The 72,089-nt window shown below is 38.6% G+C and overlaps 5 protein-coding genes across 6 annotated transcripts; 2 read left to right on the top strand and 3 right to left on the bottom strand.

The window, feature by feature from the left end:
• The first annotated feature begins 16,761 nt into the window (after positions 1 to 16,761).
• On the top strand, positions 16,762 to 18,261 carry LOC138876401 (uncharacterized). The gene has a single exon (XM_070155317.1). It carries the CDS (start codon positions 16,762 to 16,764, stop codon positions 18,259 to 18,261), a length of 1,500 nt encoding a protein of 499 aa, XP_070011418.1.
• Positions 18,262 to 20,793: 2,532 nt separating this feature from the next.
• On the top strand, positions 20,794 to 21,309 carry LOC138876400 (uncharacterized). Its single transcript, XM_070155316.1, has one exon. It carries the CDS (start codon positions 20,794 to 20,796, stop codon positions 21,307 to 21,309), a length of 516 nt encoding a protein of 171 aa, XP_070011417.1.
• A 10,752-nt stretch (positions 21,310 to 32,061) lies between these two features.
• Positions 32,062 to 35,402, bottom strand: LOC104211730 (high mobility group B protein 6-like). Of its 2 annotated transcripts, none has more exons than XM_009760825.2 (8): positions 34,895 to 35,402; positions 34,281 to 34,406; positions 33,915 to 34,189; positions 33,726 to 33,831; positions 33,538 to 33,603; positions 33,150 to 33,320; positions 32,860 to 33,045; positions 32,062 to 32,405 (listed from the first exon to the last, which is right to left on the bottom strand). In XM_009760825.2, exons 1-8 carry the CDS (start codon positions 35,360 to 35,362, stop codon positions 32,295 to 32,297), a joined length of 1,509 nt encoding a protein of 502 aa, XP_009759127.1. In that variant the 5' UTR covers positions 35,363 to 35,402; the 3' UTR covers positions 32,062 to 32,294. The 2 variants fall into 2 exon arrangements, with proteins under 2 accessions (XP_009759127.1, XP_009759129.1); XM_009760827.2 differs by having other exon boundaries at positions 32,860 to 33,042.
• Positions 35,403 to 36,828: 1,426 nt separating this feature from the next.
• LOC104211729 (protein trichome birefringence-like 23) lies at positions 36,829 to 40,865 on the bottom strand. Its single transcript, XM_009760824.2, has 3 exons — positions 40,507 to 40,865; positions 39,359 to 39,645; positions 36,829 to 38,056 (listed from the first exon to the last, which is right to left on the bottom strand). Exons 1-3 carry the CDS (start codon positions 40,745 to 40,747, stop codon positions 37,283 to 37,285), a joined length of 1,302 nt encoding a protein of 433 aa, XP_009759126.1. The 5' UTR covers positions 40,748 to 40,865; the 3' UTR covers positions 36,829 to 37,282.
• An 8,239-nt stretch (positions 40,866 to 49,104) lies between these two features.
• LOC104211731 (plant UBX domain-containing protein 7-like) lies at positions 49,105 to 50,238 on the bottom strand. The gene has a single exon (XM_009760828.1). The coding sequence runs from the start codon at positions 50,236 to 50,238 to the stop codon at positions 49,105 to 49,107; it is 1,134 nt and encodes a 377-aa protein (XP_009759130.1).
• Between the last annotated feature and the right edge of the window lie 21,851 nt (positions 50,239 to 72,089).

Below are 72,089 nucleotides of genomic sequence, written 5' to 3'. Positions count from 1 at the left end.
AACCATTCGAATTTGTGGAGTAAAAATAAACGTGTGATTAATACTACCATTTAGTGAATACAATATTTGCCTACCCAAATAGACAACATGCAAATTACGTATAAAAATTGGGAAAGAATGGATGTAAGGAAGTGATATTTTTGAAGAATTTTCATTGTTCTATTTGGAGCAAACGCTATTTACACATTTTTTGACTTAAAAAGTTACAATCTATAAATCTCATCCTTCTTTTACACCACTTGTTTTTAGTCCGAGGTTATAATTGTTTGGTTAATTTTGCTTACGAAGATTGGGTTTGAGATAAATAAACCAATTCTTATATTCTGCCTATGCGAATATTTGCAAACACTAACTCTATATTTTGTAAAAAATCATTGACATTATTTCATATATTAAAAGAAATGAGTTGATCGCGTTCCTAAAATAACTAAGCCATTTGTTATTAAGAAAGAGAACTAATCTACCAATTAATTTAATACTATATTAACCAACTAAAACAAAACTGAAACTTAAACTAATAAAATTTAAATGAGTAGAAGACATCCTTATAATTCCAAACTTCATTTACTTGCCATGTTGAAGCTCTTCACAACATGAGTTTTAAAGATATGTACCTGATATTTGGAAGCAAAAGAAAATGAAGATGAAAATCAGCAACAGTAATAACAGTGTAACAGCAACAACTGCCCAGCAACAGTAACAACCCAGTAACAGACCGGTGGAGTAGTAATCCCAAAAAACAAAAGCTTTAAGCTTTGAATGAAACAACAACCATTGATACTAATTTCAAACAAAAAAAAAACAGAAGATTTTTTAGTTTTTATTTTTATTTTGAAAGCTTAAATATTTTTCGAAATTTTTCTTTCTCTTAAATGTTCAGCCTTTTTTTTTCTCTCTCTATCTGTATCTGTGTATTTTTCTCTATCTCTATTCTCTCTATTCCCCTCTTGTCTTGTTGCATGCTATTACCACTGCTTACCGATCTCCTTGTTACACCATGCTTAAAAGAAAACAAGAAGCTAGGCTAGAGTACAATTTTTTTTTGTTGCCTTGCTTCCTTGTCTACTTGCATTTCTTCCGGTGCTTTTCTTCTTTTGACACATGTACTTGAGTTTGTACTGTGACCTCTTGTTGCAACCTTCTGTTTCCCGGTGCTGGGGATTTTTATTGTTTCCTGCTGGGGATTCCTATTGTAACCCGCTGTTTTATTGTCCTCTGACTTGATCTTGAAATGTATGCCTCTGTTATCTGGGTGGGCTCCCAACTTCTATGCTTGAAATGTAAAGACTGAAATGTATGCCTCTGTTATCTGGGCGGGCTCCCAACTTCAACAACTGAAATGTAAAGACTGAAATGTATGCCTTTGTTCTATGGGCGGGCTCCCAACTTCAACACTTGAAAAGTAAAGATTGATATGTATGCCTCTGTTATCTGGGCGGGCTCCCAACATCAATAACAACTTTAGAAATAAACGTCATTCCTCTCTTCAGGCGGGCTCCTGACTTCAACAATAACTTTGAAAAAAATCGTCATTCCTCTCTTCAAGCGGGCTCCTGACTTCAACCAATACATCGCCATTCCTTTCTTTAGGTTGGCAAGATTTCAACAATTTTTTAAAAACGCCTTTCCTCTCTTCAGGCGGGCTCCTGACTTCAAACCATACATCGCCATTCCTTTCTTTAGGTTGGCAAGATTTCAACAACTTTGTAAAACGTCTTTCCTCTCTTCGGGCGGGCTCCTGACTTCAACAACAACTTTGAAAATAAATCGCCATTCCTCTCTTCAGGCGGGCTCCTGACTTCAACCGATAAATCGCCATTCTATTCTTCAGGGGGCTCCTGACTTCAACCATTTTTTTTTCAATTCAAACTTCTTCTTTTTTTTTTCAAATTATCCTAGGAGAAAATTCATCAGACTAGGATTTGATATCTTATCTTAGGAGAAAGATTCATCGGACTAAGATTTGATATCTTATCTTGGGAGAAAAATTTCATCGGACCAAGATTGTGACTCTAGGAGATAAATCGTCAGACTAGGTCCATTTGTTGTGATCTTAGGAGAAAGATTCATCCGACTAAGATTTTATCTTGGGAGAACAATTTCATCAGACCAAGATTTTGACACTAGGAGATAAATCGTCAGACTAGGTCCATTTTGTTGTGATCTTAGGAGAAAGATTCATCCGACTAAGATTTTATCTTGGGAGAACAATTTCATCAGACCAAGATTTTGACTCTAGGAGATAAATCGTCAGACTAGGTCCATTTGTTGTGATCTTAGGAGAAAGATTCATCCGACTAAGATTTTATCTTGGGAGAACAATTTCATCAGACCAAGATTTTGACTCTAGGAGATAAATCATCAGACTAGGTCCATTTTGTTGTGATCTTAGGAGAAAGATTCATCCGACTAAGATTTTATCTTGGGAGAACAATTTCATCAGACCAAGATTTTGACTCTAGGAGATAAATCGTCAGACTAGGTCCATTTTGTTGTGATCTTAGGAGAAAGATTCATCCGACTAAGATTTGATATCTTATCTTGGGAGAAAATTTCATCAGACCAAGATTGTATCGGGAGGGAAATTCATCAGACTAGGACTTTTTATCCTAGGAAAAAAATGTAAAGATCAATGATTTGAGAAACTTACCTTCGTAATTCCTTCTTTTCTTTTCTCCTTCCTTCGCGCTGCTTTGTTCTTGCTTGCTGGGGATAATACCACTGCGGTAGTTTTCTTTCTTCCCCTCCTTTAAATTCAATTTTTTTTCTCTTTTTTTTCCAGAATTTATTTTCTCTCAACACTGCTGGGGATAAAAGTGTTATCTTCTTGGGATAACGTCGTTGAGGATAACGTTGCTGGGGAATTTTATCCCTTCAAATCGATGCTTCATTCTTCTGGAAGCTCCTAGGGATGATAATGGCTTTTGTTTTTCTGAGCACAAATGTCATCCCTTTGTTCTGTCTGCTGGGGATCAATTTCCTCCATTGAAACTTATTATAATGGGGCAACACTGGTTCAAAGACCACTTCCCTTGAGACTGGTGTTATTTTTTATTCTTCCTCAAATGGGTACCTGACTTCGAGAAAATTTTCCAAATGAAAGGAAAATTTTCTGCCCCAGTTTTACCGTCTCCCTTATGGCATGCATTTCTGTCATCAATGCCATTTCTTTTACCTGTTTCAAAACAAAATTTGTTAGCTTAAAGTGTGGTAGTTGGTTGTGATACTCCACTGGGACGGCTTTTCCCTTTCTCCTTTTTTGTTCTGCATCCCACAACTTGTTGGGGATGATATTATTTGCTGGGGATAATCCTTTTCTGCTGGGGATATCCCTCTTCTTTCGTGGTATGGCTCGGAGACTTGCATTTTCCCGACCTTTTAGTCTCGCATGAATTTCCCAAATCATGCTTATTGCTCTCCTTGTTTGTCCACGGGCCTTGGCCTTGAGGTTTTAATAACCTCTGATTTTGGCAAGGATATCTCTCTTGACACTCGTCAATCCTTTTGTCAAATCCCTTTTGCTGGGGATATCTTTCTTGACACTGGCCTTGTGCTCGTTCCTTGCTGACTATACCACTTGGATGTACTAGCCATATCTCATCTTGCATAATTGGAAAGCTGATGGCCTATTTTGAAGTCATTTCCCACTGGTTCTGACCAAACAGACTCTACTGGGGAATTTTCTATGAAAGGAGAAAGATAAAAAGGAACAGAATAAAAGACAAAGGAAAAAGATGACTCTTTAACAAAAGAAATTATAAATAAAAACCTATCAAACGCAGACACCGACTCTAATGGTCATGACATGCATATGTGGCCTATCCTCCGTCGTCAATCGTCTTTCAAGATCTTCCCTTGACTATCCTCCATCTGATTCCCAATCTTATTCGACTTGTAGTGCCCAAAAGGTTTTCACCATCAAGTCTCTCTCATTTTGGTTTTTCTCTCAGCTTTCATCGCCTTATGGTGTCCGTGAAGATTTTCACCGATAAGACTCTCTCATTTATATCACTTTCCAGCTGGGGATTTGGAGTGTTGCCGGTATGACTCTCTCTGCTGGAGATTAGAGTCCTTTCTGCTGTGGAACAGAATGTTATGTTCGCTGGTAAGATTCTCATTTGTCTGACTTGGCATCTTTTGCAGACTGATCAGAAGGTCTTTCTTTGGACCGTAATGTGGGTTTTTTGGATAGGCTTAGAAAGAAAGGGTATTAAAGGCTCAAAAACAAATCAATTTGGGGTTCAAAATTACAACCTTCGAAATCATATTTGTTTATAACAAGCGCAACTCTTGCCCCAGTTTCTTGCTTGGGGATTATTTATTTATTATATATATTTTTTAAATTTTTTTGTTACACTATGTATATTACGCACATTATGCGCACTATGGACCCTATGACCGAGCTGTGAAGCGCCTACGTATCCTCTTTGAGGAATCAGGTCAAACGTAGTTCCCAATTCCTCTTTTTTCATTTGACTTTCTTTTGTTTTTTTTCATTTTTCTTTTTCTTTTTCTTTTTTTTTTCTTTTTTTTTGATTTTTTTCTTTACCTTCCAGACTCGTATTTCCTAGTCGTTGCTATTGATTCCGAACGAGGGGTATGAAAGAAAATAAATAAGGCTCAAAAGGGGTAAAGAAGGATAAAGTGTTTAGATAGCAGAACAAAATGCCTTCGTCATTCCAGTCTTCAAAACATGCCAAATGCAAACAACACAATTGATCATAGATTTATAGTCTCTTCCGATGGTGCTGGATTTGACAATTATGTTAAACACTTGCTTTTTCATTTGTCATTTCTAAAGCACCGTTGGGCGACACTCTCATTCTCATGAACGACCCTCATGCCAATTTGGCGAATCTTGCATTTAACGGTTTTCTTTAAGTTTTACTTGCCCCAGTTCCACATGACTCGGGCTTCAAATAATTTCAAACTGTTCTTATTTCCCTTAAATGCTTTGATCACCTCTCCAGGGTTTTATGATTATCTTTAAAGACTAGGCCCAAACTGTGTGCGCATGTCATGTCACTAGAATCGGCGCTTGAATAAAAATGATAAAAGGACTAGTCAAAAGAAAACTGGAAATAATAAAAGACCGGCTTTTGTATTAGACTACTGGCGAAATGGTTTGAATAATAAAACAAACAAAACAAGCAGAATAAAATCCTAACACAGCCTTGACAAAACTTAAACAAACTGATATGACAAAATGGAAAAATAAGAAGGTTTGACTCAAGACAATATTCGGATTACAACCCTAAGAATAATCCGGACAACAGAAATGACAACAAAATAAGCCACCACAAGCTTCTCTCTTGCTAACCAAGGAACAGAGCGTCCTCCCATTTTATCAAAGTTGGCATCTTTAGCCACTGAGCTTTGCAGTATTGTCCAGACCATTTCCAACTTCGATATCATTATCATCGGTTAGCGGCTTTCCGGGATGACTCTAAAATCCCATGTTACCAGGCATCCTCCCCATAAAGTGTGCATCATGATGTGCAGGTAAAGGATTCTGCGCGATATTCTGGGTGTCATTACCTTGGATTACAATCAGATTTTCCTGGATCATCCTTTCTATTTCTTTTTTCAAATCCCGACAACTTTCAACATTGTGCCCCTGGGCATTGGAATGGTATTCACACCTTTTAGAAGGGTCAAAGCTTCTTGCACGTGTGTCCAGATGATTTGGAGGAATAGATGCAATCATGTCGTGATGCTTTAACCTCTCAAATAAGCTTTCATAGGACTCTCCTATTGGTGTAAAATTATCTTTCAACCTTCGTTCCCCTTTATACTTCTGGCTTGGATGTGGGTTATAGGGCACCTGAAAGTTATGTGGAGGCTTCTGGAGATTTTGTGATGCTCGTGCTCGCCTTCTGGGGCGTTTTGGTGGCCGGGCAACATACTGAGGTGGAACAATAGAGTGTTGTGGGTTCTGAGGGGGATAATATTGCTCAGGGGATTCATAGATAACTTTAGGAGGCTGCTCATACCTTCGAGATGTTCTCCTAGGACCTCTTCTTGACCCTGATGTCATCATGATTTCTTCAATCTTCTCATTTGTGTCGCAAAAATTATCAGACTCAACCCGGACAGCGTGAGTTGCAGCTTTAAAAACTGCTTGACTTATAATTTTTCCTGTCTTAAGACCATTCTCTATTATTTCTCCCATTTTGATTGCTTCTGAAAAGGATTTGCCAACTGCGGACATCATGTTCTGAAAGTAATCTGGCTCTTGCGCTTGAAGGAAGACAGTTATTAGCTCGTGGTCATCCATGGGTGGCTTAACTCGAGCTGCTTGCTCTCTCCATTTAATGGCATATTCCCTGAAACTTTCACTTGGTTTCTTCTTCAGGTTTGAAAGGGAAATGCGGTCTGGGGCAATGTCGATGCTGTATTGGAACTGTTTGACAAATGCTTGTGCCATGTCGTCCCAGACATACCAGCGAGACGTGTCTTGATCCATAAACCATTCGGAAGCTACTCCCGTAAGGCTTTCCACAAAATAAGCCATCAACAATTCTTCATTTCTTCCCGCACCTCTCAGTTGATTGCAATACCTTTTCAAGTGGGCAATGGGATCTCCATGTCCATCGTACTTTTCAAATTTGGGAGTCTTGAAACCAGGCGGCAAGTGGACATCGGGGAACATACATAGATCTTTGAAGGCAACACTCTTTTGACCAGACAACCCTTGCCTGTTTTTCAACCATTGTTCTAAGTTTTTCACTCTTTGGGTCATTTCTTCTTGTACCATCTTTCGGGCAGGCTCTTCAATCTTTGAAAGAAGATCAAACGAGTACGGGTGGTACTTAGGAGAGTGGTACTGCTCTTGTTGAACCCTCTGAACAAACCGATCAACTCAACTTTCTTCACAATTCAAAATAAAACATGTTAGAATGGACTCAGTCGGTTCTTATTACTAGCAACATTTTTTTTTCATTTTCTTTTTCAGTGGTGGTCGAATCTTATGGAGATTGCCTACGTATCATGACCCCGCATGAATCAGACCTTGCGTAGTTCGGACCAATAAAAGATAAGCAATACTAATCATTTTTTTTTCAATTTTCATATTGGGTTTCAAAGGTTTAAAAATGACCTACAAACTTGAAAATCAAACGACCCACATATTATAATCAAAAGTTTTACAAACTCCAAAACAAACGGCCAGCTTCCTTTCTCCGTTTGACAAATGCAACCAAACGGTTATTTTTGCAAATGTGGCCCCGTCCAAATTTTGAGGCCGGAGAGGATTATTTTATGACACTTTACACACTTGTCCGTTCTTTTACGAAAATAGCCTTTCGACAACTGAAAGATACTCTGAGGCTATTTCGGCAAGAACGGTTTAAGACGCGGCCGAAGCTGGCTCGGCTTATTATGACAAAATTCAAACGGTATTCACCTGACCGCCGACTATTTATTTTTTTATTTTTTTCAAATTACAATAAAAACCTGGTGTTGCAAACACGGCCCTTCAGCGCCTCGGGGACGAAGATTTTTAAGGCTGTGTGGGTCAACTAGACCAAAATCCTAAACATGACCCAAAAGGTGGTTGTTTATGCAAAGTCGGCCTTCTAGCGTCCCATTCGGGAACATTCGGCTATGTCTTGATAAAACAGCGTCACCCGACTTCTTTATGACAAAATTAAAATTTGACATTTTTTTTTATTGGCTATTTTTTGCAAAAGGGGAGGTTGGACATCACCCGACTTATTTATGAAAAAAAAAATTAAAATTTTGACATGTTTTTTTTGTATTTATTTGTTTTTGGCTATTTTAGCAAAAAGGGGGGTTGGACCCGATGAGGGTTGTCTACGTATCTCACATCCGGTGAGAATCAAACCCGCGTAGTTCGGGCAGGTCATGAATAAAGTAAGTAAACTAATTTTAAATCATTATTATTTTGAATTTGTAAAAGAACTGCTTTAAAAGAAGAAATGAAGTATATATATATATATTTTTGGATTTTTGATTGATTTTCTTTTTGAAAGAAAGACTTCTAAGAATTCCTTTTCTTTTGATTTGAACTTTGAGAATTTCAAAAGTAAAAGGAAGATATTTTTTTTGTTTTTTCTTATTCTAAGAAGAAAGAAAATATTTTTTTTTTGGAATTTTACCTTTAATAAAAGAAATGCTTTCTAAAAAAAATATTTTTTTGAATTTTGAATTTTATTTTCAATTTTTAAAGAAGAAGGAAAATATTTTCAAATTTGTTTTATTTTAATTAAAAAGACTTTCTTAAAGAAGTCAATATTGGAAAATATTTTTGGATTTTTTGTTTTGAAAATTGGGAGTGTAAAAAAAACTTTTCTAGACTTTTTGCCAGGACAACAAATAAAGATATATATACATTTTTTGGAAATAAAGAAAAACTTTTTGGATTTTTATATATATATATATATTTGCAACAAATAATAAATCCACTTTCAACGCGACTCTTTTTATTTTATTATTTTTATTTTTATTTTGGTATCTAAACAAATAAATAAATAAAAACCCATTTTAACAACAAGACTCTTTTTCATTTTCATTTTTTATGGCAAGACAAACTATTTTTTTTTTGTTTTTTTTAAAAACAAGACAGAACAACGACTCTTTTTTTTTTACTATTTTTCCTTTGCTTTTAATAAAACAAACTAATAAAACATTTTTTTTTCATTTTCTCAAAATTTCGGCAGAGTTTTGACAGTTATTTGGGTATTGGTTTTTTTTTTCCAAAAATAAACAATCAATTCCCTAACCGCTATTTCTTTTTTTTTCAATTTTAAAATATTATTCCTGATATTCAAAAGTCAGTCAGCACACAAGTACGAATCAAATAAATGCGCAAGTAGGAGCAAGTAAGATGCATCAGGATGGTCATTTTCATTTTTTGGTACACCTGTCCTAGACAGACCCAACCCCTGTGTTGAGTCTCCAAAGTCAAATGCACGTGATGCAAACAAACGCTCCTACTAGGGATCCGACATGAAGCTGAGTTATTCTAAGTGAAAAAACCTGAGGCATATTGATCTAGCCCTGGCTTACCCAAACGGACAGTTTGAGCCGAAGCGGGGGCAACGTACCGGGAGCACGAAAGTCTACCCGGCCTAGTTACTTGTCCCAACTTCGTCTTATTTGGTATGACTTCTAACAGAAAGGTGGGCCACGCGCACGTGTACACCATAAATTTAGAAGACTCAGAAAGAAGAAGGGTTTCGTAGCAGTTTTATATACACAATTCAGATAATATTAAAGCGGTAACAACATCATTTAGGACATTAAGCATATATCATGTAAAAATCAGATAATAAATAAAGCCAACTATAACAATTATTTTAAGCTCGAATTCTTGAACCCTGAACCAGTGGTTCTTGGTCGCAGTCCCCAGCAGAGTCGCCAGAGCTGTCACACCTCATTTTTCCGCGCCCGCGAGGGTGCGTAGGGAGTTTTCTCCAATTAAAGGACAGTCGAAACGAGATTTGTTTGTTTGTTTCAGAGTCGCCACCTGGGAATTTTAAGGCGTCCCAAGTCACCGGTTTTAATCCCTGAATCGAGGAGAATATGACTCTGTCTATTTAATAGTCTGCGCACCAGAAATCCGGATAAGGAATTCTGTTAACCCGGGAGAAGGTGTTAGGCATTCCCGAGTTCCGTGGTTCTAGCACGGTCGCTCAACTGTTATATTCGGCTTGATTATTTTGATTTGCTAAATACATTTTTTATTGCATGATTTTATTGTTACCGCTTCTATTTAGATTTAAAGTCCCTTCTTTGAATCGAATCACGCGTACGTATATTCGTGTTATAAATTATATTTTTTAAAACATGCGGAGTTGTGTCACGCGCACGTGTACACAATAATATAGATAATATTTTTATTAAAATAATTATTTTCGAAATTATGCTTTAAATAAATATAAGAACATTCGCCCTTTTGGTATAATTAAGTAGTGAACCTCACATCTCGGGTTTTTATGAAATTAATAATGATATTCTCCGAGAAATCCCTTTTATTAAATATTCTATCGAAGTTGCGCGAACGCATAATCCGAATTGCCTTTAGAAATATAATTAGGTGACGCGAACGTATCCCTAATCATAAAAATATTCTTGATGGTAGTATAAATTTGTTTACAAATTGTTTATTATATCCACGTATTTTTATGTGAACATCATGAGAAATAAATATTCTTTTAGCCTCTAAATTCCTTAAAAAGAATTTACAATTTATTGGACGTTGATCGCAATTTATGTTTTTCGCGCATGAATTATATTCCTCAAACCATTCGAATTTGTGGAGTAAAAATAAACGTGTGATTAATACTACCATTTAGTGAATACAATATTTGCCTACCCAAATAGACAACATGCAAATTACGTATAAAAATTGGGAAAGAATGGATGTAAGGAAGTGATATTTTTGAAGAATTTTCATTGTTCTATTTGGAGCAAACGTTATTTACACATTTTTTGACTTAAAATGTTACAATCTATAAATCCCATCCTTCTTTTACACCACTTGTTTTTAGTCCGAGGTTATAATTGTTTGGTTAATTTTGCTTACGAAGATTGGGTTTGAGATAAATAAACCAATTCTTATATTCTGCCTATGCGAATATTTGCAAACACTAACTCTATATTTTGTAAAAAATCATTGACATTATTTCATATATTAAAAGAAATGAGTTGATCGCGTTCCTAAAATAACTAAGCCATTTGTTATTAAGAAAGAGAACTAATCTACCAATTGATTTAATACTATATTAACCAACTAAAACAAAACTGAAACTTAAACTAATAAAATTTAAATGAGTAGAAGACATCCTTATAATTCCAAACTTCATTTACTTGCCATGTTGAAGCTCTTCACAACATGAGTTTTAAAGATATGTACCTGATATTTGGAAGCAAAAGAAAATGAAGATGAAAATCAGCAACAGTAATAACAGTGTAACAGCAACAACTGCCCAGCAACAGTAACAACCCAGTAACAGACCGGTGGAGTAGTAATCCCAAAAACAAAAGCTTTAAGCTTTGAATGAAACAACAACCATTAATACTAATTTCAAACAAAGAAAGAAAGCAGAAGATTTTTTAGTTTTTATTTTTATTTTGAAAGCTTAAATATTTTTCGAAATTTTTCTTTCTCTTAAATGTTCAGCCTTTTTTTTTCTCTCTCTATCTGTATCTGTGTATTTTTCTCTATCTCTATTCTCTCTATTCCCCTCTTGTCTTGTGTTCAAGACTTCATATATAATTCCATCCCATAAATCTTTCAATTAATTAAAATCAATACTTTTTCTCTACCCAACCCATTATCTTCCCACTCATCCCCATTACATTAAATAAACATATCACACCACCCCATTTCATTTTGTCCCCCATGCCTAACATAAAATAATGCAAGATTCCCCCTTTAATTTAAATCTTGTCCCCTCTTTATATTAAATAACCATATCACAACCCACCCCATTTTATTTTGTCCCCCATGCTTCAAATAAACAATTTCAAAATGTACAATTCCTAAACTACCCCTCACGACCTTACTGAAATTACCAAACTACCCCTGAACGTACTACAAATTTACCAAACTACCCATCAACTATAACACATCAATTAATCAAACTTAACCAAAATATAGACAATATGATCAATTTCTAACAATGTTTAAACAACAATATGAACACGGATGAACATCATAACAACAATATCACATGAACACGATTTTAACAACATTTCAACAACAAATCACATGAACACAAATTGAACAACAAAGAACAACTAAAATTTGATTGAACAATATTTTAGCAACAAACAATTCTATTTTCGGATTCAACAACTACAACAAACAAGTATATTTAGATTTCTAACTTCAATCATATTGAACTTAAAATCAATTCTAACAACATTACAACCAACAATTCCTATATTAAACTTTATGAGACAAATTCAAGAAATAATCACAAATGGTAAACAAGAAATCAAGCTATACAAATTTCGGATTCAAGAACAAACAAACATAATATGAACATGAATTAAATCTAAAAATAAAAACGATGGATTCAAATGATTAAAACCAACATACTTCCCTTATTACAACTAAATTCTTTAGACAAATAACAAGATCGACGAAGAAACAATTATGAACTTAAACTTGAACTTAACAATATTAACAATTTCTAACAATACATAAACACATGAAACAAATTGAAGAAATAGTTAATTAAATTTCAATTTGAATCTAACAAACATCAAACTAACAAATATTCACTTAAACAATAATACAAACATGAAATGAATATGAAAACAACTAATTAAACTTCTATTTTGAAATCTGAAAATTAATTTAACAAACAACATGAACATGAACAAAACCAAAAATCAAATATCTAAGCATAGACATGAACAAAACAAACATTCGCCGATTTTAGATTCGAAAAATATCAAAACAAAATACGGACAAACATAAAACTCAAAATCTACTAACCGGATCGAACGACATACGTACGGACTGTTTTGACGACCCAAGCATCGAGCGAATGACGATGAACTTGGATGGAAACAATCTGTCCGGAAACGAATCTCGCACCAAGATAACTTGACGCCGAAGACGACCACGAACGGACGACCAAAGAAGGTGGTCGTTTGGCATCGTTTAAAAACGAAAAATGGCAGCCCGTCACAAGCAGAAGGCAGCAGCAGCTCGATTAGCGAAGAAGACGCATCTACGGCAGCCATGGATGGAGGTCGAAGCTCGAGCTTTGACGAAGAACGGAGAAGATGAAAGCAACCACCATGGATGACGATGGCAGAAGCTGTGACGGGCAGTCGCGGGGAGCTTGGTGTTGAAGATGATGAGCGTGATGCAGCAGCTCGGAGACAGAAGTAGTCGCGGAAATCTCAACTGTGAGCTTTCATGGTGGAGCTCGACGGATTGGTTGTTGGTTCGATCGCGTTCGGAGGTCGTTTGGTTGAGCCGGGGTCGTGAGGGTGACGTGCGTGTGTGTGTGTGAGTGTGACGTTGGGCAGCCATGGTTGAGCTTTGAGGGGGAAGCTATGGATGACCTTGGAGAAACTTGAGGAAGAAGAAGAAGATAGGAGGGGGGCGGATGACTTCTTAGTCTTTTTAGGGTTTTTTCTTCTTTTTTCTTTTGTTTTGTGTTGTAAAATGTAAGACAAAGGGGTTTGGGTCTTTTGGATTATGGACTGGGTTGACCCAGTTCGAAATGGACTGGGTCGTAGGGAAGATTGGGCCATTTTTTGGGCCGGTGGCTTGAAATCGAAGAAGAGGCCCAATTCCGACTTTCTTTATATTTTCGCTCTCTTTTCTTCTTTTATTTCTCTAAAACTAAATTATAAAAAATACTTAAACTATTATTAAGAACTAAATTAAGTTATAAAAGCGCAAATTAACTCCCAATAACAATTAACGCACAATTAAGTAATAATTAAGCATAAAATTGTATATTTGGACATTAAATGCTAAAAATGCAAACGATGCCTATTTTTGTAATTTTTTAATTTTTGTAAAACAAATTTAATTACTAACAACTGTAGAATTAAATCCTACATGCAAAATGCGACATATTTTTGTATTTTTTATTAATTTATCAAATAAACACGCACAGACAAATACAAATAATTATTCAAAATATCACAAAATATCACAAAATTGCACACCAAAGAAAAATCATTTTATTTTTGGATTTTTTGGGAGTAATTCTCATATTGGGCAAAAATCACGTGCTTACAGCTGCCCCTCTTTGCCCGAAGACACGAAGGGTTTTCGTGCAAAGATAAAGCGAGCGATTTTTTGCCCATCCGAGTACTCCGTGTGAAGCATTTTTTTGAAAAAGATTTGACCGAACCTTTGCTTCAAAGGTTTCCTACATATCCTGGGCTAAACAGGAATCAGGTTAATGTAGTTCGGGAAGTTTTGGTAGCTGGGACTACCGTTGGACTGCACTGTTACTGTTGTTGCATGCTATTACCACTGCTTACCGATCTCCTTGTTACACCATGCTTAAAAGAAAACAAGAAGCTAGGCTAGAGTACAATTTTTTTTTGTTGCCTTGCTTCCTTGTCTACTTGCATTTCTTCCGGTGCTTTTCTTCTTTTGACACATGTACTTGAGTTTGTACTGTGACCTCTTGTTGCAACCTTCTGTTTCCCGGTGCTGGGGATTTTTATTGTTTCCTGCTGGGGATTCCTATTGTAACCCGCTGTTTTATTGTCCTCTAACTTGATCTTGAAATGTATGCCTCTGTTATCTGGGCGGGCTCCCAACTTCTATGCTTGAAATGTAAAGACTGAAATGTATGCCTCTGTTATCTGGGCGGGCTCCCAACTTCAACAACTGAAATGTATGCCTTTGTTCTATGGGCGGGCTCCCAACTTCAACACTTGAAAAGTAAAGACTGATATGTATGCCTCTGTTATCTGGGCGGGCTCCCAACATCAATAACAACTTTAGAAATAAACGCCATTCCTCTCTTCAGGCGGGCTCCTGACTTCAACAATAACTTTGAAAAAAATCGTCATTCCTCTTTTCAAGCGGGCTCCTGACTTCAACCAATACATCGCCATTCCTTTCTTTAGGTTGGCAAGATTTCAACAATTTTTTAAAAACGCCTTTCCTCTCTTCAGGTGGGCTCCTGACTTCAAACCATACATCGTCATTCCTTTCTTTAGGTTGGCAAGATTTCAACAACTTTGTAAAACGTCTTTCCTCTCTTCAGGCGGGCTCCTGACTTCAACAACAACTTTGAAAATAAATCTCCATTCCTCTCTTCAGGCGGGCTCCTGACTTCAACCGATAAATCGCCATTTTATTCTTCAGGGGGGGATCCTGACTTCAACCATTTTTTTTTCAATTCAAACTTCTTCTTTTTTTTCTTCAAATTATCCTAGGAGAAAATTCATCAGACTAGGATTTGATATCTTATCTTAGGAGAAAGATTCATCGGACTAAGATTTGATATCTTATCTTGGGAGAAAAATTTCATCGGACCAAGATTGTGACTCTAGGAGATAAATCGTCAGACTAGGTCCATTTGTTGTGATCTTAGGAGAAAGATTCATCCGACTAAGATTTTATCTTGGGAGAACAATTTCATCAGACCAAGATTTTGACACTAGGAGATAAATCGTCAGACTAGGTCCATTTTGTTGTGATCTTAGGAGAAAGATTCATCCGACTAAGATTTTATCTTGGGAGAACAATTTCATCAGACCAAGATTTTGACTCTAGGAGATAAATCGTCAGACTAGGTCCATTTTGTTGTGATCTTAGGAGAAAGATTCATCCGACTAAGATTTTATCTTGGGAGAACAATTTCATCAGACCAAGATTTTGACTCTAGGAGATAAATCGTCAGACTAGGTCCATTTTGTTGTGATCTTAGGAGAAAGATTCATCCGACTAAGATTTTATCTTGGGAGAACAATTTCATCAGACCAAGATTTTGACTCTAGGAGATAAATCGTCAGACTAGGTCCATTTGTTGTGATCTTAGGAGAAAGATTCATCCGACTAAGATTTTATCTTGGGAGAACAATTTCATCAGACCAAGATTTTGACTCTAGGAGATAAATCGTCAGACTAGGTCCATTTTGTTGTGATCTTAGGAGAAAGATTCATCCGACTAAGATTTTATCTTGGGAGAACAATTTCATCAGACCAAGATTTTGACTCTAGGAGATAAATCGTCAGACTAGGTCCATTTTGTTGTGATCTTAGGAGAAAGATTCATCCGACTAAGATTTGATATCTTATCTTGGGAGAAAATTTCATCAGACCAAGATTGTATCGGGAGGGAAATTCATCAGACTAGGACTTTTTATCCTAGGAAAAAAATGTAAAGATCAATGATTTGAGAAACTTACCTTCGTAATTCCTTCTTTTCTTTTCTCCTTCCTTCGCGCTGCTTTGTTCTTGCTTGCTGGGGATAATACCACTGCGGTAGTTTTCTTTCTTCCCCTCCTTTAAATTCAATTTTTTTTTTCTCTTTTTATTTTTCAGAATTTATTTTCTCTCAACACTGCTGGGGATAAAAGTGTTATCTTCTTGGGATAACGTCGTTGAGGATAACGTTGCTGGGGAATTTTATCCCTTCAAATCGATGCTTCATTCTTCTGGAAGCTCCTAGGGATGATAATGGCTTTTGTTTTTCTGAGCACAAATGTCATCCCTTTGTTCTGTCTGCTGGGGATCAATTTCCTCCATGTGAAACTTATTATAATGGGGAAACACTGGTTCAAAGACCACTTCCCTTGAGACTGGTGTTATTTTTATTCTTCCTCAAATGGGTACCTGACTTCGAGAAAATTTTCCAAATGAAAGGAAAATTTTCTGCCCCAGTTTTACAGTACCAGTTTTACATCTGGGACGATCTTGCTAGAGATTTCGTCAGGCAGTTCCAATGCAACATTGATATTGCTCCAGATAGGAACTCATTGACAAACTTGAAAAAGAAATCCTTAGAAAGCTTCTGAGAGAGCAGTTAAATGGCGTGAGCAGGCATCCAGGATAAAGCCTCCGATGGATGAAGTTGAAATGGTCACAGTTTTCCTTCAAGCTCAGGAAGCTGACTACTTCCAGAATATGATGTTCGTAATAGGTAAACCGTTCGCTGAAGCTATCAAGATTGGCGAAATGGTTGAAAATGGGCTAAAACGGGTCGAATTCTAAGCCAATCTGCTATCAGAGCTACCTCCCAAGCCATTCAGGGTGGGTCTGGAGGAATAGCAAAGGGAAAGAAAAGGGAAGAAACATTCATGGCAGCGTCGGGTACAAGGAGAAACTATACTCCCAAATCCCTTTTTTCAGAGAGGACCCCGCAACACTATTACCCTCACCAAGATTTGGCCTATACTCCTCAGCCATACTCGGTCATGAATACTCAGCCTTATGTCCGACCACAACAACAAGCCAACAAAAATCAAGCTCCACCTCCCAGAAATCAGCCTTCTTACCGAAACCACTATAATCCACAACTACCCCAGAATAACTTTCGTCCTCAAGAACCACCCAGAAGACAAACTTTCACACCCATTGGTGAACCGTATTCTACCCTATTCCCAAAACTGGTCCAGATGGGTTTCCTGCAACCAGTCCCTCAGACAAGGCAAAATCCAGCATCACCTGCTTACAGAGCCGGTGTCAGGTGTGCTTATCATTCGGGAGCAGAAGGGCATGATATCAATGATTGTTGGACTTTAAAAAGGGTGGTAGAGAACTTAATAGAACAAGGAAAAATAGTATTAAGGGACGAGGAGGTCCCAAATGTGACCAACAATCCGTTGCCCGCTCACAATAATGGGTCATTGATTGGGATGATCTGTGAGGATAAGGAGTTTGATCCTGCCCTGAAAGCTATAATCACCATTGTCGATGCAGAGAGAAATCCTAAAGCAGCCCCGAAGCAAGATAAAGGGGAAAAGAAGACTAATACTGTCAAGGCTGAGCTCGAAAAGAAGGCTGAGACAAAGACAGAGACGATGGTGCCTTCGAAGAATGAGGTTTTCTATATTCCACGAGGTCGATCAGAGAAGCCACAGAGATTCAAAATGAAAAGGGGAATACCGATGTACGTGTCAAAAGGGGCCTATGTGGTCCGGGGGACGATTAAACCGCATCGGCTGAATGAGCCAACGGTTATCGGACGCATGCCACAGAAGCCAATGACAGACCCGTCTACGGTACCATGGAATTATCAACAAACATTGGTTACGTACAAAGGCAAAGAAATCACGGGGGAACTTCCAGAAAATACTTCTGCTGGAAAATATTCAGACATTCAAGAAGTGAACAATGCCACACGGAAGCGCTTCCCACCCCAGAAGCCTGTAAGCGTTGAAGAAGCAGAGGCTTTCTTCCAGAAGATGAATATGCCTGACTATGAAGTGGTGGATCAGTTGCGCAAATACCCTGAACAAGTGTCTATGCTATCGTTGCTAATGAGGTCCGCCGAACATCAGAAGATCCTGCTCAAAACCTTGAATGAAGCGTATGTGCCGGCTGAGACTTTAGTTGAACAACTTGAAAGAATGATGGAAAGGTTCTTTGCGGTTAATCAAGTTTCTTTTAGCAAGAACGATTTGCCTTCGGAGGGAGCAGCTCACAACAAGGCTTTACATCTGACAGTCAAGTGTGAAGACTACTACGCCAAGCGAGTAATATTGGATGGGGCTTCGGGTGTTGACATTTGTCCTCTCTCCATGCTGCAAAGAATGGAAATTAGGACCGGAAAGATTCGCCCCAATAATGTCTGTTAAGAGCTTTTGATGGCATCAAGAGGGACACCCTCGGAGAAATAGACCTGATATTGACTATCGGGTCGGTGGAGTTCGAAGTAACTTTCCAGGTACTGGATATGGACACATCTTACAACTTCCTCCTCGGAAGACCTTGGATTCATGCTACAGGGGTTGTACCCTCCACTCTCCACCAAATGGTGAAGTTTGAATATGAAGATCGGGAAATTGTGGTCCACGGAGAAGACGAACAGTCTATTTATCGGGACCCATCCATCCCATATCTTGAAGCAAGAGAAGGGAGTGAGCACACAGTTTATCAGGCTTTTGAAGTTGTGCTGGCGGAGCAGTATGAAGAAGGGAGCCCTTGCCCCCAACCTTTCTTGTCCAACGCTTCAATCATGGTTGCTAAAGAAATGATCCGACGGGGATTCAAACCGGGAGAAGGACTTGGAAAATCGTTGCAAGGAATAACTGAACCTATCACCTTGCCTTCCACTAAAAAACTCTTTGGGATAGGCTTCCACCCTACTCCAAAAGATGAAGATTGGGCAAAGAAGAAAAAAATGAGGGATGGAAGTTGCCTCAACCATTGCCACATTTGTACGAAACTTTCGTCAGACCAAAGTACACTGAAGAAGAAGATGATAAGGCCTTTACGGCCGAAAAGATTGAGGAAATATACGGGGTGATGAGAGAAATGCTTTACGAAACCCACATGGTTCAGATGGGAGAAGGCACAAGCATCGCTGAGGTGCTATACATGGGGCCAAATGCTAAGCTTCAAAATTGGGAGGCTACACCATTCCCAGTCACGAAGGAGTCCGGGTAGACTTGTCCTGCCACCTTTCCTGCATCACGAGTTATCCCAGGGTGTAACTCGAATGTTTTTCTTTAGTTTCCTGTTTTAATTTCCTGAAATATAAACCCTGTTATCTTCCCAATTCTAAGGAATAAAATCAGTATTTCATCATTTTTTTTCTTTATTCTTTCTGATTTTTGCTATTTTCTTTTATCTTTTCCTTTCAGTTATAATAATGCGGCTTTAAATAATATGACATGCTTGCGGATTTCACGCCCAGATCCAAACGAGCTGTCTAATTATGAAATAATGAACCAAGAACCGGAATATGATGAAGAAGAGGCTTTTAGGGAAATAAATCGAGAATTGGAACACTTTGAGAATAAACCTAAGCCGAATTTGAATGACACCGAACCGGTTAATTTGGGAACTCCTGAAGAAATCCGAGAAACCAAAATAAGCATTCACACAGATGAGAAAACGCGAGATGCAATAATTCAACTCCTCTTTGAATTTAAAGATGTGTTTGCTTGGTCATACGATGACATGCCAGGATTAGGTGTTGATCTAGTGGTGCATAAATTGCCAATTTACCCTGATTGTCCTCCAGTTCAACAGAAGCAGAGGAAGTTCAAGACTGATATCAGTGATAAGATCAAAGAAGAAATCACAAAGCAGTTGAAAACAGGAGTAATTCGGGTAGTTCAGTATACTACGTGGTTCGCTAATGTAGTTCCTGTACCGAAGAAAGATGGGAAAACTCGGGTGTGTGTGGATTATCGAGATTTGAATAGGGCAAGTCCGAAAGACAATTTCCCGTTGCCCAACTTCCACATCCTTGTTGATAACTGTGCCAAACATGAGATACAGTCTTTCGTAGATTGTTACGCTGGAAAAAATCAGGTGTTGATGGATGAAGAAGATGCCGAGAAAACCGCCTTCACTACACCTTGGGGTACTTACTGTTTTCGGGTTATGCCGTTCGGTTTAAAAAATGCCGGGGCAACTTACATGAGAGCCATGACTGCCATTTTTCATGATATGATGCATCAAGAGATAGAGGTATATGTAGACGACGTGATAGTCAAGTCCAGGACTCAGGACGATCATGTTCGAGACTTGAGCAAATTTTTTGAGAGGCTGAGAAAGTACGACCTGAAGTTGAATCTGGCTAAGTGCGCCTTCGGAGTCCCATCGGGCAAGCTTCTGGGTTTCATAGTAAGTAGGAGAGGTATCGAGTTAGATCCAACAAAGATAAAGTCTATCTGAGATCTACCTCCTCCAAGAACGAAGAAAGATGTGATGAGTCTATTGGGCAGGTTAAACTATATCAGTCGATTCATTGCCCAACTGACTAGCACATGTGAGCCCATATTCAAGCTATTAAGGAAGGATGCAGCAATCAAATGGACGGCTGAGTGTCAAGAGGCTTTTGACAAGATCAAAGAATATCTTTCAAATCCTCCAGTTTTGTCCCGCCAGAGCCAGAGAGACCCCTATTCTTGTATCTAACGGTCTTGGAAAATTCTTTCGGTTGTGTCCTCAGACAACATGGCATAACTGGAAAGAAAGAGCAGGCGATCTATTACTTAAGCAAGAAGTTCACCGTTTATGAGGTCAAGTACACTTTATTGGAAAGAACGTGTTGTGCTTTGACGTGGGTCGCTAAAAAATTGAGACATTATCTCCAAACTCATACTACTTACCTCATAACCAGGTTGGATCCTTTGAAGTACATATTCCAGAAACCGATGCCTATTGGGAGATTAGCAAAGTGGCAAATCTTGCTTATTGAATTCGACATAGTCTATGTCACTTGTACGGCAATAAAAGCCCAGCCATTAGCAGATCATTTGACTGAGAACCCGATTGATGATGAGTACCAACCATTGAGTACTTATTTTCCATATGAAGAGATAAACACCATAGGAGTAGTCTCGGAAGACGCTCATGCATGGAAGATGTTCTTTGATGGGGCTGAAAACGCTAAAGGTGTAGGAATTGGGGCAATCTTGATCTCACCCACTGGTCAACATTATCCGGCTACAGCTAGGCTTTGTTTCTTTTGCACAAACAATACAGCTGAATATGAAGCCTGCATCGTGGGCATGAATATGGAGATCGATCAAGATGTTGAAGATTTATTGATTATGGGGGATTGTGATCTAATTATCCGACAAGCCCAGGGTGAATGGGAAACTCGAGATGTCAAGCTTATTCCTTACCGACAGCACGTGGAGGATCTCAACAAGCAATTCACTCAATAAAGTTCAGGTATATCCCGCGGTGTCACAATGAACTAGCCGATGCACTTGCCACCTTAGCTTCAATGTTACCTTATCCAGGCAATGCCCACATCCATCCCTTGGAAATCCAAATCAGGAAAAGACACGGTTACTGTAATGTAATCGAGGCGGGACCAAGTACCCAGCCATGGTACCATGATGTTAAGAGGTTCTTGAAAATACAAGAATACCCCGAACATGCTACTAGAGATCAAAAGAGAACTATTAGGCGTCATGCGAGTGGATTCTTTTTGAGCGGCGAGGTAATGTATAAAAGAACCCCATATCTCACTTTGTTGAGATGTGTTGACGCAGAAGAGGCTGGAAGAATCATGCATGAGGTACACGCGAGGGTATGCGGGCCCCACATGAACGGGTATGTTTTAGCAAAGAAAATCCTTCGAGCCGGTTATTACTAGATGACCATGGAAAATGACTGTTTTAGTTTCGTTCGAAAGTGTCATCAGTGTCAGGTGCATGGTGATTTGATTCATGCACCTCCCACAGAACTGCATCCCATATCTGCACCTTGGCCATTTGTTGCTTGGGGCATGGACGTCATTGGGCCAATCGAGCCAAAAGCCTCAAATGGACACAGATTCATATTGGTCGCTATTGATTACTTCACAAAATGGGTCGAAGTTGTCACTCTCAAATCGGTCACTAAGAAAGCCGTGGTGGATTTTGTACATTCAAATCTTATCTGTCGTTTCGGTATTCCTGCAACTATCATCACAGATAACGCGGCAACCCTAAATAGTCACTTGATGGAGGATGTATGCGAACAGTTCAAAATAACGCATAGAAACTCCACTCCTTATCGGCCCAAGGCCAATGGCGCTGTTAAAGAAGCAAACAAAAACATCAAGAAGATTTTGAGGAAGACAATCCAGAGTTTCAGACAATGGCATGAACAGTTACCTTTTGCCTTGCTGGGATATCGCACTACAGTACGCACATCAGTAGGGGAAACCCCATACTTATTGGTTTATGGGACCGAGGCTGTGATACCGGCAGAGGTAGAAATTCCTTCGCTCCGAACCATTGTTGAAGCAGAGATTGAAGATAACGAATAGTTTAAGACTTGATTAGAGCAGTTGACCTTAATTGATGAAAAGCAAATGGCTGCAGTCTGTCACGGGCAGTTGTACCAACAAAGAATGGCCCGTGCTTACAACAAGAAAGTGCGACCCAGGAATTTTGAAGTAGGTCAACTAGTGTTAAGGCGCATTCTTCCACATCACCAGGAAGCGAAAGGAAAATTTGCTCCTAATTGGAAAGGTCCATACATCATCAGGAAGATATTGCCAAGAGGAGTGTTGTATCTGGGCGATATTGAAGGAAATGATCCTGAAACAGCTGTGAACGCGGATGCAGTCAAAAGGTACTATGTCTGAGTCTACTTCGGTGATGTGTTGGCACATTTGAGATGACGAAGGCTTTCATTCTCGTTACCCCAAACACTCCAATCATTTGCTAACCCTTTGAGCCATTTACCTTTCTTTCATTACCCTCTTTGGAACCTGAAAGTGTCATTTAAAAAAAACAGAAAAACAAAAGAAAAATCAAAACCAAAACTGCCTGAACTACGTCTGACTTGATTCCGAAAGGATACGTAGGCAGCCTCTCTCTAGGGTTCAGTCATACCAAAACAAAAATCCAATTTTTCCTGAAGTTGAAACTGGGGCAGATGTTATAATGGTTCAACCACGGGCACACCAAATGGTTCCGAAGTTGTAATTTTATCCACAATTCTTTTTACCAAAAACCAAGTACAAGTCCTTCGGATCAATTTCCAAAGGCGGGGAAAACCAAGAAATATCATGGTTGGAAGCTGATGCATTCTAAAATTGAGAGAAATAAAATGAGAGAGTCTTGTCGGTGAAAACCTTCGGGCACCATGAGGCGACGGGAGTAGAGAAATAAAGAATGAGAGAGTCCGTTTAGTGAAAACCGCAAAAAGTACTATCGGGCGACGGTGAGAAGAGAAATGAGAGAGGTCGACTAGCGAAAACCCGCAAAGGGTGCTGTCGGCCGAAAAAATGATTTCACCACAGAAAGTTCTGGCAAGGTTCCCTGGTTGGGAAACATAGATCCGTTTTGGTTCATGAGGAAATGCAAGTTCGTGAGGATTCGGGCATCCAGTCCAAAAAGCATGTCATGTCAGTTTGAAGCCGGCATGCACCTCAGATAAGTTCTTCTTTTTCCCCGAAAGGGACGCTTCTCTTTTAAATTCGTTTTTCCGCTCTTTGTTTACCTTTCCTTGAATCCCTTTCGGCTTAAACCCTAAATTCCAAAATGTGTTAGAAAGAAAAGGTGGTAGGACCGGTTTCACAGAGCTCCGTCTGGCAAGAGGTGAAGAAAATACCCAGCCTCAGCGGTGCGTCAGTCCAATCCCGACTGATCATGATGTTTGATTACCTCCAAAGCAAAGGCATTAAAAAAGAGAAGAAAGTCAAAGGCAAAGGTCTGGGAAGCGGAATGAGAACCAAAGCCTTAAACGGGCGAGTCATCCTGAAATCCTGAAATCTGAGTCTTATCAGTTTGAAAGGGGGTCGCCTTTGAAGCCAATCAATGGCGAAGTTTCTCAACAAAAATGAGGCCGGGACCAAGCAATTGGAATGATCAAGGCCACCGAACCAACCACCGTTTTCAAACTGACAATTGTTCTTTTTTTGGAAAATTGAAACAGGTGCAATTCAAAGCAACCGTGCAAGAAACAGGTGCAACCAAAGGGAAAAGAAATGCACAAGTGCAAGAAACAGCTTTGCAGCAAGGAATCAACCCAAAAGGGAAGTTTCCTCCAAATTCTTTCCTGCATTTTTATTAAACAAAATAATAATAATAATAATAAAAACGAAAAGAGAAATAAGAAGAAAATTCCAAAAAAGGGTTAGTTTAGAATCCCAATATCAACCTAGTTTTCGCCAACATTAGGGCTCCAATCCCTAAGTTAAAATTTTAGACATATGGCCTCCATTCCCTAGTCTCTTTTGCCAACATTAGGGCTCCAATCCCTAAGTTGAGATTTTTAGACATAGGGCCCCCATTCCCTAGTCGTATATTACCAATATTAGGGCTCCAATCCCTGAGTTGAGATTTTTAGACATAGGGACTCCATTCCCTAGTCGCATTTTTTTTACCAATATTAGGGCTCCAATCCCTAACTTAAAATTTTAGACATAGGGCCTCCATTCCCTAGTCACTTTTACCAATATTAGGGCTCCAATCCCTAAGTTGAAATTTTAGACATAGGGCCTCCATTCCCTAGTCGTCTTTTGCCAACATTAGGGCTCCAATCCCTGAGTTGAACCTTTTTAGACATAGGGCCTCCATCCCCTAGTCACCTTTGCCAACATTAGGGATCGAATCCCTGAGTTGAGATTTTAGACATAGGGCCTCCATTCCCTAGTCGCCTTTTACCAACATTAGGGCTCTAATCCCTGAGTTGAACCTTTTTAGACATAGGGCCTCCATCCCCTAGTCGCCTTTAGCCAACATTAGGGCTCCAATTCTTGAGTTGAGCGTTTTTTAGCCGGCATTAGGGATCCAATCCCTGAGTTGAGCAATTTTCCTTTAGCCGGCATGCCCCTGAGTTGAGCAATTTTCCTTTAGCCGACATTAGGGCTCCAATCCTTGAGTTGAGCAATTTTCCCTTAGCCGACATTAGGGCTCCAATCCCTGAGTTGAGCAAGTTTCCTTTAGCCGACATTAGGGCTCCAATCCCTGAGTTGAGCGATTTCTTTTAGCCGACATTAGGGCTCCAATCCCTGAGTTGAGCAAATTTTTCTTTAGCCGACATTAGGGCTCCAATCCCTGAGTTGAGCAATTTTCCTTTAGCCGACATTAGGGCTCCAATCCCTGAGTTGAGCAAATTTTTCTTTAGCCGACATTATTGCTCCAATCCCTGAGTTGAGTAATTTTCCTTTAGCCGATATTAGGGCTCCAATCCTTGAGTTGAGCAATTTTCTTTTAGACGACATTAGGGCTCCAATCCCTGAGTTGAGCGAGTTTCCTTTAGCCGACATTAGGGCTCTAATCCCTTAGTTGAGCAAGTTTCTTTTAGCCGACATTAGGGCTCCAATCCCTGAGTTGAGCAAGTTTTCTTTAGCCAACATTAGGGCTCCAATCCCAGAGTCGAGCGATTTTCCCTTTTTAGCCAATATTAGGGCTCCAATCCCTGAGTTGAGCGTTTTGCCTTTTGCAAACATTAGGGCTCCAATCCCTGATATGAGCCTTTTAGACTTGAGGTTTCCAATCCCCTCATCAATTCTGTAGATTTTTATGGCAATTAACTCACGAAATTTTCCTAGTGAAACTGGGGCAGAAAAATTTTGTTTGTTTATTTGTTTTGTTGTCTGAGCAGGTTTGACCTCGAAGCACAGAGATCGAGATGACCTACAGAGTGAGTCTCAATCCAGAATAAAGAAAGGAAGGAAAGAACAAAAGAAGATGAGCCCAAATACTGGAGCAAACAAAGTGCAAATCGCTCAAAATCTGATTGAAGTCACGAGCTCTGCCAATCCCGCTTCACTCAATGCTGCAGAAATAAACAAGCACCTACAACTTGCAAGCATCAAGATTCAGATCGAAGTCTACAAGCAGAATCAGCTAAGACTCAAGATCAAGTTGCGAAAGAATTATAGATAGGAATCTTGTAACTAGTAGTTGATAGGCATAGCTAGCTTAGCTTTGATTTTTCTTTTTTAATGTAATAAGGAGGTCAGTGAGCAGTAGCAGCAGCAGTAACAGTAAAGTCGCAGCGTCATGGTAGTCCCAGTTACCAAAACTTCCCGAACTACATTGACCTGATTCCTGTTTAGCCCAGGATATGTAGGAAACCTCTGAAGCAAAGGTTCGGTCAAATCTTTCAAAAAAAAAATGTTTCACACGGAGTATTCCAACGGGCAAAAATCGCTCATATCCGCTCACTTTATCTTTGCACGAAAACCCTACGTGTTTCCGGACAAAGAGTGGTAGCTGTGAGCACGTGATTTTTGCCCTATATGAGAATTACTCCCAAAAATCCAAAATAAAACAATTTTTCTTTGTGTGCGATTTTTAAATTTTCGTGGCATTTTTGGATAATTATTTGTATTTTTGTCTGTGCATGTTTATTTGTTTAAATTAATAAAATATAAAAAATATGTCGCGTTTGCATTTTATATTTAATTAAATTTGTTTTACAAAATGAAAAAATCATAAAAAATAATGTACGTTGCATTTTTAGCATTTAACGTCCAAATTGTGTGATTTTATAGTTAATTGCTATTTAAATGTGCGATAATTGTTATTACGATTTAATTAGTATTTTGAGATAATTTTGGGTTTTTATAATTTAATCTTAGCATTTTTAGCTTTATTATTTAGGAAATTGAATAAATAGAAAAGAACAAAAATAGAAGAAATCGGATTGGGCCTTTTCTTCAAATTTTAAACCAAATACCCAACATTCCCCTACGACCCAGTCCATTTCAAACTGGGTCGACCCAGTCCATAACCCCAAAGACCCAACTCCTTTCTTCATTTTTCATTTTTTCATTTCCCTAACCCTAAACCTAACAAACCACCCGCCCCCCTCTCTTTCCCTCTTCTTCTCCAAAACTCCCAAAGCTCCCCTCCCATGGTTGCCCCTCTCCCGTCGTCCCCTTCATCCTCCGCCAACACATACACACACACAGCTCCATCACCACGATAGTCCGTCGTCTCCAAACAACCCTGCTGCCTCATCTTTTTCGTCGACCACCATGGACGTCGACCATGGCTGCCACTACTTCGTCTTCTCCTTCATCGTTACCACCCCTTCAACCTCGTCTTCTTCATCGCCCCCAAACCAGCAGCAACTTCCACGACCAAACGACCAAACAACATAACCACCCTACAACAGCCAGCGAGCTCCGTTCCAAGCGACCACCTGCGACAACCCCAAGCCATGAACGCCCAGCTCCTCCAGTTGCGAGGCTCCAGCCATGGACGTGAACTGCTTCTACGTGCAGCTTCGACGCGTGCAGTTCGTCGTCTCCAAACGACCAGTAGTTCCCTCACGACCAGCAGCTACGTCACACGCAGTCCCGTCATTACCACCAGCCCCGTTCACCTGAAACCCCCAGCGAACTCCATCTCCGCACGACCCCTCTACGGACTGCCCAGCGCCGCCACTGTTGCGTTCCTACTCGTCGAGTTATTTTCCGGGCAGATTCGAGTTATTTTGGTTTCAAAGTTTCCGGGCAGATTTGTTTCCGTTCGAGTTCATCGTTGTTCCGATCCAGTTAGTTGGTTTAAGTTTTATTTCTGTCCGTATTTTGTTTGATATTCTCGGATCTGAAATCAGTATATGTTTGATTCTTTTCTTGTTCGTTGTTTGTCGTTTCTTGATTATTTCTTCAGTTTGTTTTTTTTCTTGTTTAGTTTTAATATAGAAGTGTGTTAGTTTAATGACTTGAATCCTTTATCTTGGTTGTAATGTTGTTAGATTTAATTTGAAGTTCAATTGATTTTTGAGTTTAGTGATTTGAATCTACTTGTTTGTTATTGTTGTTGAATCTGAAAGTAGGTTTGTTGTTAAAAGAAAAAAATAAAATAAAAATATTGTTTAGTCAAAATAATTCCAGTTTGTTTCTTTGCTGTTCATCATTTAGTTTGAATTTGTTGTTTGAATTTGTTTAGGAATTGGCTATAGCTGTTGTATTTTGGTTAGAATTGATTAGGCGAATTGGTTATAGCTGATGGGGGTAGAATGGTAAATTGCAGTATTTTCAGGGTTAAAATGGTAATTTCAGTAAGTTCGGAGGGGTATTTTTGGAATTGAAAATTTGAACAATTATTTAATCTGAGTGCTCCTTCCACTAGGCATTAATAATATTACAATAGTATATGGTGGGGGACAAGACATAATGGAGTGGGAATAATGCATTTATTTAATATAGTGGGGGACAAGACATAATGGAGTGGGAATAATGTATTTGTTTAATATAGTGGGGGACAAAACATGTAAGCATGGGGAAACAAGGGAATTAAATAAGAAAAACATTAAGCAGTGGGGGCAAGGCATGCAATTATGGGAATATTTCGGGTTAGTGGTTCAAGACAAGGGTCTTGGTTATAAATAGAGTCATTTTTACATAGTGTAGAGGAGGATAGAGGAGAAAGTTGAGAGAGTTGACTGAATTTTGAGAAATTAGAATTTGAGAGCAAAAAGAGAAAAACAAGTTGAACTTTTACTTGAATAATTTCAGGCTGCTTTTCCTTGAGTGTTATTCAAAAATCAGTAAACTACTGCGTCTTTATCCGTCTCTCTTCTGTTTTGACTGCGATTGCATTCTGGTACTGCTGGTTTTCAATCTGTTACTAGGTTATTCTACTGGTCGTTACTGGTTTTGCTGTGTTGCTGAACCTGTTGTTGCTGTGTATTTACACTACTGCTGCTTCTACTGATCTTCATCTTCTTTCCTTGCTTTCCAAATACCAGGTACACAAACTGATACACTGGTTCATCTTGTAAGCTACTCAGCATGAATGCAAAAATAGGAAAGATTTGAAGCTGTAGTTTAATGTAGTCTTTTCTTTCTTTTACTGTCTGTACTTAGAACATTCTATGCGCTGCCCATGTAAACTCTGGTTATATACTGAATCTCGGTTGTATATATGTTAGCTAGTTGCCTTCACTAGAATCAGGTAGTTGTTGGTTATGTATAACATGGGCACTATCCTATAGCAGTTTAAGTTGTAAACTTCTTCCCCGTAGGTTTTTAGTTTAAAAGGACTAATAGTGTAGTTGTAACATTCTGCTAGTTCAATTTGTTCGATTAAACAGCATGTTCCAAATACACATCAGACGTTAGGTTGATTACTCGATAGTTCAAACTATTTTAGTTAACAACTTGCTCATCTAAATTCGTTAAAAAAACGGGTTTCATTATGTATCACTTTCATTTCGGATTCTTAAAGTTTGAACATGTGTAGAATCATTTAGCTAAGCCCAACATCTGAATAAGGATGGCACAGGTCCAGTTTTACCCCTTATACATCGGACCTGGGCCCATAATTGTTAACTGACTGCTCTTATTGTATCGTTTTCAGATTTAACGACTCACTTTTGAAACTCAACTATAATAACTCGTGAGCATGTAAATAAGTTAGAACTCTTTTTCTTTCATTATAGAGACGAACAAAATAGAAAACATAGTCACTATAGGTCAATGCTTTTTGATAATGAGACGAGCCTCGCCAAATAAAAATGCAAATTGCGGGGCCCTCAATAATTGGTCATAATAAGTACTTAGAATTTGGGATGAGCCGTTTAGCGAATTTCACTGCCTTCCTCAAAGATAATAATGCGTTAGACTCTTTAGGCACGATTTTAATTAATTTACATTCTTAAATTCGGGTGCGCATTTATGTGACCCAAATCCAAATCTCAACGGGGTCGGAACGTATTAACAACCACGGGTGCATTGATTGTGACGTGGTTCGAGATGCATTTTCACGACGTTGCAATTATATTAAAATAATAATAATAAAAGCGGTTTAAACTTAATAAAAGCACACAAGTCATAACATGTATAAAATCAGATATTTAGCCATTACAACAATTTAAGCGACCGTGCTAGAACCACGGGATTCGGGGGTACCTAACACCTTCCCTCTGGTCAACAGAATTCCTTACTTAGAATTTCTGGTCCGCAGACTTTATTTGGAAAGTCGAATATTTTCCTCGAATTGGGATTCAAGATAAACCGGTGACTTGGGACACCAAAAGCCAAATCTTTCCCAAGTGGCGACTCTGAATTAAATAAATAATCTCATTTCGAATATTGTCACTTAAATTGGAAAAACTCCCTCACGCATTTATCCTTCGGGGTAGACGCGCAAAAAGGAGGTGTGACACATACCAAGTAAAAGTAAATGGAAGGAGTATTTGTGAAGTGTTATTTCCAATTTCCATTTAACTCATAAACACCAAACAAATTTCGTAAGTGCTTCTGATATTAGAAGGACAAAAATCTGCTTTCCCACACGTAATGTTTACTTCTTTCTTCACATCTAATATGACGCAAAAGCCGACAAACAAACTTATTTCGTTTCTTCCTCTTTTTCTATTCTTTTTGCTATTACGTACTTTTTTTCGGTCCACAATAAATGATTAATTTGCTTTTTTATTTTGCTCTAAAATAAATGTCCATTTATATAATCAAGAAAAAATTTAATTTATTTTTACAAAATTATCCGTACGTACATATCACTAAAAAAAATTAAAATTTCTTACTACTCACATTAAATATTTAATTAAGGATAGTTTAGTCATATTAGGTACTTTTATATAGAATTTAATATTATCTTAATCGACGTGCTAAAAATAAATTGACCACGTATTATGGATCGGAGGAGTACTATATACTCCAACTACTACTCAAGAACAACCCCACTTAATAGATGAACATTAAAGAGGATCAGTTCCCTACTACGTAATCCACAATTCTATCAAGAGTTGGAGTCTCGATTTTAAATAGTGTGAGGTTATCTATTATTGTCCCTATGTTCTCTTTTACCAGTATGACTTGATACTCCTCCCAAAAAGTTACTTCTTCCGTCTATGTTTAGTTGTTCATTTTTAACTTTACACTCTGTTTAAGAAAAAAATAAATAAAGTATATATTTTATAATTTGCATTTATAAAAGTTTTGAGAAATGATTTAAAGAATTAACAGTTAATGATAAGGATAAAACATGAAAAAATATTGCATGTTAGTAACTAAATCTAACAACAAAGCATGAGTTGGGAAGTGTGATTACCTAATGATAAATAAATTATTATTGATCAAGTGAACAAATAAAAGAGAAATTTATTTTTAATATATCGGACTATATGAATCTTGTCTCCGGTTATTGAGGATCACATTTGTTGTAATTGGACTCCATGTTAATACGAGTGGAAATCATTGAGATAATTGTATAATCATAAAAAAAACTATAAAAATAAAAGAAATGAAATGCCAATAGTCACTAAGTCAAGATAGAACCTTCTTTTAAAAAAAAAAGAAGGTTTGTGGCTCTAACATCTAATATTATTATTATTATTATTATTTTGCGATAGCAGTAAGATTTTTACTGCCAGCAAAGTTAGTTTCACTCAAATTTTAAATAAAGAAAGAGATTAATTATAATTCCAACATTGCATTAAAATATGAAGTTGGATAAAATTTGCAAGAAAATTGGCCGAAAGGTTGTTGTAGATTTTTGAAAAAAATCAACAATATCACACCAGTATTAAGTGGGGGGTTTGGACATAAGAATGTAAAATTCAAAAAAATCTCACATGTTAGAAACTTAGTGGGAGTCTCGACATAAGAATTGGAAAATTTTGAAAAAATGTAAAAAAAAATAAAAAAAATAAAATTCAAGAAATGGTATTTGAAAATTAGAGTTGTGTTTGGACATGAATATAATTTTGTTTTTTTTTTTGAATTTTTGAAAGTGAAAACTTCTATTTGGCTGAACAAATAGAAAACTGAAAATTTCATGGCCGAACAGGCTATGAAGAGTATCTTTGTATCTATTTGGCAGGTGGTGTGGGGGCCTGGCTTAGTCCTTTTGGGGAATTCCCAAGCGGATAATATCTCATTGCGTTAAGAATATTTTTGAACCGGTTTTAACCCAAGAATGTCAAGGAGATTCAAAACATTATATATATATATATATAAAATAAATTATGTGTAATTTTTTTGCGAAGGGGAATACTTGAAAAAGTGTGAATATTCAATGTCTTCTATGTAGTGCTCAGACACTTGAAAAAGTTGTGTGAATGTCTTCCATTAGAAGTCACATGTGAAAAGGACATTAGCAAAGATTTAACTGCTACTAAACAACAAAGGAAATTGGAATGATACCTATTTACTACTTCAACTAACTAGCAATCATTCTATGTTCAACATAATCAGTTGAACATATTATAGTTATTTCTACTATTTCTAATTGTTGTTCTGCTTTTCTGCTACAGATTTGTTGTACTCTTCCATTTCCTTTTTGTATGCTTCAGCTGCTTTGTTGTTCCACACTTGTTTTTCTTCTTCACTCAATTCCTACACATCACAACAATAGCTCTACATCAACACACACTAAAGAAAAATATGTAAACTTTGTACTGAAACAAGTTATATACAATGTCAGTTCAATTTAATTGGTTATAATAGGAAGGTTATCAATTCTATTCTTCAGGTTACCATATCAGACTTGCTATGAAGAGTACAGTAATGTTAGGACGACTGATTCTCGTAGTTGTATTGCCCTAACGCAACGACTCAGACAACTACGAGTGGGAATTAGCTTATCGACTCCCCGAACAGTACTATAAGAATCGCAACTGAACATCCCGCCTGTAATAGTACAGGCTCCCATAGCAATAACATATTTTGGTTCAGGCATTTGCTCATGTAATCCCACTAAAGAGGGGGCCATTTTCACGTTGCTATTGGTCAAGTTAATCTAATAGCGTAGAAATCTATACATTGCACGGAACTTAAACTCTTTATTTACCTTCCATTTTAGAGAAATGAGAGCAGTAATAGTAGAATTATTGATTCCAGGGCGCTCTTCGACTAGTTTCTTCCTTTCCTCTTTGCTGAAGAGAAAGAATGATCCAGCAGGCTTCTTTGGTTTGTTAGGATCCACAACATTGTCTTCCTTTTGTTTCTTCTTTTGGCGATTTTCTTTCGTTTTCTGCTAATCACCACAACAACAAACCAAATCAATAAGCTAATTCGAGTTTCATAGCCTAATCAGAAATTGGATCAAGAATGGCTAGAGCAACAATATATAATAAGAACCTTGATTAAATTTTCTGTCTTTTCTTTCTTTTTGAGCAATTGAAGTGCTTCTTGTTTCTTAAGTTTCATCAGTTCCTCCTCTTCCTTCGAATGTGCAGCAGCTTCTTCGTCTTTTTTCTTCTTATAAACTTCCATTTCTTGCAAATATTTCTCCTTTCTCTTCATTGCCATCTGCATATTTGAAAGAATTTATTTAGCTTCTGACAACAAGGATAACAACAACAACAACAACAACAACAATCAGTGTATTCCCACAAGTGCGGTCTGGGAAGGATAGCATGTACGCAGCCTTACCCCTGGCCTGGAAGGGCAGAGAGATTGTTTCCAATAAAAATCGAAATATTTGAGTGAAACAAAGGGATTCAATTTCTAAAACAAAGTAAAATACCCCTTCATAAGGTGCTTTTTGTTTCTCTGTCATGTTCTTCCACTCTTCACCTGTAATTTTTGCCACCTATAAATTGAGAAATACTAAGTTAAGGAATTTAATAAGCCCTATAAATAGTAACGACAACAACTAAGCCTCAACCCCAAGCAAGTAGAGCAGTCGTGCAAACAACGAAACTCATCATTTACCTCCTTTACATTCTTGTTCTCAGCAAGTAGAGCAGCGCGACGCTCATTTGTAAACAGGAAAAATGCTGATAATGGCTGTTTTGGTTTCAAGGGGTCTTTTTCTTTCCTATAAAGATGAATAACGAGGCGAATATAAGATTTAAAGTTCATAGGCACAAAAACAAGTAGGACACAGAAAGGGAATGTTACTTTTTCTTCTTGTTTTCATTTTCAATTGCTCCTTGTTGGAATTGAATATATTGTTCAAGCAATTCCATAGCTGTTTTCTGTTTCTGCTCTTCATCTAAGAGCCTCATAGCTTCTAATTCGCGCTTCTCCTTCCCGACAATTTTCAAGTAAGCTTCCTTTTCAGCTTGGTATTTTTCCTCATAAGGCTTCTTTTCTTCTGCACTTATTGTTTTCCACTTTGCCCCCAATAAATTTGATATCTCTTTGAACTCAGCATTTGGGTTAGCCTTTTTCACCTGAAATAACAAATTCCCACTATAAAAAAAAACCAGTATATTAAAAAAGTACAAAATGCAATGAACATTTGAACTAAGATTGTAGCAATACCTCATTCCATTGATCTTTGCACCACAATACGTACGGCGCTGCTGGCCTTTTCTTCGAAGGATCTGCCTTCTTCTTCTTCTCCTTTTTCTCCTCTTTGTCCCTTAGAGATTGCACTATAGGGAAATTCTAATGAAAAATAAAAATAAAAATGTCAGCTTTCAAACAACTACTAGTTACAAACAAGAATATCTGAGATATAAATCAACTACGCCTTAATCCCAAACGACAATATGACAGTGTTGGAACTACTAGTTACAAATAAGAATTAATGATAAAATCACTTGGGCCTCAACCCAAATAATAAAAATGTCTTTTGGGATTACTAGTTACAAACAAGAATTTAATGAAATAAACCAACTACGCATCAATCCCAAACAATAAAAATGTCAGCTTTGCGATTGCTAGTTACAAACAAGAATTAATGAAATATAAAATCAACTACGCCTCAATACCTAACAATAAAAATGTCAGCTTTAGGATTACTACTTACAGACAAGAATTTTTATGAAATATAAAATAAACTGCGCCTCAATCCCCAAAAATAAAAATGTCAACTTTTCTACAAGGAATGCTGCAAAGAAAAGACTAATAGAAACGAGATTTAAGAAACATACCAGGGTTGGTTTGAACTCTTTCATTTTCTGCAACTTTTTGAGTTCAATTTGAAGCTTCTCTTGCTCTTTATCCCGAGCTTCGAGCTCTTCCTCCTTCTGCTTCAACATATCCTCTCTGGCTTTCAAAATTTCCTCAGTCTGCTCCTTCTCAAGTGTCATCTTTTGAAGCTTTTCTTGCATTTCTAGCAACTCTTTCTCAAATGAATTTTCAGTTTCTGTTTGTTTCTTAGCCTTTGAGGCTCCTCTCTTGTTTGTTTTCTTTTCGGATCGTGGTTGTGTGAGGGTTTCAAGGTTCTCCTTAACTGAGTCGTCCACTGGCAACGCCAGTGAAGGCGACTGAGTTACAATAGCAGCCAATATATTGGCTTCGTTCGATGATGGATTTTTCTGCTTCAGCGCCTTCCTCGACCTCCCCTTCTTTGCGGGCACAGGGTCCGTGACAAGGGTCATCTCAGCAGTGGTAGCCATGGCTAGAATTTTTTTTCTGGGGGTGGGGGTGGGGGTGGGGAGTGGGGGGGTTGAACAATAGGTTGAAGCTAGAAAGAGTAAAGTTAATGGTATAGGACTGACTACAGGGTGGAGAAAATTGGGTTTTATATAGGAAAGTGGAGAGCCAACGGTTAGTTTTTTCAAATTCAAAGTCCACTTTGTTTCAAAAAGTGCTTTGAGTTCCAAGGTTATAAAATTTGAAAATCTTTACCGTTAGCAGAATTGGAATTGGATTGACAATATCCTTTTAAACACTCTTAAATTGGAAAATTCTTAAAGCCCATTCAATAGACCACTAAACCGGGTAAAATTCAAAAATAGCCAGATTTACAAGTGGTAATTGAAAAATAGCCACAATTTCAAAAGTAATCGAAATTTAGTCACTTTTTATGTAAAGATAAATTTGAACGAATACTGTTCAAAATTTGGAAAATATTCCAGCATAATATACCGGAGTACGAATTCTTTTACATGTGAACTTCCAACATAATATACTGGAGTTCCAGCATAATATATTAGTTCAGCATAATATGCTGGAAGTTCATACACATGTGCTCCAATCGCTAGTATATTATGCTGGAACTTTCCGTATTGCAGCAAAATAATGATTATTTTTCAATGACTTTACAAACGTTAGCTATTTCTCAATTACCAGTCTGAAAATTAGCTAACCCATGCTATTTTTATACTTAAACCCGAAAAGGAAAAGGCATCTTTACACAAGTAAACATCCAAATTTATTATTTGTTTTTTCTAGTCATATACATTAATTATTCACCCTCGCTACCTATTTTTTGTTTAAGCGATTGAGTGGACGGCTAATCGGGTTAATTGGGCAAAGGAAAAACCAAAATAGGCTAATTTTCCTTTTTTTCTTGTTTTATTTTATTCTAAGTAGAGGTGGACCCATAAAAAAGCGAGGGATAGTAACTCAGAAGAACGGGATTTTGATTGAACTCCAATAATAACAATATTTTGGAACCTAATATAAGTCATTCAGCAAATGTTGTTTTTAATGGAAAAAAGATAATGTATAGCCGTTGTAAAAATAATAGCCGAAAAAATGTATAAAATTTGTATAACTTTTGTATATATATACATTTTGTATGTTATATCCAAAAATAATACAAATTTTATATACTTTTTCGGCTACCAGATATAAATAGTTTCTGGCACGGGCTAAAAGTGATAATACCCCTTTTTAAAATTCTTTTGTTTAAAGTGTTCTGACCAGCTTACGTGTACCTCGACTATTTCACCAAGTATAACTCTGTCCACTAAGGTTTAAGCACATCGGCTAGAATTTGCATTCTTAAGGCCTTCTTTCTTAACCGAGGCTAACAGAGAGCATATATTGCTCTCACATTTCCAGGACCAACCTAAACAGCACTTTACAGTTACAGAATTTAAGATCAAATTCTAAGAGATGGTTAAACTACAAAGAATCATTCAAAAGTTTGTAATATCAAATAAGTAATTAGTGGAAAACTGCACCAATCTATCTTAGCATGTGACTTGCTAATTTTATAAGTGTACAACACAATCTGTGACTCACCATCATCAAATTCTCATTTGATTCAGATCTCTATATATATTCCAAATCCCCTCAAAAATAAATCCCACTACAGATTCCTGAAAAATCATATATATGAGAATCAATGAACAACATTATAATTAAGATGAACTTCCCCAATGAAAAAAATTATATATAAGCAAACTGAAGCTTAACCCGAGGAACATGGTCGCGAGCAGCACCCATCGTGTGGCTTAAATCTCTAGTATTCACATCACAGAGTAGGATACACAAGCGAGCGATGTCTGTTCTCAGTAAATGCCATCTCAATGAACTGGTCTGCCTATTTGCTCAAGAAACAACTTCCACTTCACAAGTTTATGAAATTAACCATTTAACACCATCTCCATTAGCATATCATTCCAAGCATCTATAGGTCCAGGCAAACACCAATGCAAGCAGTCATTGATGATTTTCGCATTCTTATCTTTTGCAAACGGTTGAAAATACCTGTACGGACCTGGATGCCCATCGGGCCTCATTAATGAAAGGGCAGTTACATCGAAAAGCTTTAGATTCAAACCCGTCTCAGAAGCTTTAGCTGTAGCTTTTCCAATTTCCTCTATTTCGATTTCATGTAGAATCTTGTTAATCTCGGTCAAATTGAACTTACCTTCCTTCACCGGTTTGGTTCTTTTACAATGTCCACCACTAAACCACTCACCATTCTCGAAATGGTCTGGTGTCGCGGTCCTAAAAAACATCATGCCTTTGTGATTTGATGAGAGAAGATAGTTGAAAAAATTTCCAAGAACTTTACGGTACGCAAAGTCGAAACCAAGCTCGGTCAAGTTCCTTTTGGGACAGTAGTGGCAGCCCACTACTGTATCGTTTTCATAGTAGATTGCAGTTTTGACATACCACTCACCGCTTGCAAATATCATATAATCAAAATTGTTAAACTGATCAGTCCAACTCGCATCAAGCTTGTCGAGATGAAGTTCAATCTCAGATGTGGAAACTCCGTTGTAGTCTTCAAATATAGCTGCTTGTGCCAGAAAGGGGGACCAAATAACTGAAACGGTAAAGTTGTATGAGGGGAATAACCATCTCCTGGACCGGTACTCCTTGTCATGGTATACTTCAATGGCTTCCTCTACCTGAAATAGCATCGTCCAATAAGATTAAAAAGAATAAAAGAACAAAAAAAAAAGCACAAACCTATAGTTAGAAGAGTGACAAGTTCACGAAAGTAGAACCTTCAAATAGTAGCATCGCATCCTTGTGCGGATTATACAAGAAATTAAAAAAGACAGATGAATAGCACCTCATAATCACTCAACAATTAGCAAAATTGCAAGCAATTAATCGGGCTACCGGATGGCCAGCATTAGTGAAACATCCATTACGGCCAAAAGCCGCATCCAAGATAAAAAATGTTACTGTAATAGATACCTAGCTTAGTTATATAACACTGTAGTTTCTGAGACAAATGGACTTCTAAATTTATTAAAACGTCTTATAAGCAGTCCGATTCTTCTGACAGATCTAACCTCTAAAACTTTACACAGGACGCTCCTTGCTTCAACTACTCTAATACAAGGTCTTCATAACCGAAGTGTATGCTGAAACCTGCTACCATGCAACTGGTTGGCTTTTGGTACCCCAAGTATAGCTAACCGAACTTGATAGCTCAATAATTAACCGTTACAAGCATTTCCGGATAGAGATTAAAAATGGTGGGAAGCAACGACAAACATGAAGATCGGGGAGAAATTTTAAGGCTTTAACAAAAAAAATTAAATTGAAAGAAACCAGCAAAAATCTCTTTAAGAAGTACGATGCCCTGTTCATACACAGGGAAATACTCTGCCGACATTATAATGGTGATTAAAAACATTCAAGCTATCTCCCAGTAACAGCTTCCATGCAATACAAAGTTAAACACTTGCACTTTAATGTTTGCGCACCTAAATTTAATGAGATCCAAACTGAATACTACCTCCATTCCAAGTTGACTGGCTTTCTCATTGGGCTGCCCAAATGTTGTCCACTGTTTTTAAAGTAGAAAGTTCCAATGCATTTTATATTAGTACAGAAAGTTGTATCAATCCAATTTTTACTTCAGGCAAATTTTCTCTAACCCATTCCTCAACAACAAAAGGGGAAGGGTACATTTTTGGTGGCACGGACCGAACATAATTGAGGATACCAAACATGGGAATGGAGTGGAACATCATAGATAACAAAAATGTCCTACGCAAAAGTTAAGCGCTTATTCAAGGCAAGTGAGCAGAATGTACTGTGCCTTCATGAAAAAAGATTTTCCAAGCAATGGGAAGAAGAAAAAGATCAATTGTTACTTGATCAACAATGCTAAATTATGGTGGAAACATGGCAAAAGAACAACCAAAACTTACAGAAGCAACATAGAACAATTGACAACGACTATGACTAGTTACCTTTGAGAGTACACAAAGAAATGATTGGACATGGTTCCTTGAAATTGAATCACCGATCAATGCCCATGTTTTATTACTCATTAACTGAAGAAACTTATGTGAATCAAACCGAGGCAACTGGCAACTACGTGGATTCCACCTCCAGTAAAGATAACCAGTATCAGGCCGGCCATTCGTCATACAATTCTGATGGCTTTCAATAAATTTGCATGTCTCGTTCGTGTAAACAGGACCAGATGGATCAGGAATCCAATCTCCATTGAAAAGATTACACTTCCCTGCTTGCTCTATAGCACATCCAAGGAAACAAATCACACCATGTGACAACAGATACAACAAACTTGATATTCCAAAACAAGACACATACTATAAAAGAATAGCAGCTAAAGAATCAGCCAACAGATCTATAACTTACTATGACGTAAAGCAAGATAACTAAATCAAACAAAATGATCCACTTATTTTGTCAAGTTCAACTTCAACCCTTAGGTAACAATTCCAATTAAAACAAGTCCCTCCCCCACAAACTATACAGAGTTCCACACTAAATGAAAAGCAAAGGGTATAACAAAGCATTTATGCTTTGCACATTTTGACTTACTACAGCCACAAACATACAAATTATTGATCATAGCTCAGAGAATGTGGATTAACACTGCACCCACTACAGTGTAATTAATACAAACGCATATTTAAGTTATATACACTGACAGCGTAATGAATGTTTTACACCATGTTACTTACTATATATTCTAGGATAATGTTATTACATTGAGTTACCTACAATTATTATTTAAACAACATGATGGTGCAAATATTTTAACCATCCGTGCATAAAACTTAAACTCAACTTTTAAAAATTATAGCTATAATAGATCCAAAAGTACTTAAATTTCATATTCTCAATTATGCAAGTCTTCTTCCTTATGATCATTAAGGAGTTACCTTCCTTATGACATTCTATTATCATACACGCGCACACACACACACACACACACACACACACACACACACACACACACACACACACACACACACACACTATATATATATATATATATATATATATATATATATATATATATATATATATATTCAATTTCCATTCACAAATATATAAAGCCAGGAATAGGAAAAAGCTCAAATACCTTGAGGACCAATCTGATCTGCAGTTTCAGGCAAACTGAAAGAAACTGGAGGCGATAAAGATTGAGTCTTTTGAACAAAAGGAGTTTCTTGAACTTCAGAAATCACATCAGATCTTGAAAATAAAAGCCTAAAAGCAAGACCCAATAACAAAATCGAAAATCCCAACTTTAAAACAAAGTGATTTTGCTTGTATAATGACCTCCACCATGATTTCCAAGAAAACAACATTTTCTTCAGCATTCACACTGAGCTCTTCTATTTTCACTATGGGGCGAAGATCTTTAATGAAAATCCATAAAGATGTGATCTTTTGCTCAAGATTTCAAAAGGGTATTGAACTTTAGTGTCAATAAGTGAAACAGATAGAGGATAATACAGTATTAAATACAAGTTGAAAGAGCCGACAAAGGTGGACTGTGTGGAGTGTGTAGTAAATTGCAGAAGCACATGATGAAGAAATGTTAAACAATTGAGTTTTGGTTTGGAGTTCGGACAGAAACAGAAGATACATAACCAGGGAATATTTTAATTACCATTATTTATAAGTAAATAAGTACACAAAAAGAAAAATTAACCATTTTTAGATCATAGGATTCCCATTTTATTACCCCATTATGTAGAAAAAATTGTTAAATATTTAAAATGGGGATTCATAATTTGAATTTTATAGAGTTGTAATTTTACCACATCTCGCCAAATTTATAGGGTTTGAAATTTATTACTACTATTTGTATTTTGTACTTACTTATTGAATATTTTAAGCTACGGGTTTAGATTAATGTAGTTTATCTATAAGATCTACCCTTGTTTAAAATAAATAAATTAAAGTATTCCTCTCAATTAAGTATATATTTGCACCCAATGAAGATGTGCCAAATGGGTGATTGGTTTTCTTCAATATAAAGACTTCATAATTCAAAATCTGAAAATATAATAATCTGGGACTACATTATGATTAAGAAATATACATTTTAGCTTTATGGTTTATGTCCCTTACCTAATGTGGTAGTACACACTATTTAGATGATTGAATTAATTTACCAACTAAAGAAAATGATAATTACATGAGCGCTGATTTTGACATTGCTAATTTTGTACATGACAAACTATCATTAAATTTTACTATTAATATTCTATTTCATTTTACGTCGCACTCTTCCTTTTTAGTATGTGTAAAGAAGAATGTCATCTTCGTGTATGTTAATGAGATAATTAATTATAAGCATATAAATATCTATTTCTTATTCTAGACTATAAGTTTTAAAAGTCTTTCTTAAATTCCGTATTCAGTTAAAGGCCTTCACATAAATTGAATGAAAGGAATAGTATCTTTTTAGCATGACACTTTTGTTACTTTGCCTGTATTTTGTAAATAATGATTCTGGAAATTAGAACGTTAGCTTATAAACGTAAATATAAATAAAACAGAAATTAATTCGAGCCCACTGAATTCACAGTATTTCTTTAAAGAATTTAATCCCCTCCTAGTACCCAAGGTTATGGATTATTTCCTCCCAGGATAGAACGAATTACAATTGGTGTAGCGGTACTTCAAACCCCAGTGTTTCAGTGAACACAAAGTTCGGCAGCAAATCACACTTACGAATGTTTTGTTTGTAGTTTAAAACAATGCAGAACAAGGGAGGAGAACTCAGAAGTCGAATGGAAATTCTGAGAGGAAGGAATGCAAATTATAGCCAACGTTGAGTTTTCGGTGAAGAGAAGATTAATAGCTCTCAATTCTAATTTTTTTTTTGGTGTGTTATTCTCCAACTGCTGCTGCTCATATTTATGGCAGTCAGTTGTGAGACTCGCCCCCTCTCCATGGTGGAGCATGCACTAGCTTGTTATGGAGCAAGCCATGGTGGAGCATGCACGAGCTTGTTATGGAGCAAGCACTTGACCATGGTGGGAGGAGCACTAGGCGGTTGCTATTGCAACTGGTGGTACAATACACGGATTGGAACATATCCGTTACAAACACGGATAATATTACGTTAATATCTACTATTAACAAATAAATTTGGTCCAAAAAATTAATCAATCAATCGATCACCGAATCCGAAGCCGTAGCTGAAGCCGAGCTGAGCGAGCGACGACGACGGCGCGAGGCTTGCCTTCTTCCTAACTCTTTAAGAGCTACATGAAGTGCATTTGTATATAAACCCACCAAACTCTTTTTCCTCTACCAATGAGGGACAATGTCTCATTAAAAGGAGAAGGAAATTTAAAATTTTACTCAAAATTTTTATTTCCCTCCATTTCTCATTCACCCTCTTTTTAATACCTTTCTATATTAAAAAGAAACTCAACAATCCCCCACATGAATGGGGAATGACTATATCACGGAAGTATGCATGAAAAACTTGTGTGATTTGCAAGCAAGGATTAATTGCATCTGGATAAGTAGGTTTCCCTTTGAACTTTCTGTAGTGAACTTATGTTGGATATACTCAGTCAATCGGTAGATTTGATATCTTTGAATCGTCGAAATTTAGTGTATACCTAGACAACCATAAGTCACACAATCAATCCCTTAACCGTCTTTGGTTCTCATTGTTGTGTTCGTTTCAGCCATGAACACTGCCTGGTTTCATAAGTGCGTAGAGAATTGGCCTTGCAAAATTCTCCTTGAAGCGGCTAACACTTCACACTTACATAGGTGATTCCTAAACGTGTCATCCCGTAGATACACTATTTGATATACCCTGTATCAAATTTAGAAATCATTAAAAAGCCTTAATGTTTTATCCTTGGTACTGAACATTGTCTCATCACGAGAATGGACCAAAATTTTTGTTGACAATGTTGAACCGTCATTAATGACTTTGTTTGATCTCCTTGAACCTAGATCTTGGGATCTCAAGTCTTCTAGGTAGAGTTACCGCCTCAATGACTTGTTCTCGGCCATAGTCCCATTTCCCTCGATGATTTCTCAACTACCTCTCTAGTTAGGCCTTTTGTAAGTGGATCCGACACATTATCACTTGACCTTACATAGTCAATCGTGATAATTTCTCTAGAGAGTAGTTGCCTAACGGTTTTATGCCTTCGTCGTATATGACGAGATTTACCGTTATACATAACACTCCCAGCCCTTCCAATTGCTGCTTGGCTATCACAATGTATGCATATTGGTGCCAGCGGTTTGGGCCAAAATGGAATGTCTTCTAAGAAATTTCGGAGCCATTCAGCTTCTTCACCGGCTTTATCTAAGGCTATGAACTCAGCCTCCATTGTAGAGCGAGCAATACATATTTGTTTGGACGACTTCCAAGATACCACTCCTCTACTAATAGTGAATACATATCAACTTGTGGACTCGAATCAGTTGAACCGGTGATCCAATTTGAATCACAATATCCTTCAATCACCGCAGGATATTTACTGTAGTGCAAATCAAAGTTTTGGGTATGTTCTAAATATCCCAAAACTCGTTTCATTGCCATCCAGTGAGATTGACCTAGATTGCTCGTGTATCGACTCAGTTTACTTATAGCACAAGCTATATCTGGTCGTGTACAATTCATGATGTACATTAAGCATCCCAACACACGAGCATAATTCAATTTTGATATGCTTTGGCCTTTGTTCTTTGCTAATGCAAGATTCACGTCAATTGGAGTCTTTGCAACTTTAAAGCCTAAGTGCTTGAATTTTTCAAGTACTGTCTTAATATAATGAGATTGTGACAATGTCAGACCTTGAGGAGACTTTTGGATCTTAATCCCCAGAATTAAATCCGCAACTCCCAAGTCCTTCATATCAAACTTGCTAGTTAGCATACGCTTAGTCGCATTTATGTTGGCAATGTCATTACTCATTATCAGCATATCATCCACATATAGGCAAACAATGACTATGTGATTTGGAACATTTTTAATGTACACACATTTATCACATTCATTTATCTTAAAACCATTTGACAACATTGTTTGGTCAAATTTCGCATGCCATTGTTTGGGTGCTTGTTTTAGTCCGTAAAGGGACTTAACAAGTCTACATACCTTCTTTTCTTTACCTGGAACCACAAACCCTTCAGGTTGTTCCATGTAGATTTCTTCCTCCAAATCTCCATTTAAGAAGGTTGTCTTTACGTCCATTTGATGAATTTCAAGACCATAAACTGCAGCTAAAGCTACTAGCATTCATATGGACGTAATTCTCATCACTGGAGACTATGTATCAAAGTAGTCAAGACCTTCTCGTTGTCTATACCCTTTGACAACAAGTCTTGCCTTAAATTTATCAATAGTGTCATCATCTTTCATTTTTCTTTTAAAAATCCATTTACAACCCAAAGGTTTATTTCCAGGAGGAAGATCAAACAATTCCCATGTATGATTGTTCAATATGGATTCTATTTCACTATTGACTGCCTCTTTCCAGAACAATGATTCTGAAGAAGACATAGCTTCTTTAAATGTTCGAGGCTCATTTTCCAATAAGAAAGTCACAAAATCTGGTCCAAACGAAGTAGACGTTCTTTGACGTTTACTACGTCTTGGATCCCCTGATTAAATGTACTTTCTTTTGTTTCTTCCCGAGGTCGTTTAGATCCTTCACCAAACAACTCACATTCCTTTTTATACGGATATATATTTTCAAAGAACTCAGCATTATCTATTCTATAACCATATTATTATGAATGTCGGGATTTTCTGATTTATGAACCAGAAATCGATATGCTTTACTATTGGTCGCATATCCTATGAAAACACAATCAATTGTTTTCGGTCCTATTTTTACCCTTTTGGGTTTAGGAACTTGCACTTTTGTCAAACACCCCCATACTTTCAAATAATTCAAGTTGGGCTTCCTTCCTTTCCATTTTTCATATGGAATGGATTGTGTTTTGCTATGGGGTACTCGATTTAGTATCCGGTTAGCCATAAGAACGGCTTCCCCCCACAAGTTCGGTGGCAAACCAAAACTTATCGATAATGCGTTCATTATCTCCTTTAATGAACGATTCTTTCTTTCCGCAATCCCATTGGATTGGGGCGTGTAAGGGGCTGTTGTTTGATGAATAATTTCATATTCTAAACATATTTGTTCAAAAGGAGATTCATATTCACCACCCCTATCACTTCTTATCATTTTTATTTTCTTGTTAAGTTGCGTTTCAACTTCATTTTTGTATTGCTTAAATGCGTCTATTGCTTCATCTTTACTATTAAGTAAGTAAACATAACAATATCGAGTATTGTCGTCAATAAAAGTTATGAAATACTTCTTTCCACCGCGAGATGGTATTGACTTCATATCACAAATATCTGTGTGAATTAAGTTTAAAGGATTTGAATTCCTTTCTACCGACTTATAAGGATGTTTAACATACTTAGATTCCACACATATTTGATATTTTGATTTTTCGCATTCAAATTTAGGCAATATTTCCAAGTTAATCATTTTCCGTAAGGTTTTATAATTGACATGACCTAAACGTACATGCCATAAATTATTTGACTCAAGTAAGTAAGAAGAAGCTGAATTCTTATTATTATTGTCAACAACTATTACATGGAGCTTGAAAAGGCCCTCGGTGAGGTACCCTTTTCCTACAAACATTTCATTCTTACTTATTACAACCTTGTCGGATACAAAAACGCACTTGAAACCGTGCTTTACAAGAAGTCCAGTAGAGACTAAATTCTTCCTAATTTCGGAAATATGAAGGACGTTGTTCAAAGTCATGACCTTGCCAGAAGTCATCTTGAGAAATATCTTTTAATTTTTGTTGTAGAAACATTTCCCATAGAAAGCGTCTCTTCGGGTCCAGCAAAATCATAGGTTTAAAATGCTTCCCTCATAGCACAAACATGGCGAGTGGCTCCAGAATCAATCCACCACTCCTTAGGATTTCCTACCATGTTGCATTCAGAAAGCATGGCACACAAGTCATCAACATCATCATGCTTTTCTACCATATTTGTTTGACCCTTTTTCTTGTCTTTCTTCCGAGCACGACACTTCGTAGATTTGTGTCCGGTTTTTCCACAGTTGTAGCAGTTTCCACTGAACCGCTTCTTGCTTGGGTTGTATTTCGGACCAGAAGCCTTCTTTATCTTTTTGTTATCTTCAACAATATTTGCTCCCATTATTGTTGAATTTCCATGGCCTCTCTTTTCAGCAGCTTTATTGTCCTCTTCGATTCTCAATCGAACAATGAGATCTTCAAGGGACATCTCCTTTTGTTTGTGTTTCAAATAAATTTTGAAGTCCTTCCACAATGGAGGCAACTTCTCAATTATTGTTGCTACTTGGAATGCTTCATTGATGACAAGACCTTCAATGAAAATTCCATTAGTAAAATTACTAAAAATTTTACTTTCAACATCAGTATTCTTTTGAAATATACCTTCAGCAAGTAGATCATGAATAATTACTTGCAATTCCTGGACTTGGGTAATAACAGACTTGCTATCTACCATTTTGTAGTCCAAAAATTTTGCAACGACGAATTTCTTCATCCCAGCATCTTCAGTTTTGTATTTCTTTTCAAGCGCATTCCACAATTCTTTTGATGTCTCCACGCCACTGTATACATTATACAGATTATCATCCAGTCCGCTAAGAATATAATTCTTGCACAAAAAATCAGAATGCTTCCACGCCTCAATCACGAGAAAGCTTTCATTCTTTGGAGTTTCATCTGGCAGATCAGGAATATCTTCCTTGATAAGCTTCTGTAGACATAACGTAGTCAGGTAGAAGAACATCTTCTGCTGCCAGCGCTTGAAATCAATCCCGAAAAAATTTTCGGGTTTTTCTGCTGGTGCTAAAGCCGGTGTTCGGCTTGTCGATGCATTGGCAGTCACCATCGGAACAACTTGATTTCCGTTGTCATTCGCCATTTTTTTTGGAAAAAAAAATGATACAAACAAACGTTTAAAACTGGAGTAAAAAATCACGTAGATTTTAATCTCCAACAAAACGCCACGAAGGCTTTAAAACTGGAGTAAAAATCACGTAGATTTTAATCTCCAACAAACCACCACGAAGGTTTTACTCTCCAAACGGGAGTACACAAAAACCACAAAGGTTTTAGCTTCCAGAATAATAAAAGTAACACAAATACAGAAATTAAAATTATTAAATTCCTTAAGCTTGTTACTTTGCCTGTATTTTGTAAATAATGATTCTGAAAATTAGAACGTTAGCTTATAAACGTAAATATAAATAAAATAGAAATTAATTCGAGCCCACTGAATTCACAGTGTTTCCTTAAGTAATTTAATCCCCTCCTAGTACCCAAGGTTATGGATTATTTCCTCCCAAGATAGAACGAATTACACACTGGTGTAGCGGTACTTCAAACCCCAGTGTTTCAGTGAACACAAAGTTCGGCAGCAAATCACACTTACGGATGCTTTGTTTGTAGTTTAAAATAATGCAGAACAAGGGAGGAGAACTCAGAAGTCGAATGGAAATTCTGAGAGGAAGGAATGCAAATTATAGCCAACGTTGAGTTTTCGGTGAAGAGAGGATCAATAGCTCTCAATTCTGTTTTTTTTTTTGGTGTGTTATTCTCCAACTGCTGCTGCTCATATTTATAGCAGTCAGTTGTGAGACTCGCCCCCATGGTGGGAGGAGCACTAGGTGACTGCTATTGCAATTGGTGGTACAATACACGGATTGGAACATACCCATTACAAATGCGGATAATATTACGTTAATATCTACTATTAACAAATAAATTTGGTCCAAAAAATTAATCAATCAATTAACCGAAGCCGATGTCGAGCGAGCGACGACGACGGCGCGAGGCTTGCCTTCTTCCTAACTCTTTAAGAGCTAAATGAAGTGCATTTGTATATAAACCCACCAAACTCCTTTTCTTCTACCAATGAGGGACAATGTCTCATTAAAAGGAGAGTGAAACTTAAAATTTTACCCAAAATTTTTATTTCCCTCCATTTTCTATTCACACTCTTTTTAATATCTTTCTATACTAAAAAGAAACTCAACAACTTTTGGATTAGGAATAATGTAGAGCTTTCTCTAACACCTTTCCACACCTATAACTCGACTATGGCAACAAGAGCTTCTTCATAAGCCAAGCCTTCATTAATTTCAGTATTCTCTATGGGGACGATGAGTAACTCGTCCCTTAGTTACCACTCGTTTCAATATGGACACGTGAAGCACGGGATGGCCCCATGTAGGCTACGATGTAGGCTACATGGATACTAGCCAAAACCAGTAGCCTCCCAAATTTCGCTCAAAAAGAGCACCTTGGGCACATTACGAGCTGAATAACCTCTTGTTCTTAATAAAATCTTGTTAAACTTTTACCCAAAAAACACTTAAGTCGCTAAAAGAATAAAGAAAAAGATGGGGTTGCTTTTGAGCGGAACTATAGAGAGGCCGAAAAGGTGCTAGAATTTACAAATAAATTCAAATTTCATTTTTGAGTAGGAAGTTAGTTCATAGTTGTGGGGAAAAAAATCTCTTTTTCAATAAATAAGCCCCGAAATATTCTTAAAAAAAAAAAGATATTGTAAGGAAGCTAAACAATTCAATCAACCCAGAAAAATTTGTAACAATCAATAAAACTCAAGCTAAGTTACATCATTATGAAAATCAATGGAAATTCATTCCCAAGTTACAGAAACAATAGAATTATTAAGATCTGACTCCTCAAAATTTAAGTTACTATCATACTCTAAAAACTTCACTGCCCCTGGAATAACTTGTCTGAATCGAAATGGCCTTGTCTCTGCTTCCTCAAACTCAACACAACAATAAGACCATAACAACTTAATTGAATCAATTTTTAAAAAATTCCTCTGTATTCTACGTCCATCAGGAAGGCGAATCGCAACTCTGCAAATTAAATTCCTATCACCTTCTGGTTCTTCAGGTAGAGTTGGATAGCAAATCTTCATTACTTCTTTGATTTCATTAGTCTGTTGTACGCCTTCATCTTCTTTAATTTCATCGCGAGGATTTTTCCTAGATCGTTTATGCAATAAATTAGCATGATATTCTGAGGGGCTAAGATCAATAAAAGATGTAATATCCTTTAATAGAATTTCAGGCTGAACCATTCCATTCCAAGAATGCACTTTTTGACCTGTTATAGGATCAATTACTAATATAACAGGCAAAGAATTTAATTTATAGTACGTGCAAACTTTTTGGCCTTCCTCAGTGTGATCATTTACTTGCCAGAAAATAAAATTCTTTTTTATAATCCGAGCAATATAATCGTTAGCCCAAGTATCTTTGTTTAGCAAGTGTGACGTGAATTCTTGCATGGATTGCATGTTCACTAACAGCCATTTGTTCTGTGTTTTTGCTGTATCAATCGCGTTGTTAAAAGGCCCGTTGTATATCAAAGCAAAGGGTGGACGATACATAGAAGCAAGATTATCGTCTCGTTCCTCTACCCTCCAAACATCTCCAAGACGACTCAATATTTCATCATCAAAGTTGTGTGACGAACTGTTACCATTATATTGTACTGTATTATTATGACCATAAATAACTTCTCTTTCTACATGTAAAGGCGGCCGTACATCATCATCATCGTCGTCGTCATCATCGTCATCGTCATCGTCTCCATTCAAGCTAGGATTATCAACAAGTTCATTATTGTAGAAAAGTTGAATTGCTTCCTCAAGATTCCATTTTGTTGTCTGAAGAAATTGGCGAGCAGTATCGGCGGTTTGATCTATGGCAATTTCAAGGAAAGAAGAAATTAACATCTGTTGGTATGATTCCATGATTTTCTTTTCGTTGTAAAAAAATAGGTAGTAATACTTCTATTTATAATGGTAGGAAACCTATTTTGATAGGAAATAGGAAAACTTATTTGATTTTGACTAGGAAAACTATTTTACACGTGAATTAAGAAACTAATGAAAACTATCTCCTACATAATTTAGGATTACTATTAGTTGTAAAACTATAAAATTTATTTAGGAATAAATTAAAGAAACTATAGTAACAACCAAATATTAGACTGTCTTATATAACCGTAAAATACTACTCCCGATAGTTTAATTTATGTGTCTACATTACTATTTGGGGAATGTACGAGGTTAATCTTTGACCACAAGTTTCTTAAATGTTTTATAAGTTTTTAAAATATAAATTATTATGACTTATAGTATTTTACATGTAGTTTCCAAAAACGTAAATTTTATTTTAAAATACTTGAAAAATATATGTTTAATTTTATGGTCAAAATTAATAACTTTGGCCTCGTACGGGATTACATATTACCCAAATAGCCGGCCAAATCTAATCTTTACTTTTTTAGGCGGTATACATAGATTATATATTGATTATACACAGGTATACATAAATTATGCATATATTATATATTTGTTGGCTATTTTTTGTTTTGCAAATTATGTGAGCGGCTAATTGAGGTAATTCTTCTTGAAAGGAGTTTGGATGACTTGCAGCAAAATCCAATAAATCCTCGCAACTCAAAAACCCTAGCCATTTTGTTATTGATGTAAAAGCCATTCTTAAACACACATAATAGTGTTTATATATGCTAGCTTTAAGGTTTTACGTAGAAGAATAATCAATGGGCTTGTGGGCCATCTTGCACCTATTATGGGGGTAAAAATAGCACGGGCTAGCCAGTTTTCGGACTGGTCATTCAAAAATAGCCAGCGTTTGCAAAGTTATTAAAAAATAGCTACTATTTTGCTGCAACACAGAAAGTTCCAGCATAATATACTGGAGATCGGTGCACCTGTGTATGAACTTCCAGCATATTATGCTGGAACTCCAACACGCAGAAACTTCCCGTATAATATACTGAAGATTGGAGCACTTGTGTATGAACTTCCAGCATATTATGCTGGACCGGTATATTATACTGAAACTCCAGTATGCTTATGCTGGAACTTCATTATATTATACTGGAGTATTTTTCAGATTTTGAACAGTGCTTTCGTTCAGATTTATCTTTACATGAAAAGTGGCTAAATTTCGATTACTTTTGAAACTATGACTATTTTTGAATACCGCTTGTAAATCTGGCTATTTTTAAATTTCTCCCTATTATGGGCGAACCCGACCCAATAACATTTCCAACATGAACAATTTAGGATTACCATTCATGGCTTAATTTCTACAATTATTTATCTTAAATATGCCAAATACCATAATTTCAGCTAGGGATGGCAAAATAGTTAAAAGAAAACAGTTAACCACTCATATTATCCACTAAAAAATGGGTTGGATAATGAACTTTTTAAAAACGGGTCAAATATGGATAAGAACCATATTGCCATTTAGAAAATGGATAACCAATGGGTCTAACTTTTTCATTTATAAAGCCTCAAATTAGAGGTTCCTCAAGTTAGGGAGACTAAGAATTCTCCCAAAAGTGATCATATGCGATAATATGGTTACCCATATTATCCGTCGGTTAACCCGTTTTTTATCCATATTAAATATGGGTCGGGTCAAATAATTTATCCATTTTTTATTACCATTTTTTTACCCAAACCATATCCGACCCGACCCGCCCGTTTGTCACTCCTAATTTCGACTTATATGCACGAAGTAAAAAAATCAGAGTGTGATAAATAAAAATATATGTGAAAAACATAATCCACAATTCTCTCTTTCTGTAGTTACGCTAGAGTCTCCTTGTTACGACCCGAATTTTTCACCCTCGGGATTCGTAATGGCGCCTACTAATGAGAGCTAGGCAAGCCAACCCTTAACTACCTAATTCATTACCAAATTACTTCTTTTTAACAAATACAAGCAATAACATGAAAACATCGGAACTTTAAATAATTAAGCGGAAGATAACAATGAAATATATGGGATCAGCGTCTATATATTACAACTTTTAAAACCTCAAATGCCCAAAATCTGGTGTCACAGTGTCACAGACTGTCTAAGATTACTACATACAAGGTTTGAAGAAACAATAGTACACTGTTCCTGAATAAAAGACAAAGGAAATAGGAAATAGAGATAGAGGGAGATGCCAGGGCCTGCGGACGCCTGCAGGTCTACCTTGGATCTCCGGATGGACTGAAAGAAGCACTCCAAATACTGTCTGAAAGCTGCTCCTGGATCTGCATACCGTGCAGAGTGTAGTATCAGTACAACCGACCTCATGTGCTGGTAAGTGCCAAGCCTAATCTCGACGAAGTAGTGACGAGGCTAGGACCAGACATACCAAATAAACCTGTGCAATTTAACTATATACAACAGAAAAGAAGTACAGAAAGAAACAGTCATATACAATCAAGTATGGGAGGGGGAAATCATGTTGCAGGGTACAATAAGTATCAACAGGAAATCAGCAATTCAGTATAGAGAAACCGTAACACAGTTATCAATAAAAATTAGGAAATCAAAGACAAGTGCACGGCATCACCCTTCGTGTTTTTACTCTCTCTCACCAAAACAATACACGGCATCACCCTTCGTGCTTTAGCACTCTCTCACCAAAGCAATGCACGGCATCACCCTTCGTGCTTTACGCTCTTCCTCACCCAAACAACAATCACAAGGCAAATAGGGTAAGGGAATCTATAACATCAAAATAAAATCAAGTAACAACAGAAAATCAATAAATAAAACGTAAAGGACAACGTAACTCAGCTATCAACAAGAATCAGGTAAATCAAAGACAAATGCACGGCATCACCCTTCGCGTTTTTACTCTCGTCCTCACCATATGAATCAATATAAATTTCACGGCATCACCCTTCGTGCTTTTACTCTCATCCTCACCATGAAATCAATATAATAGACACGGAATGGTACATCGTGCGGCACAGATCACCCTTCGTGCTTTACACTCTTTCCTCACAAAACAAACAATGCACGGCATCACCCTTCGTGATTTAACTCTCTTCCTCACCCAAATAACAATCACAAACAAAGGACAAAGGAATAACAAAATCATAATAGGGATCCCGGAAAGGGAACAACAACAATAATATCATCATCCCGGCAAGGGAGATAACCAACAAAGCAAAAATATCCCGACAAGGAAACAATTTAATAACTTTTTCTCCTTCTTTCACTTTTATTTCATAACTCACTTTACACTTGAGCCAATACTCCAAAGGGTTCAATCATCTCATATACTTTCACATTTCGTAATATAACTTGAGTCAATGTTCCTCGATGTTCAAAGGACACGATTCCTTCCACAAACTTTTTACAACAATTAGAAATCATCACCAAGGCATGAAAGATGCAACAAAATCAAGATATTCACAATATGAAGACTCACGGTCATGCTGGACACCAGCGTATAGATACTCGTCACCATGCTTATACATCGTACTCATCAATTACTACATCGCAAATAGGACTCAACTCCTAATCCCTCAAGCTAAGGTGAGACCAAACACTTTCCTCGATGCCACGAACACAACTCAAGGTTCAATTATAGCTTTACCCCTTGATTCCACCGCCAATTCGCTAGAATCTAGTCACAAACTACTTAATTACATCAATAAACGCTAAATGAATCAACCCCAATGCATGAAAATGAATTTTCCAAAGTCTAACCCAAAAAGTCAAAAATCACCCCCGGGCCCACATGGTCAAAACCCGATTACCCTTTCCCCCACGAACCCAAATATATGATTTGTTTTTAAATCGGACCTCAATTCGAGGTCCAAATCCCCAATTTTTGAAAAACCTAGGTTCTACCCAAAACACCCAATTTTCCCCATGAAAATCATTGATTTGAAGTAGAAATCGTGTTTAAAGGTGTTAAGGAGTGAAGAAAATGAGTTAGAAATCACTTACCAATGTTTTGGAGAGAAAACGTTGTTTGAAAAATCGCCTCTTATGTTTTGGGGGTTTTGAAAAATGAAAATAACTTAAAATCCTGTTTATTTATACCCCTCTGAGACCCCCTGTGCGAACCGCAAAAAATGGACTGCGGCCGCACAATCATTCGGGAGGGTACTGCAGTCCAGTGCCCCTGTGCGGACTGCACAAAGTCAACTGCAGCCGCACAGCCCTCCACCGCGCATCGCACAAAGCCAACCGCGGACTGCACTGGCCCCTTCCGCGGTCGCACACGTTTTCGTGCGGACCGCACTGGCGGGTTCAGAGACCTACAACTTCTCTGAACCTGCAACATCTGGTTTTAAGCCTGTGACATCCCGAAACTGACCCAAAACTCACCTGAGCCCTCGAAACTCCAAACCAAGTGTACACAAAACCTCAAAAACATCCTACAGACTTATTTGTGTACTCATATCACCAAAATAACATCATGAATATCGAATTAAACCTCAAGATCAATGAAATTTCTCAAAACTTCTTTAAACATCAAATTTGCATTTATGGTCTGAATCACGTCAATTGGATTCCGTTTCTTACCAAACTTCACGAAATTATCTTAAATCATATATAAGACTTGTACCAGTTGCTGGAACCAAAATACGGTCCCGATACCATCATGTTTTGATCAAATTCCATTTCAAATTTCTTTAAACATTTTCAGAAAATAATATTTCTTTGAAAATTCATTTCTCGAGCTTGGGACCTCGGAATTCGATTCCGGGCACATGCCCAAGTCCCATATTTTCCTATAGACCCTCCGGGTCTGTTTACCCAAAATGTTCATTTTATAACCAAATTTACTCATTTTATAACCAAAGTTTTATCACTTTTCACAGATTTTCATATTTAAGCTTTCCGGCTAATTGCTCGGACTGCGCACGCAATCGAGGCGACTCTAAATAAGATTTTTCAAGGCCTCGATGACACAGAATTCAATCAAAAGCAAGTAAGGGTCATCGCATTCTCCACCTCTAAAACAACTGTTCGTCCTCGAACGGATAGAAGAAGGTAGTACTTGAGTCAAGGAAAAGATGGGGATAACGGCTCCGCATATCAGACTCAGACTCCCAGATCGATGCCTCAGGAGGCTGACCTCTCCATTGAACACAAACAGAAGGGAAACTCTTTGATCTCAACTGACGAACCTGCCGGTCTATAATAGCTATCGGCTCTTCCTCATAAGACAAGTCCTTGTCCAACTGGACAGTGCTGAAATCTAACACGTAGGATGGATCGCTGTGATATTTCCGAAGCATGGACACATAAAACACTGGATGCACGGCTGATAAGCTCGGCATCAATGCAAGTCTATAAGCCATATCTCCCACTCGATCAAGAATCTCAAATGGACCAATGAACCTAGGGCTAAGCTTGCCCTTCTTCCCGAATCTCATCGCACCCTTCATAGGCGACACTCGGAGCAACACCTGATCACCAACCATAAAGGCCACATCTCGAACCTTGCGGTCTACATAACTCTTTTGTTTGAACTGAGTTGTACGAAGCCTATCCTGAATAATACTGACCTTGTCCAAGGCTTCCTGAACCAGATCCGTACCCAAAAATCGAGCCTCCCCCGGCTCAAACCATCCAACCGGAGACCGATACCGCCTACCATATAAAGCCTTATAAGGAGCCATCTGGATACTTGGCTGTAGCTGTTGTTGTAGGCAAACTCTGCTAAAGGCAAAAACTGGTCCCACGAGCCTCCAAAGTCAATGACACAAGCTCGAAGCATATCCTCCAAAATCTAAATAGTCCGCTCGGACTGCCCGTCCGTCTGAGGATGAAATGTTGTACTCAACTCAACCTGAGTGCCCAACTCTCGCTGAACTGATCTCCAGAATCGCGAGGTAAACTGCGTACCTCGGTCCGAAATGATAGACACAGGCACACCATGAAGACGAACAATCTCCCGGATATAGATCTCAGCTAACCTCTCGGATGAATAGGACACAACCACAGGAATGAAATGCGCTAACTTGGTCAGCCTATCAACAATGACCCATACTGCGTCGAACTTCCTCCGAGTCTGCGGGAGTCCAACAACAAAATCCATAGTGATCCGCTCTCACTTCCACTCGGGAAGCTCAATCCTCTAAAACAAACCACCAGGCCTCTGATGCTCATACTTAACCTGCTGACAATTCAAACACCGAGAAACATAAACAATATCCTTCTTCATTCTCTGCTACCAATAATGCTGCCGCAAATCCTGATACATCTTCGCGGTGCCCGGATGAATAGAGTACTGGGAGATATGGGCTTCCTCTAAAATCAACTCTCGGAGCACATCCACATTAGTAAAACAAACTTGACCCTGCAATCTCAAAACTCCATCATGGGCAAGATAAGGAGAGACCCGGAGAGAGGAAAAGTCAATCTGAGAAAACATTTTTAAGTCTTGAATCAGTTCTAAGAGAGAGTTTAAGAGAAAGGATATTGTTCCATTGAGTTCTAGACAGAATTTAGATTCCAAGCACTGGTTCTTGCCCCTTTTGATTGTTGAATCTATTTGGCAGTCTATTGATTCTGTTTCTAAACTTATCCGAGCTCAGTTTGTTCTATTTTGGGTGTCTGTATTGTTGTTGGTTGACAAACTCATTCCGAGTTGTGGTTGAGTGTTATTCTGGTTTTGAAACTAGTTTTTGGAGCTGTTCTGAATCCCATTGCTGCTGTATTGTCTGCTGCTTACTTGCTGCTGACTTCTCCTTCTTCTTGTCCTGTTTTCCAATCCAGGTACATGTTGAATCTCCACATCATGTAGAGTTTGGCTGAAATAAAATGAAATGGAAACCTAACTTCATTGGAAAACTTCAGTAGCTACCATATATTCCTTATAATTGAATGTAATGGTTTGAATTGTAATTAGGATTGTTTGTTTAAGTAATTTGGAATGGCTGAATCTACAGCTTGTAATAAACTGCCTTTGAACTACTTCGAACCAATTCAAATTCGTGACTATCTAACTGCAATTCAGTACAATGGGTGTATGTGTAGTTTAGTGTTCATTTATGTTTAAAAAGAAAAGTCGGAAACAGTTGGATTTGAAATCGAGTTTGATGTCCAGTTGAGCATGTATTGTATTGCAGTAACTCATATCATGCAGATTAGTTCTTAATATATAGGTGTTAACTAGCGTTGGTAGAAGTGTATGACCAATAGTCTAATCCTTGAAGGCTTGATATGCAATCTTGTTGTCGAACTCAAAGCTACCTCTTAATTTGCTCTTTCACCTTTAGTAAAAACGGACCAGTAGTTAAAATAATCTAATCTTCAAACCATGTTTTGTTCATTTGAGTAAAAGGACGCAGTAATTTCGATGGGTACTTGATTTGATTCAACTGAAGCTGTGTCGGTCTAGTGGTCAGCCTAATTCCAGGCCATCTGAGCTTTAGCGCTTTAACGAATGGCCCAGGTTTTATCTTATTTGTATACTCGCATGGTCCTGGGCCAAAGACTACGTTGGGCCGGCTTTTGTTTGTGCCAATTCACATTTTTCGGGCTTATCCTTGAGCCCTGAGACATATTTGGTTTAAAATTATTGTTTTAGGCCCTTGACAAAATCGATTAGAATTTTTCCTTATTTTTAGAGACAAATTAATTAGAAAATCTTAGTTCACTTTAGGATGGACCTATAAATGAAATGAGACGAGCCTCACTAAATAGAACACATAAGTCGCGGGGTCCTCATCAAATGTATATTTGAAATACTTAGATTCCGAGGCGAGCCGTTTAGCGAATTTCACGGTCTTCCCCAAAATAACCACGCGTTAGTCTCTTTAGGCGCGTACTTTAATAACATTACCTTCTTAAACCCGGGTGCACATTTATGTGACCCAAATCTAAATCTCAACAAAGTTGAAATGTGTCTCTAATCACGGGTACATTGATTGTGACGTGGTTCGAGATGCATTTCCACGACATTGTAAATTCTTTTAAAAATAATGAGTGAAACGAGCCTCGACAAACAAAAATACACAAGATGCGGGGCCCTCTATACGTGTTGGTAAAATTACTTAGATTTCGGGATTGGCCGTATAGCAAAATTTCACGGCCTTACCCAAAATAACGATACGCTAGTCTCTTTAGGCGCGCCTTTAATAATTTACTTTCTTAAACTCGGGTGCACACTTATGTGACCCAAATCCAAATCTCAACGGAGTCGAGATGTGTCAACAACCATGGGTGCATTGATGAGACGTGGTTCGAGATGCGTTTTCACGACGTTGCAATTCTCGTTGAAAAAAATAACAATAATAAAAGCGGTAAAAAGTTTAAATTTGCACATAGGTTCAATATGAATTAAAATCAGATAAATAAGCCGAATATGATAGTTGAGCGACCGTTCTAGAACCACAAAACTCGGGAATGCCTAACACCTTCTCCCGGGTTAACAGAATTCCTTACCCGGATTTCTGGTTCGCGGACTGTAATACAGAGTTAATCTTTTCCTCGATTCGGGATTCAACCGGTGACTTGGGACACAATAAATCTCCCAAGTGGCGACTCTAAATTAAATAATAAATCCCGTTTCGATTGTCCTTTAATTGGAAAAACTCCATTTACGTCCCTTCACGGGGGTGTAGGTAAAAAGGAGGTATGACAGCTCTGGCGATTCTGCTGGGGAGTGGAAACCCAGAATCTCTGGTTCAGGGTTCAGAATTTGAGCTTAGATAAATTGTTATATTTGGCTTTATCTGATGTTGTTACATGTTTGGGCCTAATGTGCTAAATGCTATTTTTACCGCTTTGATATTATCTGAACTGTATATAAACTGTGTCGAAACCCTTCTCTTCTTACCTCCGGGGATGAGCTTGCTGGTCGAGACTCCCTATTCTGTTAGTCTCAATACCTGAAATAAGAAAGAGGCCGAACAAGTTACTAAGCCTGATGTCCTTTTGGTTCCCGGTACGTAGCCCCCTACTCGACTCGAGTTGTCCGCTCGGGTACACAGTCTAGAACAAATACTCAGGTTATGAACCTAGAATAACTCAGCTTCATACCGGATCCCTAGTAGGAACGTTTGTTTGCATCATGTGCATTTAACTTTGGAGGCTCAACACAGGGATTGGGTCTGTCTAGGACAGGTATACCAAGGCGACAAAAGACCATCCTAATGCATCCAACTTGCTACTTGTGCATTTGTTGTTTCGGACTTGCATGCTGACCGGCTCTTGAATACTTTGAGGAAAGAGATATAGAGGTAGTTAATCACCTGTTTTGAAAAAGAAAAAAAATCAATGTCCAAATAGCGTCGAAACTCTGTCGAATTTTTGAGAAAAATGAACCAAAAAAAAAGGTTTGGTTTATGAGAAATGGTTTTTATTTGCCACTAAAAAGAATCTTGTTTTCAAAAGAAGTTTGTTTTATATACTCGAACTACGCCAATTTGATTCTCACAGGGTGCGGGATACGTAGGCAACCCTCATCGGGTCCAACCTCCCTTTTTGCAAAAATAGCCAAAAATGTCAAATTTTAATTGTCAACATAAATAAGTCGGGTGATGCCATTTTTGGCACGAATAGCCGAATTTTCCCGAAAGGAACGTCGGAGGGCTAACTTTTCATAAACGGCCACTTTTAGTCATTTTTGGATTTTGACCGGTTGACTCACCCAGCTTTAAAATCTTCGTTCCCGAAGTTCTGAAAAGCCGTGTGCGGAGCCGGATCTTCCTTTTAATCTGTGAGAAATTAAAAAATAGTCAATTTATCGAGTCAAATAAATTTTATTTCTTAATCACCTTAATAAATGTGCAGGATGAGCACGATGCAAAATGAACCTTTTTCAATAAATTCCTTTCAAGTTGCGGCTATGGTGGGATGATTTGGGTGGTGAAGGGCAAGATGAGGTCAAGAAATATCTAAAAGGTCTTACGGGTTTATTGGAAATCCAGCCTCGGGGGGATATCATAAGAGCTTTGGTCACCTGCTGGGATCCGACACACAATGTCTTCCGCTTCTCCGATTTCGAACTCACTCCGACTTTGGAGGAAATAGCCGGGTACATCGGAAATGCTGAAGTTCCGTTGAGGCAAAAATACCTGGTTGCTTCAAGAGCTGTCACTGTGCATCGGTTTTTAGATTCGTTAAAGATACCCAGGACGGTCCATAACCCAGATTTGGCCGCAGTTTTTTTTAATCCGCGCTTCATATACGACAGATACAGTCATGTCGGAGGATTCAACAACCCGGGTAACAAGTTATGCAGCAAAAGTAACCGTCAGAAATGGGACGAGCATAGATGGGTGGCTTTTATGATAACCTCTTTAGGCCTTTTGGTATTTCCAAGGAAAGACGGAAACATTGATCTGAAAATAGTCGGGGTCGTCAGTACCTTGCTCATTCAAAATGAAAGCACTCTTGCGCCTATGATAGTATCCGATATCTTCCGAGCTCTCACAGCCTGCAAAGCCAGAGGGAACTTTTTCGAGGGGTGTAACTTGTTGCTACAAATATGGATGACTGAGCATCTCTGCCACTGTTCCCAGCTCTTGAGTTATGATTCCTCAAAGAAAACTTGCATAGAAGAGTTCTACACAAGAATCAAGGGGGTCAGTCTTCCCGAGGGAGTTACAGCGTGGACATCATTCTTTCGGACCCTCACCGCAAGCCAAATCCAGTGGACACTAGGATGGTTGCCTGTGGATGAAATCATATATATGCCAGCCACTGGACCCCATTTCCTTTTGATGGGACTCCGGAGTATTCAGCCCTATGCCCCGTATCGAGTCTTGAGAAAGTTGGAGAGATGCCAAATAGTTCCGAAAGATGAAGATCTTAGTGGTCAAGTAGTCGAGATCGGGCCCAACGGACAGTTTCCTGAAGCAGCAATCCGACAAATTTGGAGCGAGTGTCAATACTTAACAGCCAATACATGTGTACGCGATCGGTCCAAGGGTGAAGTTTCGCCGGGATACCTTGCTTGGTTTGGGAAAGAAATCGAGTTTGGGAGACTAGCCAAAAGGCCTCATCTCCAGGAGTTCGTCCAGGCGTCGCAAGAACAGTGGGATTGGTTAGCTAAAGAAGAGAGTTACAGGGCAGAAATAGGCAGGTTAGCTAAAGAAGAGAGTTACAGGGCAGAAATAGGCAGGCTGAGGCAACAGATTAGAGACCTGGAATTTGAAAATAGTCTGCAAGTTGATGCCGACCGGGGAGAAAAGAGCAAATTAGCCCAAGAAAACGAAGCGCTGAAAGCCCAAATCCGACAGATGAGGAGAGATGCTGACAAACAACAAAGGAGTTGGTCAGATGAGCGGTTAATAAAAGGGTTAAAAAAGGAAATCGGTGAGTGCCGGGATGATTTGAAGAAATCTGAGGATACCATAGCACAACTCCAGGCACAATGGGCAAAGAGAACGAAAGAGCGCACACAGTACTTACAGCAGTCAAGGAAAGATTATGAAAAGACCATTGTCAGTCTAAAAAGGAAGGTGACCACCCTAGAGAGCAAGGCGGCTCAACAAGCCAAGGCTTTTGAAACTGAGAGTAAACATTGCTGTTAACTGATGGCCTCGATGGAAGATGAAATACAGCAGTTAGGAAACAACATCTGCATGATTCTCGGGTTTTGAAGGCTAGAAGGGATCAGATAGAACGCCTACTCCTAGAGAAAGACCGAACCAGGAACAAGATTCTGACTATTGCTCATGCTATCACCAGGAAATGTCGGGAGTGTGAAAACATGACCTGTACTACCTTTTTCTCGGCGGTGATGATATTTGTGAAGCAAATCATGCATGAATTGGAGCAGCTGGAAAGGAACCTTACAACTAAACCCACGGGGAGGCCGAATGACGCCCCGCGGGCACCCAAATTTAAAACCTTAATGTGTTCATAGTTTGAATCTGCATTTTTCTTTCTTTTAGAGTCTGTTGTCTGTTAGAGCCTGTTTTTATTTTGCATCAGAGTATGTCGGTAGTTATTGAGTTTGTACTTGGTTTGGTTTCGAGTCTGTTATTTTCCTTTCTAAAAAGCATCTGGTTTGTAATAGAATGTTTATTAATGAAAAAATCGAAAATTTCCAAAAAATTATCTTTTTGCTTTTCGCACTTATAGGGCAGAACTACGCCCGGTCTGATTCATGCGGGGACATGATACGTAGGCAATCCACATAAGATTCGACCACCACTAAAAAGAAAAGAGAAAAGGCAAAGTGAATAAAAGAAAGGAAAAGAAAGAAATAAAAAGAGAGATAAAGAAAGTTTCAGAAACACTTAAACGAGGCACAAACAAAGTAAGCTGGAATGACGCATGCAGTCGAAGCAAAGACATGTTAGAAATGGTTAAACTTCCTAGGAACATTGCATCCCCCAACGTGAAATTGTAATATGTGTTAAACTCTAACGCTAACAAGTTTGTTGTTAATCCAGAGAGAGATTTCGAACCAGTTAGTTTGTTAGAACGTTCTGGCAGATTACCATTACCAAACAAGATCCAAAGGGTCCGTACTAAAAAGCATGACTAGTTTAGACTAAAGTGTCGAGGATGAAATGACGGAGAATCAAATGTTAAAGGAGGAAATGGATAAGATGAGACAGGAGATGAAAGAAATGCAGTTGGCCTTAGCTAGGGTACAAAAAGTGCCTAACCCTCCCGTTACTCCCGATCTCCCACCAGGACACACGCCGGAATACCCTCCCCCCGGCCCTTCGACAAGCTTCCCTAGTCACCAATACTATCAGGGAAGAAATGCCTATGATCCCCAAGATTCACAACCCAATCAGAACCCTACTATACCAAATGTTCCTGTTTTCGTGGCACCCCCACCAGCCACGCTGCAAAGATCATCCAGCGAGCCGTTGTTTCAGGCTCACGATAACCAATTTTACCCCCTAACCAACCTTCAAAGCACCCGAGCCTCACACTTATAATACCCTCTTCGAGATACCGGTAGAGACTGAAAAGCCGGCTAAGAGCCCAGAGCAAGACGAAGTGCTTCAAAAGTTTAAAAGCCTTGAGCAGTCCTTCAGGAATATCCATGGGTTAGGCAACCAAGTCAGTATGGCCTACAAAGATCTGTGCCCATTCCCAGACATTCAATTGCCGGCAGGGCTCAAAATGCCAAAGTTTGATCTATACGAGGGGCACGGTGATCCAATGACACATCTGCGAGGGTTTTGCAGTAAGATGAGAGGGGCCGGGGGTAAAAGACGAGCAGCTGATAGCTTACTTTGGTCGGAGTCTGAGCGGTTCTGCACTGGAATGGTACAAAAGACAGGATCCGAGCAGGTGGTACACCTGGGACGATTTAGCACAAGCATTTGTAGGTCACTTTCAGTACAACCTTGAGATCATCCCTGACCGTCTCACATTGCTGAAACTTGAGAAGAAGCCCGGGGAAAGCTTCCGAGAATTTGGGTTCCGCTGGAGAGAGCAGGCGGCAAGAGTTGATCCTCCAATGAGAGAGGGGGAAATGGTGGACTACTTTCTGTAGACTCTAGAGCCAACTTACTTCGGTCACCTGGTGACGTCAGTTGGCAAATCTTTCAACGAAGTAGTAAAAATGGGCGGTATGATCGAACAGGGACTTAAGTCCAACAAAATCCTGAGCTATTCGGTGATTAAAGCAACCACTCAGGCCATCCAAAGCTGTACGGGAGGTGCGCTCGGAAAGAAGAAAAGAGAAGAGGTCGCAACAATGGAGGCAGGTAGTTGGTCCAGATCCAGAGGTCCCCCCTCACTACCAACCTACACCCCACCACTCAAATTACCCACACATTCCATACGGCCCTCCACAGCCCTACTACCTACCACAAGAGCCACACTTCTCTGTCCATCACGCCCAAACTTACACCCAGCCTCCGGCTCGCCCGCAATGGCGTGCGCTAGCTCCCCAGAATACATATCCACCTCCACAAAACACATATCCACCTCCACAAAACACATATCCACCACCAAGGGCCTACAGGAATCCTTCGGTACCAGGTTTCCGTGGGAATCAGACTTTCAGGAATGAAAGGGTGCAGAGGCAGAGAACATTCACTCCGTTGGGAGAAACCTATACTACTCTGTTCCACAATTTGAGTCAGTTAGGCCTATTGAGTCCTGTGGAGTCCAAATTGCCAAATCCCCTTCCCAAAAATTTGGACCACTCAGTAAGTTGTGAATATTGTTCGGGGGCTCCCGGGCATGATACTGAGAAGTATTGGAAGTTGAAGACTGTCGTACAAGATCTTATTGACACAAATAGGATCGAGGTCCAGGAGCCAGAGGCACCTAATATCAATCAGAACCCGTTGCCGGCACACCATGAAGCCCACATGATCGAACTAGTGCATGAAGGAGGGAAGCTCAAGAAGCCCTCATAGATGGTAATGATGATCCATGCCAGTCCGAAAGAAAAGTCGATCAGTGGAAAAGCGGTAGTACTGTCGGAAAGGGTGGAAGGCAAGCTAGTGGTGGTGATGGGAAAGAGTTCGTCTGATGTTGCCAAGAATCCGAAGCCGGTCAAAGTAACGGTGCAAGGGATGTCAAGCAAGCCAGTAGCCGTGAAGGGGACATGCATAGGACCAGTTGTTATCAGGCTAGTAATGCAGTTGCCGATAGTCAGCGAGAAAGTTGTGCCATGGAGCTACAGTCAGGTAATGGTAATGCATAAGGGGAAGAAATATGCGAGGAACAGGGTTTAACTCATTCAGGAAGGTGTTTTGCCCCCGTAGAGCTGAGAAGGGCCAATCCAGTAGCGACAAAGAATCCAGTTACCGAGGAAGAGGCGGAAGAATTTTTAAAGAAAATGAAGGCGCAAGATTACTCTATTATGGAACAGTTGAGGAAAACCCCGGCACATATCTCATTCTTATCGTTGTTGATCCATTCAGATGAGCATCGCCAGGTATTGATGAAAATTCTGAACGAAGCCCATGTTCTGGATAAGATCTCTGTGAATCATCTGGAGAAAATAGCAAACAAGATTTTCGAGGTCAACAGGGTCACTTTTTCAGACGACGAGTTGCCCGTGGAGGGTACAGAACATAATAGAGCCCTTTATCTGACCGTGAAGTGCGAAGACTCGGTAGTCACTCGAGTACTGATCGATAATGGGTCTAGTGACAATATCTGTCCTTTGGCCACATTGAACAAACTGAAGGTCGATGTTGACAGGATTCACAAGAACAGCATCTATGTTCGAGGGTTTGATGGTGGTGGTACAGACATAGTGGGTGACATCATACTTGAATTAACAATTGGTCCAGTCGAGTTCACCATGGAGTTTCAAGTGTTAGATGTGGCAGTGTCATATAATCTTCTGTTGGGGCGACCCTGGATCCACGCCGCCAAAGCAGGGCCTTCTACATTACATCAGATGGTCAAATTCGAGTGGGATAGGCAAAAGATCGTAGTACATGGGGAAGACAATGCAAGCGCCGTAAATGATGCCATTATACCCTTCATAGAGACTGATGATGATAAGGGACCGTGGGTTTACCAGGTTTTCGATATGGTTTTAGTGGACAAAGTTCCCGAAGGTGAAAGCATTCCACTTCCCAAAATAGCAGCTGCAACTGTCATGGTAGCCTCAGAGATGTTGAAGAATGGGTTTGTGCCAAGCAAAGGTTTAGGGGCTGATCTTCAGGGTATTGTTTAGTCGGTTTCTTTGCCCAAAAATCTGGACACCTTTGGGTTGGGGTTCAAGCCTACAACGGCGGATGTGAGATGGGTCCGCAAGTTGAAGAAAAGAGCCTGAGTCATTCCCAAGCCAATCCCGTGCCTATCCAGATCATTTGTCAGAGCAGGTATCAGAAAGTTGTCGGTCCCGAAAGTTCTCGGACCACTGATTGGGCCAGATGGAGATTTGAATAAGGGCTTTGAAAGGCTGTTCGCCGATGTCAACATGATAGAAGCTGGAGAAGGGTCCAGTAGGTTAGATGTACAATTTGTGGGGCCTAGGGCCAATATCAACAATTCGACAGCTACTTCTCTTCCTACCCGGAGGGAGTCTTGGTAGTAGGCTCTGGATTTTCTTTCTTGTTTTCTGGATTATTCCAGAGTTGTAATCCAGTTTTATTTTATTTTTGTATTCGACACAAAACGTGAAACTCTGTTATCCCGCATTTTAATAAAGTGAAAGTTTTCTCTCTTTATTTTGTTTTAATTCTGTTTTCTTCTTTTCTCTTTATTAACAGTTCTCTTTATACTGGTTCTAATGACATGGCATGCACAACGGATCTTCAACCTAGTCTAAAAAATCAATCTGATTCCGAACTAATTGTACAAAAGGTCGATTATGATGATGAATCGGAATACGATGAGGATGAAGCCTTTGAAGAGATAAACAGAGAATTAAGCCAGTTCGAAGAGAAACCCAAGCCCAATTTGAACGACACTGAAGCTGTCAATTTAGGGGATGCAGACGATGTCAGGGAAACCAAAATAAGAATCCACATTGAGCTGAACATCAGGAAGGAACTAATCAAAGCACTCATTGAATTCAAAGATATTTTTGCATGGTCGTACGATGACATGCCGGGCTTAAGCACCGATCTAGTGGTTCACAAATTGCCCACTAACCCAGCGTGCCCTCCCGTCAAGCAGAAATTGAGGAAGTTCAAGACAGATATGAGTGTGAAGATTAAAGAAGAAGTAACCAAGCAGCTGTAGGCAAAGGTTATTCGGGTCACTCGATATCCTGATTGGTTGGCTAATGTGGTACCAGTGCCGAAGAAAGATGGGAAGATCAGAGTGTGTATCAATTACCGCAATTTGAACAGGGCAAGCCCCAAGGACAACTTTCCGTTACCCAACATCCATCTCTTGATTGATAATTGTGTCGGGCGTGAGATCGGGTCTTTTGTAGATTGCTATGCTGGGTATCATCAGATTCTGATGGATGGAGAAGATGCGAAAAAGACGACATTCATTACGTCGTGGGGGACTTATTGCAACCGGGTAATGCCTTTTGGCTTGAAGAACGTTGGGGAAACGTACATGAGAGCAATGACTACGGTGTTTCATGACATGATACACAAAGAGATTGAGGTGTACGTAGTTGATGTGATCATAAAATCTAAGCGTCAGGAAGACCACGTGGCAGACCTAAGAAAGTTTTTCCAAAGACTTCGAAGGTACGACATTAAGCTCAACCCGGCCAAATGTGCATTTGGTGTTCCATCTGGAAAGCTGTTGGGATTCATCGTCAGTCGGCGAGGCATTGAGTTGGACCCGTCAAAAATCAAATCCATCCAGGAATTGCCACCGCCGAAGAACAAAACAGAAGTAATGAGTCTGTTGGGAAGGTTGAATTACATCAGCAGGTTTATTGCACAACTCATAGCAACCTGTGAACCCATTTTTCGGCTACTGAAGAAAGATGTTGCGGTAGAATGGACGGCAGAATGTTAGGAGGCATTTGACTAAATCAAAGGATATTTATCGAATCCACCTATGTTAGTTCCACTTGAGCTGGGGAGACCGTTAATTCTTTATCTAACAGTCCTAGAGAATTCATTTGGTTGTGTACTGGGGCAACACGACATTACAGGAAGGAAGGAGCAAGCCATCTATTATCTCAGCAAGAAGTTTGCAGGCTATGAGGTTAAGTACACTCAACTCGAGAAGACATGTTGCGCCCTAACTTGGTTGGCCCAGAAATTGAAGCATTATCTGTCATCATATACTACTTATCTCATTTCACGCTTGGATCCACTGAAGTATATTTTCCAGAAGCCTATGCCCATAGGGAGGTTAGCGAAATGACAAATATTACTCACGGAGTTTGACATCGTCTATGTGACGAGGACGGCCATGAAAGCCCAAGCATTGGCCGATCACTTGGCTGAGAATCCTGTTGATGAAGAATACGAGCCATTGAGGACGTATTTTCCTGATGAAGAAGTGATGCATATAGATGAGTTGGAATTATCTGAGGAACCAGGTTGGAAACTCTTCTTTGATGGAGCCGCACCTACGAAAGGAGTTGGAATAGGAGCGGTACTTATTTCTGAAACAGGACATTATTATCCTGTTACGGCTCAGCTACGTTTCTATTGTACCAACAACATGGCTGAGTATGAGGCATGCATTCTGGGCTTACGGTTAGCTGCATACATGGATGTCCAGGACGTCTTGGTCTTGGGAGACTCGGACCTCCTGGTGCATCAGATTCAGGGTGAATGGGAAATAAGGGATTTGATGCTCATACCATATCGACAATGTTTGCACGATCTGAGCAAGCGATTTTGATCAGTGGAGTTCAGACACATCCCAAGAGTTCATAATGAGGTTGCCGATGCTTTGGCCACTTTAGTATCGATGTTGCACCACCCAGACAAAATTCATGTTGACCCATTGCATATTCAGGTTCGTGATCAGCATGTTTATTGCAACATGATAGAGGAAGAAATGGATGGGGAACCATGGTTTTATGATGTCAAGGAATACCTCAGGATGGGGATATACTCGGAGCAGGACACCGGAGATCAAAAGAGAGCAATTCAGCGATTGGCAAATGGATGTTTCCTCAGTGGAGGAGTGTTGTACAAAAGAACCCCAGATTTGGTATTGCTGAGATGTATAGATGCTAGTCAAGTCATGACAGTTATGACAGAGGTACATGCTGGAGTTTATGGGCTACATATGAGCGGATATGTATTGGCGAAGAAGATTCTTCGAGCAGGGTACTATTGGCTCACTATGGGGCGTAATTGTATCAGTTTCGTGCGGAAATGCCATCAGTGTCAGATACACGAAGATCTGATTCATTCTCCGCCGACAGAATTGCATACAATGTCAGCACCATAGCCATTTGTTACCTGGGGCATGGATGTCATTGGACCTATTGAGTCGGCAGCTACCAACGGTCATAGGTTCATTCTGGTGACCATCAATTATTTCACTAAGTGGGTTGAAGCTAAAACTTTCAAGCCGGTAACCAAGAAGGCAGTGGTAGATTTTGTTCATTCTCATATCATCTGTAGATTTGGGATCCCAAAAGTGATCATCACAGACAATGGTGCTAATCTTTACAGCGGTTTGATGAAAGAAGTATGTCAACAGTTTAAGATTACACACCGCAATTCCACCCCATATCGTCCCAAGGCGAATGGAGCAGTTGAGGCAGCCAACAAAAACATAAAGAAGATACTTCGGAAGATGGTAGAAGGTTCGAGGCAATGGCATGAAAAATTACCATTTGCATTGTTGGGTTATCGCACTACTGTTCGTACTTCAGTAGGGGCAACTCCTTATTTGTTAGTATATGGAAATGAAGTAGTAATACCGGCGGAAGTTTAAATCCCGTCCCTTCGAATTATTGCTGAAGCTGAGATTGATGATGATGAGTGGGTCAAAACTCGTCTGGAGCAGTTGAACTTGATTGATGAAAAACGATTGGCAGTTGTGTGTCATGGCCAGTTATATCAAAAGAGAATGGCAAGAGCATACAACAAAAAGGTGCGTCCCCGGAAGTTTGAAGTGGGCCAGCAAGTGCTGAAACGCATCCTCCCACATCAGGCTGAGGCAAAGGGCAAGTTCACCCCGAATTAGCAAGGACCATTCATTGTAACCGGAGTGTTGTCCAATGGTACTTTATGTGTAACAGATATCGAAGGGAAATGTGTCGACATGGCTATCAATTCTGATGCAGTTAAGAGATATTATGTATGATTTCTTTTAATTGTAATTGTTGTTTGTTTGTACTTGGCATTTATCGGAGAATGAAATGACGGAGGCAATTCTTTCTTCTATCCAAACACTTTAACCTTTGCTTCCCCTTTTGAGCCTTATTTATTCTTTCATACCCCTCTTTTGGAATCAGTAATGAAAATGAAAGAAAAGAGAAGAGAAAAATAATGATAATAAAGACAAAAGAAAAGTCACAAGAAAAACAAAGGAATTGGGAACTACGTTTGACCTGATTCCTCAAAGAAGGATACGTAGGCGCCTCACGGCTCGGTCATAGTGTAACATAGTGTAACAAAAATAAAAAATCCCCAAGCAAGACAAACTGGGGCAGAAGTTTGTGTTTGTAATTTTGGGAAGAAAGTTCAATTCCAAGAGTTGTAATATTTTACCCATCAAAATGATTTGGAACCCTTTTGATACCCCTTTTCTTTTAGCCATACACAAAAACCCATATTAATGTCCAAAAAAGACCTCCCGATCAGTATCCGAGAAGTGCCAAGTCATGCAAACGGAAGTTGGGAATAACACTCTGATCCCCAGCAGAGAAGAGGATCATAAGCTGAAAATGAATTAGTAACCGAAAGGATCCCCAACAGAGAGAGTCATATCAGTAACACTCCGATCCCCAGCGGGAAAAAATTAAATAAAATGAGAAAGTCTTATCGGCAAAAACCTCCACAGGCACCATAAGGCAACGTAAGTTGAGAGACATAAAACGAGAGAGTCTTATCGGTGAAAACCTTCACAGGAACCATAAGGCGACAGGAGTTGAGAGAAATGAGAGAGTTTTAGTAGTGAAAACCCCTCGAAAGGCACTATGAGGTGACAAGACAAGATTGGCAGAAAGGATCCGCATTTGACAAAGAGTTGAGTGCCTGTTTATCCCCAGCAAGATGAGGTCGTCCGAAAGGTTGATTGATACAAGTGGACTGGGTTGATTAATCCGGAATGCACGACATGATCGTTGGGATCGGTTATATCATTCAGATAAGTTCTTTTCATTCCTTTTCCCCAGCATCTGTTTAGAAAGATTTCTTCTTTTTCTCTCTTTTGAAATCATCACTTTTTCATTTCTTGGTCTAAAGACTTTATCTCCCCAGCAGTTTGTTTTGAAAAGGATTTTCAGAGCTTATTACTAGTCGCCAAGATGGTGCAAAAACACAATGTGGATAGGACAGGCCAAAGATAAGGCGACAAAGCAAAAAGAAGTTTGTCGCAAGACCAAATGATGAATGGGTCTAGATTCCAAGAGGACCGAATTTCCAGGGGAAGTTGGAGAAAAACAAAAAAACAACAGTTGAAAGGTTATGGATCGAATTCCAAGAGGATCCCCAGCAGATTTGCGAGATGCAGGAGCAACGCCGACAGATTATCGACCAAGTTCCGCGATGGTCGGACAACACAGGGCGGGGAAGGAAGAGAAAAGAGAAACCATCCCCGGCAGGAATATCATCCCCAACAAATAATATCATCCCCGGCAAGTTTTGTAATAAAGCGCAAAGCAGGGAAAGGAAGAAGGGGAAAACCATCCCCAGCAGGAGTGGCACGACCACTCACCACGTTTTAAACTAACAAATTTTTCTTTGATTTGAAACAGGGAAAGGAAATGTTATTGACAGCGGGAAGACATGGCCACAAAGAAGATTATCAAACTGCGGTAGAAAATTTTCTCTCATTGCAAATATTTTCTTGAAATCAGATAGCTACTTGGGGAAGATGGAAGATAACACAAGTTTTGAAGGAAGTGGAATCCCCAGCAGTTTACGGGAGAAGACAATACAAGTTTTAAAGAAAGCAATCTTCGAAGAAGCAAGATAACCCAAAGTTTTAAGGGTAGTGGCCTTTGAATCAGTATCATCCCCACCATTGTTAAAAGGAGGAGAGTAACTAGTCTTAAAGAAGGAAGATAATTCCCCAACAGTGTTATCCCCGGCAGGTTTCAGAGAAGTGAAAGCACCAACTTTAAAGGAAGTAGTCTTTGAAGAAGCAAAATAACATATTTGCGAATAAAATATCGGTGTTATCTCCAGCAGTTTTCAGAGGAATAAAACACCAGTTTTGAGGGAAGCAGTTCTGAAAGAAGATGATTCAAGTTAAAGGAGTCAGGAGCCCGCCTGGAGAATGGAGGTATTCTATTTTTAAGAAGTAGTCGAAGTCA

Source organism: Nicotiana sylvestris, chromosome 8 (genome assembly GCF_000393655.2).
Source record: "Nicotiana sylvestris chromosome 8, ASM39365v2, whole genome shotgun sequence".
NCBI classification, from domain to species: Eukaryota; Viridiplantae; Streptophyta; class Magnoliopsida; order Solanales; family Solanaceae; genus Nicotiana; species Nicotiana sylvestris.
Note: the sequence above shows the minus strand (reverse complement) of the source record. Positions and strands in the feature narration are given on the sequence as shown.

Coding starts and splice junctions, on each gene's coding strand:
- LOC138876401 (XM_070155317.1), top strand. CDS start 16,762: ATGGCAGCGTCGGGTACAAGGAGAAACTATACTCCCAAATCCCTTTTT.
- LOC138876400 (XM_070155316.1), top strand. CDS start 20,794: ATGCCTATTGGGAGATTAGCAAAGTGGCAAATCTTGCTTATTGAATTC.
- LOC104211730 (XM_009760825.2), bottom strand. CDS start 35,362: ATGGCTACCACTGCTGAGATGACCCTTGTCACGGACCCTGTGCCCGCA. Junction 34,407..34,894: donor AAGAGTTCAAACCAACCCTG/GTATGTTTCTTA, acceptor ATTTTTCATTAG/AATTTCCCTATAGTGCAATC. Junction 33,046..33,149: donor AGACAGAAAATTTAATCAAG/GTTCTTATTATA, acceptor TGTGGTGATTAG/CAGAAAACGAAAGAAAATCG.
- LOC104211729 (XM_009760824.2), bottom strand. CDS start 40,747: ATGCTGAAGAAAATGTTGTTTTCTTGGAAATCATGGTGGAGGTCATTA. Junction 39,646..40,506: donor AGATCAGATTGGTCCTCAAG/GTATTTGAGCTT, acceptor GATGTGCTATAG/AGCAAGCAGGGAAGTGTAAT. Junction 38,057..39,358: donor TTCTTTGTGTACTCTCAAAG/GTAACTAGTCAT, acceptor ATGCTATTTCAG/GTAGAGGAAGCCATTGAAGT.
- LOC104211731 (XM_009760828.1), bottom strand. CDS start 50,238: ATGGAATCATACCAACAGATGTTAATTTCTTCTTTCCTTGAAATTGCC.